General features: G+C 28.2%; 1 protein-coding gene across 1 annotated transcript; it reads left to right on the forward strand.

Annotated features, from left to right (window-relative positions):
* The first annotated feature begins 9,234 nt into the window (after positions 1–9,234).
* Positions 9,235–35,465, forward strand: LOC129971784 (uncharacterized). The gene is made up of 3 exons (XM_056085763.1): positions 9,235–9,371; positions 18,687–19,212; positions 33,057–35,465. The coding sequence occupies exons 2-3, from the start codon at positions 18,698–18,700 to the stop codon at positions 33,979–33,981; spliced, it is 1,440 nt and encodes a 479-aa protein (XP_055941738.1). The 5' UTR covers positions 9,235–9,371; positions 18,687–18,697; the 3' UTR covers positions 33,982–35,465.
* Positions 35,466–72,089: the final 36,624 nt, after the last annotated feature.

Genomic DNA, 72,089 nt, shown 5'->3' on the forward strand with positions numbered 1-72,089 from the left:
AAACTCTACAATTCTTAAATAGTTTAAAGCCATTAAGCCTACCAATACATAAAATAATTTTTCAGAAAACATTCTCGGTTCATCAGAAATTTAGCATTTAATGGGCTTTTATTTTGAACAGTCATGAGCATTTCCATGACTGCAATGACATTATTCTATTAATTGATCCTGGAAAATTATTGTTATCACAACAAGAAACGTTTTTGTTCCTGCTGACCTAATCATGACTTTCTCCAAGTTACGAGATGATAATTCACAATAAAGCAGTTGGATTATGCTGTTTTCAACCATTATGTTAGTTACGTTATGTTTTAAAGCATCAATGTAGATATTTCAATAGTCAACAAATTTGCAATATTTTTGTATTATTTAGCGAAAAAAAATATTCTAGCCAATTACACTTTGATATTGAATATTATACACAACTAGAAACAAGAGAGAGGAATTGAAATGATCACACAGATTTATAAGTTTTGTACCATCTTTTTAACGCTTCTAAATTCACTAAAAAAGTGATGTTGTTTAACTATAGAGAGTAGGGTATCGGTTGAGAACCATTGTCTCAGCATATCTAAAATTTAAACAGAAGTCATTGTGCAGAGAATCTATATATTCTCGTTAAAACATAGAAACTGCATTGCTTTATTGATTCAAATTTCAATGTTCTTGAAAATCTTATTCCATAAAAATACTGATGCGGAGTAACTCTTAATTACTGATATTCAAAGATTGAATAAGAATGCTAAAGCAATTACAATCTTTTGGCCACTTGAGTATTGGCAAATAAAATAAACAAGTAAATGTGGGAGAATGTCTCTTTAATTCCTATTTTTCATATTTATTTTGTGAATTAGGTGTAAACTTTGTGATTATATGTAACTTTCTAATCTGAAAAAATGAATTATATTGGAAAATTAATTCCTGGTCCTTATTTTAAAGTAGCATTTTGATATTAGAACATTATGTTTTTACCTATATATTAAATTTGAAGTAAGCAAAAATAAGTATTTTAAGATATTGATTTTCTCTCTGTGAAAAAAAAGAAAACAAAAATTAAAAAAAGGGAAAACAATAACCCTTACAGATTTTCTTAATTTGAATAGACCGAACAGCTTATTCGGAGACATATAATAAAAATAAAATATGCTATCATTTTTATTTTATAAAATAAAATCTTGACTGAAACTTTATAATTAAGGTACAAAGCAATAATAATTAATATTAGAAATAATTCAAGTGTTACTTTGAATCTTGGATTTTTTTCTAGTTTATTTGTTTGTTTCTATAACTTTTTAAAATTTCAGAATTCAATATTCAACTCAATGCTATATGACAAATTTAGTTTATTCAAAGTATAATCTTTATTTATTTTAACGCGTTCGATGCCATAATTCACACCTGACATTCTGGCTATCTATCTAATTAAATGACGTCTTCTTTGCCGTCTCTTAACTATAGTGGAGTAGGGGGTCATCTAATAAGGTAAATAGTTTAAGACAATTACATATTATCTGTAACACATAGGCGCGTAATCCGGCAGTCAATGTGTTAATTTGAATGAATACAAATATCCATGTTTTATCAAATTTTATCATGATGAATAGTTTGTTGTTAATTATAATTTTTTTTCATTCCATTTTTTTCCATATATGAATGATAAGAAACAATATTCTAGTTATAAAATTCATTAACAGTTTTTGGTGAAGAGAAAGCTTTCATTCTTCTTTAGTTCTAAAAATAAATAAAATTTAAATATAGTTCTTTACTTACATATAGCTGATAAAATGAATACTTCATCGCAACTTTTTACCATCTGAAACAACTTTTAAATCCTTGCACGATTTATCAATGCCAGACTGCTGGACTTTGACAGTAGGATTCGGGAGATTTTTTCATTTTTCGTAATAGACTAAAAATAGGAAATACGAAGGTACACATGACTTTAAAAAGGAAATATATATGCATAGAAGTATAAAGACTTTTAGATAAAAATTTCATTGAAATTCAACAGGAGTGTAGTTTTTAAATTGATTAAATTAAAACTTCTTTTTCCATCGTGAAAGTATATCGCTTCGATAATATGTTCTATTTTTATTTTATACATTAGGTGTACCTAGCATGCACAATGTGTTCACTGTAATCGTGACCCATTAGCCAATTTTTTTAACCGTTAGAGATAAGAATATACTTCTGGAAAGAGACCTTAAATGAAGTAAAGAATTGCATTTCATGTTACCTTTATTGTTTTCATCAATAAAGGTAATTCTGCCACTATTTATAAATCTTTTATTTTATATATAGTTCTCCGATCCAACTAGTCATGTTTAGTTAAACTTTTGTGACAAACTTATATTTTTAACAAAAAAAAAAAAAAATCTATTCTTCGGTGATGAAAAGTGATAGAGTTATAAATTTCATTATTTTAAAGTAATCTATGTGATCCTCGAAGAAATTTAAGTGATTGGGTAATCTTCCTTGAGGCAGCCGTTAAAATGGTATAATTTTTTTTTAATAGTTTGGAAATTTTATAATTTGGTCAATTTTTATCGCAGAAACAACGCATATTTTGTTTAAAATGTTACATTACAGAAATAAAATGTTACATGCAAATAGTTTAATGTTAAAATGTTACATGCAAATAGTTTCTAATAGGTTCCTCAAAATGTATGAAATTTTTGAGATATCGTATTTGCTTCAGCAAACGTTTACTGACTGAAATAATATAAAATATAATTCGTTACTTCATTTAAAGCAACTATATACCTATCACTAGAATAGTTAATAATTTATAAACTAATATAAAGTAGTTATAAAATTATGTATTCTAAAATAGTTTAGAAATTATTTATTGGGCCAAATTTAGAATGGTCATCTAGTACCGTAAAGAAGTACTATTTTGTTGAAAATATTAACGCAATATTATTTGAATACAATACAATATGAATCTAATAATAAGGCGATTTCCATTAATTAACTTTTTTTTTCAAATATCAACACAAATTTCTTTACATTATTGAGTAGATATCAAGAAATTTTTTTACAATAATAAAGACAAAATTATAAATAAAAAATCACATTTCATGACATTAATATTTAACTTTTACAATCTCATTGACAATAAATATTTCTTCTTTACACTATCACTCTTTATGTTTCTTCTTTCAACATTATAACTCTCTTAAACGTTAAAAAAATAAAAGAGCTTCGGGATTTCTTTTTATGTGCAATCGAATTTCTGTAAAAGATCATAGCCAAGCAAAATTACCTCAATGACAGGATTACTTCGATCGAGAGTGGTAAAGGAAAAATTCTGATTTTAAAATTATACAAAACACACATAATTCTATTCTTTTAAGCTTTTTGAAGGTAATAAGTAAACTCTGGAGGAGTTCTTTTTATTTCTTTGTTATATGCTTATTCATTGTTACAGTTCTACAAATTAATAGCTTTCTTGACTTTGGTAGGAATTGAGATAAAAGGTAAGAGGGTTTTCATGTTAAATCGACCATTGAATTGACATTGTTGAATCGATTTTCCTTAGGCTCACTTCTTGCTAATATTGATTTATCTTCTGTTAAGAATTCCAAATATTTAAGCAAACTAAAGAAGATAAAGAGGACTTATATACTGGGAAAGCTATCTAGATGAAACAAAAATTGTTACATTGAATTCACTTTTTCTTTATGCCTAAAAAGGGTAAGAAGTTTTAAAATTTAGTAATTTGAAAATGATTTAATTACAGTAAAATGAATAATTAGATCAACAATTCGTATCTTAAGAATTTTTCTAAATTAGACATTTTAAGAGCATAATGGAAACATAATTTTCTACAAAACTGCCATGTAACTATGCAAAATATTTTCCTCTTTCTGTCTTGCTTTCAAGAGCTGGACACGGAGAAAGAGGAAAAGCATTTCTTTTGAGCACAAATGTCAATCATTTTTTCAAAAACCAAGAAAACATGTTTAAAGCTTCTTTTCTGTCAAGTGCGAGTACATAATTATAATTTCTTTAATTTAGACTGGAACAAAATTTTGTATGAACTGATTTTTTTTCTCTCGATATTGATTAAATCCACTGCTTTATATTCTTTCTTTGTTCACTTAAAAAAATATTTTGACTAAAAAATCTGCTAAAAATTCTTGGCACGTGTGAAAATATATTTACATTATACATTAAATAAAAATTGAAGAAAAATAAAATTTTAAAAAGACAGTTTTATTAATGTAGTAAAAATCAGGGTTTTTTTGGGGGGGGGGGGGAGATTATATCATTGAAACTATTCTAAGCGGCCACCCTTATATTGAGCTCACCTCAATGGCCCTCAGTGGCTACTTTTGTTTGATATGGCATTTTTGTCTTTAACATAAATTAAAACATCTACAAAGAAGGGCCATTTGTATTCTTCCGAGCTGCAGGAGTGGTCGATCGTTAACTTTAATGAAATCCACTTCTTTCGTTTCCTTGACTTTTGGTCACTTATTACGAGAAAAAAAAGGAAATAAAGAGTTCATACACCCAAAACAAGCTCAAAAATCAAATTGATATTAATCGTATTTTTCCTCATGGAGAGTTAAGTCAACTTGACATTGTACCAAATAGAAGATTCAAGAGACCAAGATTAGAAAACAAAGAATAAAAAGTCATTTTCGCTACAGGTATACTTTTTATGATCTTTTCACGATGTTCAAACGTATTTTTCTGAAAATCTATATCAGTGTTAAACCTTGAATTCTTATAATAACTAGAAATTGGTCAAATTTAACTAAAATTTTAAAATGCAATCGAATTCAAAATAGTAAAGTCATTATTCATTAGTTAAAAATCATTATATTAATTTCTATTCAACTATAACTACCAATGAATCGGTCAGGGATTTATTTTTCGAATTAATCCGAATTATTACAATTTCAAATTGAAAAAAAAATCTTCAATAAAATTAAAAGATCCAAATAAATATAAATTGTTTTTTTTTGTCAAATAAATTTAGCTATCGTTTAATAAAATAACTATTTTTAGATAAGTTTCTTAATCAGAAAAGTGAAATGAGAGGTTGTTTCAATACGTAGTTTGTTTTCTAAAATCTAAAATTCTTCAGACCAGCCAATTTTGCTTGGAACGGAGGGTCGTTGATATAAAGAGGTTTCATTTTTCTACTGATTAATCTTTCATTCATATCTCATTATTATAAATATTATGGAATCTGGAAACCAATTTGTTCTCATATTTACTAAAATTAAAATTACGCGCATGAAATCAAAATTTATTAAAATTAGTAGATATTAACTAAGAGACAAGTTTTAAAAATGCCAGAATAGTATTATCATAGAAAATAAACCGTTTTACATAAATTCAAAGTCTAGTATATCAGAAAGTGAATAAAAAAGTCGATTCGAGTTAAGTATACTGTCTGGAAATAAAAACCTGCGATTGGTTAATTCAAGAAAGTGCAAACTCAGAAGTTCAAATTCAAAATATTATTTTTATTCCAATCTAACTCTTTAAAAGAGCTATTTTTAAAACCCGAATAACTTCCAAATTTACCTTCAAGTAAACTTTCTAATGCTATTCTTTGAGAATAAAACTGATCTAATGCTGTTACAACCGTTTCACACGCGTTTCATTAAAATCCCAAGCACTCGTCACAAAACTCATCATTTTATGAGCAATTAATGTGAGAAATTGGTAATATCCACACCTGCAGAAGATTCTATATAGGTCAGCCACTGACCTACCTACGTCCCCTGTGGAGGTGTGAGTGCAGTCTGGCACTCCCTCGGCTAGAAACAGAGCGAGGGGACGAGCCTTATGAGCTGTTTTGACATCGTGAGAACACTGAAACCAGATTGTAAAATACAGCAAAGGTCTTCCATTCCACTATGCCAATCTTTTGAGAAATTGCTTTGTTTGATTAAGCAGAAACGAATCGCTTCCTTAAACGGGTTGAAGAAATAAAATTAAGCAGAATGGCTCAGTTCTGAATGAACTTAACAAATCGTTTTTTGTGTTGTTTATGGAAATGGATGCAGTCAAGTTCATGACGCTTGTTTCTTGTCCCGGATAAAATGTAACTGAAAGAACTAACATAAATTGAATTGTTTTGAACAGAAAACTTAAAATTTAAAGCTAATCGTTAATTCATTTAATTTCTATAACGCTAGATTTGAATTTAATTCAGTTGAATTTAGTTTTATAGAGCAATAGTAGCTAAATAAAAGTGAACTATTAACCAAAAAAAGCAATCATTATGAAATTCAATTAAAGGTAAATATTTCCTGAACCAAAATTTATAAAAGATACATGATATTTAGAGAGCGCTAATGCTACTACATCTAAAACACAAATGAAATTAGCCAAATTAGAAATAAATATTAGATTAAATGCAAAAATGAAACTAAAAAGAAAGAAATTAGGAATAGGGCCTGAAGACTTTTTCAAGGGTCACTCACAAGCAGGGATTCAAACCAGGGATTTTTTTCTTTGAGGGGCCTGACTTTCTCCAAATATATTGACCCCTCGTGATCCGAAAATCCCAAGATATTGAATTTTGGAGATAAGAAATCAAAGACAATAAATTACACAAGAATAAACAAAATATTAATTCAAGAATGTTAAATCTTATCAAAACCACAGCAAAATCAAATCAAAATCATATAATTTATTGTCTTTGATTTTATGATACTAATTCTTATCTCCAAAACCTCAATTTCTTGGCATTTTCGGGACACGAGGAGTCAATATTTTGGACGAAAAAGTCAGACCCTTCGAATAAAAAATGCCTGGTTTGAATCCCTGTCTGAGAGTGACCCTTGAAAAAGTCTTCGGACCGGATTCATAATTTCTTTCTTTTTAGTTTCATTTTTGCATTTAACCTAATATTTATTTCTAATTTGGCTAAATAAAAGTAAATATATTTTTTATTAAATTTTTCATTCGAAATTGGTTTTTATTTAAAAACAATCATTTCAATTTTTTATTAACATATTTTGTTTTAATTATTATTATGAATGAAATTTATATTATTAAGGAAAAGGAAAAGTAAGAATTTTAGAAATAAAATAGCTAAATGTGTAAATTTTGGAATGTTAGCTTGAATTATTGAAAAACACAGAATAAAAAAATTATTAAAAAGGAATTTTATACTGAATAAAAACTAGAGTCATTTCTTCATATGTATATTATTTAAAAATATATATATTCTTATTCATACCTTTGTTTAAAAATTCCTTTAATGAAAAAGAATATTTTAAAATAATATAAATTGGGAATATAAATTTACAGTACAAGAAAGAAAGAAAAAGAAAAAAACCTGATTTCTTGATTCACATCCGAACTTCTTATACCCTTCAGTGAACTGAGATCCATTCCAGTTGGGATTTTAAGGAATGTTTTTATGAATGAAAGACAATGAGATTACCCATGATTACTTATAGGCCATCTTAATTTTAGCTCTCTGTGTATAAAGGATTGCATTTTAAGTCGGAATCAGAGATCATCATCGACGCCATATGGAAAGATTCTGCGTTGATAATTTGAAATGCTTTGAATACAATCGTCTGAGACAAAGATAATTCGTAACTGTTATTTTCGGTGAGAAAATAAGGATGACAAAGCATACTCACTATGCAAATTAAGAAAATATATTTCGATGATAAAATTAAAATTTCCACGAATTTGATTATTGATTTAATCTAAATTTTTGCTTCATTATACAGAGCATCAATTTTTTAATTTGAAAAGAATATAAAGTATAAATTAAAAAAAATATTTCATTTTAATGAAGATAAAGAATTTAAATGTGAAAACAAAAGAAAATATCTTTGATTTTACAACCATGTTATTCTTGTAAGCTTTATTTAATAAAAGTGAAAATACAAGTCGTTTAATTTAAAATCCTTTTCTTGGTATTTGTTTTCATAAATTAAATTTAAAAAGACTTACATTCCTTTAAAAAGAGTATTCAATTGTAAGAAGTTACGTTTAAAACTCAAGAGTTACTATGAAAATATTTGAGAATAATTACTACGATAGAAAATATTGAGTATTAATTAAAAGGATTTAATTATTGGAGATAACTCTGCCTTTAATAGGTAAAATCTTACAGTTCGAAGTAAATTTTAACTTCGAATTATATTTTCTGTTGAATTTATCAAAGAAAAAAAATTAAATAATCACTTTGCATAGTGAGAATTTAAAAATTAGTTTTGATAATTAACATAATTTTAAACACCATGCTTAATGTTGTTTTCTGTAAATTGCATTATATATAAAAAATAATACTACAGCTGAACTAACAGCTGTTCTTCAAAAAAAAAAAAAAAAAAAAACTTGGCGTAAAAATTACTTCTAGAGAAATTTATTTCTTTTGAAACCAAAATTGTAAACTATTCTAGAATCCATAATATGTAAGTCTCACTATTTAAAAAAATAAGGTTTGATATAAAGACATCATTAATTAATCTCAAATAAACTAAATAAGTTTGATTATTAATTTATTTCTAACGCTAAAATCCCATTTTAAAATTACAGAGAAAGGTTTAAATTTTGACACTACAAAAAATATATTACACATAAATTTTGAACTGAATCGATTATACCTATTTCTAATGTGTAAAAAGTACTTTTTCCTTTCATAAACTAATGATATAATAGATCTTGTATCTTCGCTAATTATAAACTTGAAATAAATTTTATTTAAGAAAGTTAAATTTGCAACAATCAAATTTCTACCTTTTTAAATTTTTACCGAGATTATTAAACTATATTCGTCTTTTAAACAATAATAATAATAAAAAATTGTACTTAAAAATAAAATTCTCCGAAATGCTTGAGTTTTATTTAAATAAATCAAAATTTTCTAAATTGAGAGTGATCTGGTATAAAAAAAAAAGATTCAGACGAAGCTCTAACCAGAATACTTTGGTTAAGTCAATGCCTTTGAAGCAATTTGCTTATTATATGTTCTAACTCGGGTTAAACGGCCTTTCATATTCCTCCTGCTGAGCAGAGATGAGAAAAATTTTACATCCACCAAAATAATGTATCAAAAGGAAATATCCTAGATACTTTCCAACGTCTCATCATTTCTAATAGCCGAATTCCCATCGGCAAGCATCCAGGCTACCAGGTTAACATGAGAGCGAAGCAGGGGCACCTTAACGAACACGCTGCTTAGTTCTATACCTGGCCGATAGATGGCGGATTCCGCATTTGATGGTACGCTCATCCGTAATGTAGGTCAATGGCTGACTTCGTATTTAAGGAATACTTCTAGTTTCGAAGTCTATAGAAATGTTCAGTTTGTGTCGGGAAAAGATATCGAGTTTTGTTTTGCTTTAGAAAACGCTATTTGGAACTAATTTCTTTTGACGGTAAGTTCTTGCTTCGACATTTTTTTTAAATTTGAACTTTTATTTCTTATTATTTACTAAGAATAAATCCGTTTTTTCCAGGGCTGACAAAATTGATATATAGGATTATCAAATTTTTAATTTTAGTGAATTTGTTAAATGAAAGTTATAAAAATTTGAGTTACAACAGCTGAAAATTGGAAAAAAAATAGGAGCTTTTATTTAAATACTTGCATTTAGTGCAAGCAACTGCTACCAAAATTTTCAAACTAAATTTAAAATTCATACACAATTATTAACATACGAATAAAGAAGTGAAATATATAAAAATTCCCTTGTTCTAGAGAATGAAATATGAATGTATAAGTAAAAATGAAAAGAAAATCATTTAGAAGAAGTTTATCTTTCAGATGCTTTATCTAGAAGAAGTTTATCTAGTCAGAGTTTCTCTGCTAACTTTTGCCTAAACGAGACTTATAAATATTTTCTTTAAAATGCGTACTTTTACTTTTAAAAATATATACTTTTACTTTTTTTAATTTCAGATATACACTTTTAAATATTAAATTATTCTGAGAAAAAAACACATTTCAAAATTTGAGTTTTGGTTCCTCTTGTTACAATAAAAGGTAAAAGAAAATTTACATTTACATTATTGTAATATAAAGAAAGAAGACCACAGCTAGGTGATTACTTTTGTTTGCAAAATATATTTCCTAGTGAATAAATTAGATCCGTAAATGGAAGCTAAGCAATCAATCAATTCCAATTCTCGCAACAAGAATAAAGAATATAAATAAACCGAAGCGATGAACAGTCAGAGTGTGGGATGTTTCAAATTGAAGCTAATAATCAAAAACATCAATCAAAGTAAGCAGCGTATGAAAAAAAAATTGTTTTATTTTGGAAAGATGATAAAAATTTAGTCATCTAATGAACAACTTTTAAAAAATTAACTTTTTTAAAGGAAATAATGATGTATTTAAAAAAAGAAATATGCTCTCATTATATGTAAACAGCTGAAACAAGGTTAATTGCTGTTTCTGTGGTCTTTTTAAATTTTTAGAGAATAAAAATACTAAATCGATGCATATGAGTTAAAATTTTTTTTAATATAATAGAGAATTTTCTTTTCTTAAAAAGGTATTATGCATGTATCCAAGCTACAAAAGCATCATTAGTAAAAAATATTAATATATATCTTTATCCTTTACTGAACTCATTTATCTATATATATTTCTTATTAAGTGCTTCGTAACCTTCTAAAAATGATATATATTTTTCTAACACAGCCACAGGCATTTAATTCTAAACACGTATTAAAAATGAATTTTCCATTTTAATTTAGTTAATATTATCCTTATCTAAAATTTTACCTTGACATTTAGCTCTGAATGAAAAAAGTTTAAATGCTTGAATCTCTTCTCAATACTGTGTTTAATGATGAATTTTACAAATCAAATTTCTAGTAATCAAATCATTGCTACTTACACCACTTTTTATCATACTCAATTTGCTCATAAAAGCAGGTATGTCCTTCGCTTGCTTACCTTGCGTTACTCTCGGCCCCGATGCAGTCACGGCCAAGGTCGTACTTGTTTACATGTTTATTTCATTATGTTCACAATCTCAGCTGTAGTAATGCCAAGAATTTATTCCAAATTAATACATTCATTTCTAAGAGGTGTACCATGCGTCGTTTTACAAACACGTAAAATTATCTGATGAGATGTTCTTTAATGATATCATCAAATTCTATGCTCTAAATAATTTGTGAGGAAACAAATAGTTCCTATCCATTCCGCAAACACATTCAGAGCATAGAGTTTTTTGATTATGACATGTCCAAAAAATATTTGAAAGTTGAGATTTAAAAAAAAAACACCCTCAAAAAATTCATTTATTGAGGAACTGTTTCCCCGAATTTATAGGAAATCGAAAATTGTTGGATTTAAAAACTTCTGGTCAGAAAAATATTTTGGAAGTGAAAAAGAATACGAATTGAAACAATTATATTTCTAAAAATTGGCATTCTCTCATTAAAAGTTTTGTTTAATTTATTTAAAGTTTAATGGTAGTTTTTATATTTTTTTTCTTTTCTTGATGTATATATGTAACATTAGCACAAGAATTAAGCAGCTAAAAATATACTTTTATATATATCGAATATCATCTATGTTTTTTTCTTCTTTTTTTACAATAGTTTGGGATTAGAAGCGATGAGATGATTTAAATAGAAGCTTATTAATTTTTTAATTCGAAATCTAATCTCATCCGAGTATTTTTTTTTCTTCCTATTTTTGAAAATTGCAACGAGAAATATGAAATAAAAACTTATATAAGGATATTTTGCTTATTTTACTCGTATTAAAATATATTTTCTACGAATTTTTTTAAAAGTCATTTAAAAATATTATTGATCAAGTAATATGAAATTTTCCGCTAATTTAACGTCGTGGCTTTGATTTGAACGAAATGCTTAAATAATTTTTTCTGTTATATGATTTTACTTTATTAATCCATTTTTAAATTCATGGAACAATGAATTCCTTTGATATTTTCATTTCAGTCTGGGAAAAATAACTCCGTCTATGAATATTACAAAAAAGATTTTTTATATAGTAGGAAGCAGATAAAATATTCTTATAAATTTTTATATTCTAAAATCTGTGAAATTATTACACCGGAATTTTAGATATTTCATGCTATTTGATTAATAATATGATTATCAAGTAATAATTGATAATATGTTTATTAATAATATGATAATCAAATATAATTAGATATTTCAAAAGTCACATTTTATAATGAATATATGGCATCATATGTCGTTACGATTTTATTTTAAAAATAACAATTTTAACCAACAAAATTTTGTTAAATAGTGTGTACAACTTAAAAAAATATCAGGATTTCCATCTGCATTTTTATATTTAAATTCTTATTAATATAACCAAGAATATAAAATAATAAAACTATGAAAAGAGAATTTTAATGGATTTTTATAATATTTTTAATAATAAATGACACAATATAACACATATAACAGCCGATTTCTTATTTAATGTAGCTATATTAGATTAATATAAATAAAACAAAACTTCAGCTAATAAATGATTTTATATACTTACCAGCAGGGTTACGAACGTAGTTTCTGCAGTTGTGCTGAGAAGTTATAAGCTGTACACTAGACAATAAACTTACTATTGACTTTTCTATCATTACTTTCCACAATTTTTTTTTATATGGTGCCTTTTAAACTTAGATAATTTTGTGAAACTACACATACAAGTTCACACGTGTTGGAATCTTATCTTTTTCACCCAAACATTTGAAAGGAAATATCTGAATGAATGAAAGCTTACTCTGTCTGATTACAAACAGTTTTTTTTAAAGAAATGCTATATCATAAGATTAGATAACTTTTGAAGTTAATATCAAATAAACATCTTTGATTATAAAAAAAAATTAGAGCAATGACCTCGAATGAAATGTGAACAGAATTTCAGTTGACAAAATCTCAAAATTATATCTTTATTTCCCGTGATAAATGTTTAAAAAATATTATCTATGAACCCTTTCTGTTTATATATATATATATATATATATATATTGGCTAAGTTCTTATATCTAAGTCTTTCAACTTCTTGTAAGCGTAATTCTTAGTTTACACAATGGACTTTTTCAGGATAAATGAAAGAAATGTACGAATTTGGTTGAAATATAATTAATATAATTTTTTAAAATTAAAAAAAAAGAAATAGCAGGTTATTGTTTCCTAAAATTCTCAGTATAAAAGCAATAAAATAATAATTTCACGAACGTAGAATGTTCGTCATAAAGGTATATTATTTGCAACGCAGTTCCAAACATGGGATATTATCTAGTATTACCTCATTACATAAGATTTAGTTCTATAAAGTGAGTTCAAGTACATTGAATTATTTTTTACTTGAACAATAGATTATCAAGATAAGTAATTACTAGTCCTCATCCTGAATGAATACGAAATCATGTCAAAGCCGTTTCCTTTTATTTTAATATTGAATTCCTGTTATCATAATAGAATGAAATCTAAAATTAAAAATGCACTCTACAATTATTTTTGGTTCGAATCATTTGACTTAATCTGGTTTAAGTCCATAGCATTATAAATAAAATTTTCTGCGAGTTGGGGTTTATTGGAGAAATGTTGCAGTAGGGTGAATTCAAAAATAATTAATACAGGAACAAAATAATATAGAAATTAGCTGATAGTACTGATAAATAATATTTAAATTTGAAATTCCGTTAGATGTTTGATAATAGTATGGATAATGAGGTAAATTTAATTGTTTTGTGTAGATCTGCATGTATAAATACTGTCTGTATTTAGAATATAATAAAATTCCTAAGTGATTTTTGGACTAAACGTTTAATATTCTGTTCACTTGATACGAAATTATCTTTGTATTATATTAAACTATAACTTGCATACTCTTTGTTAAAATAAGTCAGAACGAAATACAATACATCGCAACTAGTACACCTGATTCTCTTAACATTATGATTCCCTTTCTAACATTTCAAAACGCAAAATTTATTATTATATTTGATTTTTGAAAGGAAAACAGAACAATATTCATCAAATATTTGCAAGCATTCCTCTAACTATTCGCATCTGCTGTGTTGTGGAAAGTATTGATTGGAGGCTCCATGAATGGCTTTTACAAAGTAGTTCTAAAATGAATAAACTTATTGTAAAAAAGATAATTTATTAAAAAATTACTTAATTTACTAAGAAACTCCAATTCATTTTGTAACATTTATTCATTCTTATAAGTTAAATTTAATCTAGAAAATTATTTTTATGACCTCTGTTTCATTTTATTTATTACTCATTTTTAAATAGATGCTTTTCTAAAAAAAATATTTTCTTAATAGTAATATCACTTTTATTTTAAATAACTATTACTCGCCCCATCAACCTTCTTCCAAACTTTGTAATATTAAAAGGAATTCTTATACTGAAACGATATCTCCATTTCATTAAATTAATTTTTTTAGATCAGACACCTTGCGTGTCTGATCTAAAAAAGTGCGTGATCCAGTGTAAATCAGATAGTAATTCCTCATTTACTTACATATAAAAGCACATCAAAAAATAGGAGCTCATTTGATTTTTAAAATCATTTAAATGAAATTCTGCATAAAAATATAAAACAGTTTTTACACTACATTCAAATTTAGATGAGAAAAATGTTATTAAAATATACTATATAAATGAAAATTACATCTCTGCTTATCAAAAACTATTATATTATAAACCTTACAATTTTCCATCTGTTAATAAAGGAAAATCTTAATCAAATGAATAACTTGAGCTCAGCGTTCAACGTAATTAGTTTTTTTTAATGTAGATACTCAAATCTAATTTTTGGAGATATATAATAAGTTATAAGTGGTTAAAATATATATATTAATAAGTGGTTATATATGTTAATTAGGAAGAAAAGACATTTTGAATAAATATATCATTCCTACAAAAAGAATTTTTAAATTCTTTTTAATTTAAAAATCCACAATGAATACCGAAAGAAAAATTATTGAATAAATATGTTCATTTGCAAACAATAACATTTTATATAAAGAAAAATAATCAACAAATATATTATTTTGCTACATGTTAGTCAGTATAGTTCGTATACCGCATTTAAATCAATAATCTTTTTTGTTGTCAAGAATCCATCTCTTAAAATAATTTTTAAACTTTATTAAATACATTGCTCAACACTTTTCAAAATTCAAATCTTTCCAATAATATCATTTTTATGCAACGATTTATTGTTTCATTCCAAAATGAAATCTTATTTTCAAATGATGACTAATTTAACATGTATGCAAAATAGTAATGAACCATGAGAGATTAGAAATAGAGATAATAGAGAAGTAAATAAAATTCTAAAAAGTATAAACCTTTATTCAAAATTTAAAATTGTCTTTCTTACATAAAACATTTTAAAATAGATTTAATGGTCCTTTTATAGACTTTCTGCACAGAATATTATAAAGAAATGTTCCAAAATAATTGAATGTTGGTTTCTTTAACAATAAGAACTAAGTTAGTTCCTTCTTGCTTGAACGAAAAAACTACAACATGCCTTTCTTTTCATTAAATTTCATAAAAAAGAAAGAAAAGGTTACTATCGCTTCATAAAAATCAATATAAGAATGCGGTATAAAAATAAACACACTTCTTGAAAGACAACTGTCAAAATTTTGATTGAAGCACTCAATCGATCATAGACAGATACCGGAATTTTCTTTTGATTCGGGACAGTACGTTTCTACAATTTTTGCTTTCCTGGCATTACATTCAATGTTAATTTTGCCCCCTTTTCTGAAATGGTATATACATAACCTACAAATATCATAGAGGCAACCTACCGTAAAGATTGTTACTTAAAGTAGATAGTAAAGAAAACTACTCTTTATTCTGTTATCGAAATTCGCTCATGTGGACTCATTTTTATTTCTTGTTGGCAACTTAACAATGACCAATTTCCTGCAGTAGATATAAGTATAAAAACATTAATTTTCAAGTTCTGTTTTTTTTTTTTTTTTTTTTTTTTTTTACAAATAGAATTTCGGGTCCCTGTAGAGTTAGGTCTGTTTCCCTTTCAGAATGAATTCGGTTTCTGAAAAGTAGAAAAAAAAATATTTTTTTCGCGAATGAGGTTAAACAAGGTTAGCGTTTATTTCATATTTTGCATATCAGAGTTCACATACATATAAAGAGAGAAAGAAACTCGTAAACTTTATATATACATAATAAAGAATGAGATAATTAATCAATTTAATTGATAAATATGTTGTATCTATATTATAAAAATAAACAATTATCAATTAGTTTTTCAATAAATTTTATCTTTTCTTAGAAAATTTGTTAGAAATGATGAAAAAATCTAATAAAATTTTTTTTTCAACTAGAAATCTAATAGAAAATTTCAAATATAGATTCTTCCTCAATTTTGGAAAATGTTATGGAACAGACAAAAGTGATTATTATATAAATTTAAACAACTTCTACACATATTTATTTAAATTAATGTAACCTATAGTTGATTAAATATTATCACAAATGGGAATTAAACATTTAATCAGTGAATTTTTTAAAAATTAGTGTGACTTCATTTTCTGAGTTAATGTTTCATGAAATGAGTCAGGTAATTTCTAATTATTAAGTTCTGTAAAGCATAAAAAATGGAATATTTAATAATATTTAATAAATTAAAAAATTTTCTGTATAGTATTTCTATTTTAAAAAGAATTTTGAAATAAGTAGAACTAAGTAAGTTATGCAGAAAAATCAAAAACAGCTTTGCTTTAAACATGCAACAATAGTATATTTGTGAAATTAATAATTTAATATGTAATTTTATGTAATGTTTTTTTTAGTACATTTTCATCAAAACTCCAAATTGATTATTTTAACTCCTTAGTAGCAATTCGGCTTTCCTCACACTTAAAGGACAATTATCTTCCTGAAACTGGTCAAATCGACATTATAGAGTCAATAGAACAGATATAGGATAATAAGCACGAGAGAATATTTTCAATTGAAATACTGCTACAAAATTACACAGGGAGCAATTGAAATACATTGTATGTTTTACATTAACATACATTCACGTTTTCCGATAATTCTTCAAAGTAAATGAATAGTTGAAAATAAAGGCCGTAAGAGTGCTCCGTTATATAAGAATCTGTTAAAAATAAAGTAGATCTAAACATTGAGTAAAAAAATAGTATGCTAAAATCTTATTATTATCTCCAGGCATATATTAAATTTGAAAGAAGATATAAGAACAATATTTGCACAAATTTAAAGTGTCTAAGATAGTAAATTTCAAACCAATTCCGTTCTTCTTATTATTGATTCAATACAAGTAGAATGCAAACAATCATTTACATTCCACAAAATTTGCGATAGACAAATATTTGTTAATAAATGCTATAGAAAGTAAAGATCTCATATGTGCGTAAAGGTAAAAGCGGATTAGTTTTCAAAACGCATCATTGTATATTCAGCATTAGTTAAGATCATTATAATACGGACTGCGGCTATTTTTTCCTTTTTAAAAAATATAGCTCTAAGGCTGATATTTTCGAAGGAATTTTAGTTTTCAGGTAATACGATTGATGAGCTTATTTTTTATGGATTATACAGAATATTTCTTAACGTTTTTGCTGTTTGTTGTCTTAGATATCGGATTGAATTGGAGAAATCGCATTAAAATACTCTTTATATATTTGCTAGTATCAGAATTGCAAGCCGCTTACTACTTCTAAAACAAGCGACGTATCTTTTTTTCGCTTTTATCTGTAATCATTTCAGTTGGATACTTGTATTATAGAATCTTTCTTTAAAGTAAATTTAGTTCTCAAAAAAGTAACATGGAATCTGAATTGGAAATGTTGGTCGATTAAAATGCATAACACACTCTTTTAAAATGACTGAAATAAAAATTAACTATAAATAATTATTTTTGACTTTTAAGGCTTCAATAAAATCTTTTTAATCATATCATGAAATATATAGTTTCTTTTTCGTATTCTGTTAAATTACTAGAAGATAACATTTTGACTCATGTTCTATTAAGAAAACCTGTATTCATTGTAGAAAATACCTATAAGAGTTTTTTCAATGATTATTTTTTTTTCATTAAAAACTTTATGAAAAAACAATTGACAGCCGATTAAAAAAAAATAAGAATTAAAAATGGGTTAGATAAAATAAGCACAAAAATATGTTTCTATCAATTCGATGAAAATTCTTTGTCAAAAAATATTTGATATAACTTAATTTATAATAATTTGAAAAACACTAACTTATAATAAAAAAGTAACAATATGTTATTTATAATCTTCTTTAGAGTACCTAAATTATCATCATTCTAAATTAGAAAATCGAACAAAAATTTTACTGGACATCAATAATTCATAGCAAAAAATTTATGCAAATATCAATAATTATTAAAAAAGATATTTCATAAAATGAATTCATAACAAATACTTCTTTCATTTGAATGGCATCGTTATAAGGATTCAGACAAAAAAAAACTATATAAATTTAAGATAACTTTTTACTTTAGAATAAATTAATTTTCTGCCACAAAAATTGGTTCCCTTTTCTTGAAAATGATAAAGGTCTTAGAGCGTTAAGAATCACCTTATGAATTATAGAATCACCTTATTAATTATAGAATCATCTTATTAATAAATAGTAACGAAGTATTTTTATTTAAAATTTCAAACATATTTACCTATATGAAATTCTTTATTATTTTTTTCTAGAAAATTCAGCCATGAAGTTAGTGATAACCGTTTTAGTGGGTGTGCTATTCTTCGTTGGGATTGAAGCCAACAACTATCCACCAAACATCAAAGTGGTACATAAAGAAGTACCAGTATATCACAAGGTAGCCGTACCAAAGCCTGTGCCAGTACCGAAATACATCCCAGTCCCAAAAATCATACATGTACCACACCACGTACCTGTCCCCTTCAGAGTACCAGTTGTAAAGACCATTCCGAAGATAGTGAATGTCCCGAAGGCCATTCCCGTACCAAAGATCGTTGCAGTGCCAAAGCCAGTGCCTATTGGTGTTCCATTTCCTGTACTGAAAACTGAAGCTGTTCCAATCTACAAACCCGTTCCTGTTCCAAAAGCGGTACCTGTTCCGTATCCAGTGAAGGTCCCCAAATACATCCCCGTTCCTGTGCATAAAGTAGTGAAAGTACCCAAGCCATTCCACTATCCAGTTAAAGTTCCCGTCTACAAACAAATCATTGTAAAGAAGAAGGTCGAAGTACCTGTTCCGTAAGTATTTATAGACTGTCAATCTTTTCAAACAGAAATTATTTCTTATCATTTCTTTTGCCGGTTTACAATCGGCGAGCTATAAGACGGCCAGTAAACACATCACATACGTAGAAAGGGACTGATTTATGTTTGCCACAATTTCAAAAGATAGATTCAGGAATTCCATTCTTTACTATAAATTGCCGTTTTGGCGTTCCTGAATTTTTCTTTTACAATGCATAGCGTATTAAAATTATAGATATTTACACAAAGAAACATGGTAAAATAAAAAAAAAAAGGTCAGCATACCTAAATTTGAAAAAACTATAGGAAAAAAAAATGGCAAATAAACACACACACACACACACACACACACACACACACACACACACACACACACACAACCTCGTATCAGAAAGAACAAAGAGCAAAAAATGTCGGAATTTATCTATTATAAGTGATAAATTTTTTCACGCCGAAAAAATACGCACGAAATTCTACACACGCATGCGCAGAAAGAAAGAAAAAATACAATACAGTGACATGTTATTGTTCCGTCGGGACAATTACTTGCCATGGATCGAATAGCATTTTTCAGCCTTTCTACGCATGCGCTGTTTATTGGCCGTCTTATAACTGGCTGAGTGTAAACCTGACATTAGAGAATTTAGAGGAATTTATGTCGAACTCTACGACAAATCGAAACCTTAATTCATCCTGAATGTTTATCCTGCTATTAAATTTCACATTCGAAGTCACCAATGTTAACAGAATGGCAATGCATAATCAATTGCTTCACTTAAATGAAAACTTTATCAAAGCATTATATACATTTTCAAAATTATTAAATAATTAGACTGTATAAAATTTCGCAATGTTTAAAAAATGACTTCATAAATGGGAAAAAACTAATATTTTTAAAATAGAAAAATTAATATTTAAACCAATTCTGTGAAAATGTTGCAGTAATATATATATTTATATATATATATTTCAAATAAAGATTACCGCATAACTGATCTATTACCTCCAGCACTACTTTGCTTTAAAAAATGAACCTTCGTATTGAAAATACTGTAATTCTCTCACAGTTACGACAAAATCTCGTTAACACGTACCGAAAATAAAATGTTTTCAGTAACACAGGGCAGTAATAAGGGATTAGCATTCAAATGACGGTAGATAACGTTGGACATGGAATCGAAGTTAGCGTTATCTCTCCATCGATATAACCGTACGGTATCATTATCGTTCCACCTTGTTGTGCTGCTCCCGGATTTTGAGTTGTTAACAGCCCACTTCTCCCACTCATCTGGAGCATTCACTCGGAACGGCATATGAGAAGAACGGATTCGTCGGTCAATTAAGAAGGGAATTTAAAAAATTAACGACGTGAGAAAAAAAAAAGGAACGAAAAAAAAAAGAACCTTGGCAATAAAAAAAAAAAGTCGACGCGATTCCATTAAGATGTGGGGACGATTGGCTACATGGGAAGAAGTTGATATCTGATGCGACCTCAGCTCAATTTAGTTAAAGCTAATGAATCGACCGGAATGTGTTGATAAGTATTCTCAGTCAACTGATTTCCGTGGTGAGATGGCTGCAATTAATTAATACGTATACACTAGACTGGAATATATTTGTCTGAGAAAAACATATTCTTAAGTAAAGATTATATCTTGGCACATTTCAGGTAATTTGGCGCATTTGGAATTCACTTTTAAGATTTAATGTGAGTGACTCGGTAATTATCTTAAATTAAGCACTGCACGCATATGCTTCTATTGATAAACATTCGTATCACCTTAATAAATGAATGCGCTCTATAATAAGTTGTGATATTAAATTTAAAACCATGTTTTAAAGAAGGGGTTTAAAAAGTTTTTTCATTAATTTTACAAAATGAAAAATGTTGTGAAAATGCAACGAAAATCGTATAATTTTCTTGGAAAAATCTTTGGTTTGTTACTTTTCTTCATAAAAAGGGATCTTGATCAAATGCATTTAAGATAAGCACCTTGAGATCTAATGTATTTTAAAGTTATTTAATAATAAATCATGAAGACGAAAAATATTTTATAAATTAGTCATAATTAACTGACAGTTATCAAACAGCTCAATTTGCACAGTTGAAATAAATAAAACAAATTCTTTTATTAAAAATAAATAATTTATTTTGAAATAAATTATCAATCAATTTTTCAGTACTTAAAAATAAAATTATATTTATTATTAACAGAAAACGTAGTGACTGAATGTTTATAGGCTAACATGATACCTATTAATTGCGCTATGGGGCATGCATGAGGAAAAACAATAGTTCAAAGTTCTTTATAGAAGGCCATAGAAATTAGTTATTGAATTTGATACATAATTATATTTTGGATCGTAAGAAAGAAATTAATTTTTTTTATAAATAAAGCAAAATGCTTTTCTAGCAAATAAAGATAGTTTTCAGTATTTTTTTTTTTTTTTGTTACTTAAAAGGAATTTTTTTTTAAAGAAAAAGTAAGCATTTGCAATGTTTCTAGGAACACACTATCTGTCAAGTGCGTTATGCGTCATACATGATAAAAAAATACTATTGTTAAAAATACTCTGTAGAGCAGATTGTTGAAATTAGAACAATGAAATTCGGGATGTAGCTACTTCTTGGGTAGTAGGTGCTCGCTCAAAGAAGTTGCTCACTATTTTAATTATGATTTTAGCTACAAATTAGTCTTAGTGCTTTACCTACATAACTACAAAGTATATCATCACACAAAGCCTTCTTTTATGTTGTATTATATTTTAAGGGGGGGGGGGAAACGTTTTCCTGAATATCATTTTTGTTTTTGCGCAATTATTTTTTAAGTTCAATAAATGCATCGAGAAATACTTTTAAGTATATTTTAAATAATACTTTTTATTCTTTTTGTTACTGCATTTATACTCGTGCGTATTTCGACAATAATACATACATTTTTTGCTTACACGTTATATTACTAAGAGAAAATTTTAAATATAAAGTGAAGAAAGATGAATCGAGCCTAAAACCTTATTGTATTACGAACTTCGGGATTTTCGAATATTTTTTTTTTATTTTTACGCATTAACCAATAGATCTCGAGAGCATAAACTAATGACAAAAATTGCGCTAAAATTATTTTGTAACATTAGTAAAATTAGAATGTTTGTAACAAAAGGGTTATTATTTTTGAAAATTAAATTTTTAAAATTGGTTGAGAATATGTAACAAAAAAAAAATGTTAAATTACTGGAAAAATAAGAAAAGATTTTCTATATAATGACATGCAAATTGAAAGGCACACTTTAACTATTCGGAATTTCTACATTTCACTGTGATACGAAGTAAATGAGGATTGATGTTTAACAAATATAGAAGTCTATTAAATTTCTAATCTATTATAAGTTAGATATTTTTAATGTACTTCAACACCGACTGATATACTGGATAAAACTTTAATATGAAAGAATGAAATATAAACAACTTTCTTAAAAATCGACAAAAAAATTCCTCTATGGGATCTTGTTCAAGACCAGTAATCGGAAGAAATAGTACGAAGAAGCAAAGGAAGTCGAGATCAGTCGTGCGTTTTGTAATTAGTCACAAACAATGTTATTAATATCTACAAAGTCACAACCTTTGAGTATATAGGTCAAGAAAGATAGGAGTCCTAGTCCGTATCATGTTGTTAAAATGATTCTACTTAAGTGCATGGTTACTTATATTGGCAAAATTCTAATTTTAAGTACCTTGTTGTCTGCGCGTTATGTAATGTAGATGCTGCGTTTTCTAAGTATGTTAAAATATGCAATTTTTCTTGCTCTGGAAGAGAGTCTAGGATAATTTCAAAATTTCTGCATCTTTGAGCTCAATATAGCAAAATGTTATGCTGTAATGATTAGTTTTTTTTTATTGCTTATGCAGATTCTATAGATAAAATATATAGTTTGAAAGAATATAAAAAAGTCTACACATTACAATACATAATAAAATTCGTGGGATTAAATACATTTGTACAATATTTTTAAATTTTTAACAAAAAGATTACTTTTCATAACTGATGACGGAATCGCTTCGAAATTCCTTGAAGTATAATTAATATGGGGATGGATAAAAAAAAAATTTAGCGCAATTCAAATACATAGAACGGGAACAAAGAGATAACAAAATTTGTTAGACGATGTATTTACAGCCGTTGTGTGATCTTGAATCTAATATGTCACGATTTATACGAAACAGCGAAGAAAAGAACGCAAGAATATGTATTTAAGTGACTCTTAATAAAAAGCACATGAATTCAGCGTTCGAAATTTCGTTTTGAAAATCGTGAAGTGAAAATACACCGGTCTCTCGTATAACGATTTCCCGTATAATATGAAGAGATTGCTTTTTTCCTCATACGCTACGATAAGTAATCTTTTATTACACATTAAAAGTTAATATTTTTATAGCTTTTTTTATTTGCTTATTAATATTTTTTAGGAAAGTAAATGTATAAATTATCTGTTATCATAAATGGATAACTAAAAAAATAACATATCATTAAATATATGCGCATTTTCAATTTAATATTTAAATTTGCATAAATTCATCTGATAATGTATCTTCAGTGCATGACTATTTACAGTTGCGCCAAACTTATTCCCTGCGTAGTGCGTTCTGTCCACTATAATTATATTTCAGATACAGTTTTTTTTTTTCTTTTTTTTCTGCTATGATATTTTATGACATCATCTATAGATATAGACTTAGACATTATATAGACTTAGAAATGGTGTTTAAATATGGGAATAAATTGCTGTATGATGCATTTTAATATAGATCGTATTCATCACCTTCTTCTAATATATAATTTTTAATGAAATAAATCGGAAAATATGGCAGAAAGAAAAAAAAAATGTTAGATAAAATATTAGCAACTGCGAATTTTTTTCATTAAAAACAATTCTTTGAAAACTCTACTTCTCTATTTAAAAACTTTTTACTTCAGTTAATTTCTCTGTATTATATTTCAAGTTTCTTCATTTTACAGATTAATGATACCTAATTGTTTCTTCCACAATTAAATATAAGAAGCTATTTTTAAAAAGCTGAAATTTTTAAATTTAATTTGCGTATAATGTCTACATTTTTATTGCAATGAATAAATAAAACTGACTACATAAAATGAGAGCTAGAGCAACTTTTATAATGTTAAGAACCAAATTTATAACTAGAATCACTAGATTATTACTAGAATAATTCATATGCATTTAATATGCTCCATTTCCTCAAAAGGGCCCATTTTCTATTCATAAAGCAACTATAAAAAATAAGCTAAAATAACTTTGAAGTTGTAAAAGAGTTTAGTTTAGTTAGATTAACATAGCGTTTTGCGTATTATAGCTCCATTATTTAAAACACGAATATGACAATTGAACAGATATTCCATTCTTTTAAAGTTTTCTAGTTATATTGACATGAATTTAAAAGTATGATTTGAAAATTATTTCCATGAAGATTTTTTTTTTATATCAAAGTAATTTCCGAAAGAAATTTATATTTTTAAACAACAAAATTTTGTATTAAAAATTTTTTTATTTATGTAGAGATAAAAAAAAAATCTCTTTTACTAAAGGCAAAAATCTTTGTTTTCAAAATAAAACCCGTAAAATTATCCAAGATAGGCATAACTTCACAAGCATAGTTCTTCAACGTTCGTTCTAGCGTAAAATAACTTTTCAAAAATTTTAAAAAATGAGATAATGACGTTAAGCTAAATCCGAAATGAAATAACGGAACTTAGAAAGACCAGAGAATTGTAAATCAACCTCAAAATGTATTTCCGTCCTTTAGAAGTTACGCTAAGACTGATTTGGAACGACCCGGAATTCTAAACCCCTTTCAGACGATACACGTGCTGCACTCCTTTCAAACTTCCACCCCACACAGGTGGAGACCATTTGGTCCACAAATTCATAATTAACATACACCAGGCTGACATACAAGGTGAGTTTTTAGTAAAAATGGGCCTCGCATCTGAAATGCTTCGTTCTCGAAGCTTAAAACTTGTCACTAGTACACAACGGTCTGCCTAAAAATTGAATAATTCTCCGATGGGAAAAATTATTTTATTTCACAAACTGAAGTGAACAGCATGACACATAGTTGTAGAAATATGAATGAAGTCCTAAAGTTTTGCAATACATTTTGCTAAAAGAGCAAAACTAACTCAAATAAAAATTCTAAAAAAAAGTTATAAAAGATTTATGATTAGTACAAACAATTATTCCAAAATTAATTCATCTTCTTTTTACTTTTGATGGCAAACTTTATATTCGATACTAATATTTTTTTTAAAATTTTAGTACAAACAGTTCCCTATTTATTAATATTTTTAATTACTGTAAATAAAACTGTTAAACTTAAAATATTTGCCTAGGTTTGTCAAAATCAAAATAGTCATATAAAATTAACTGTATGTGATTTTTCAAGAATAAGATCCTTTATAACGCTTGAGTATTTCACTTCTTAAATATACAATTGTGTATAAAGGGAGGTTTTAGATAATTCCAATTAAAAAAGTAATCCATATTTTTAACCATATATATTTTATAATGTGTGCTTATACTTTGGAAATTTGAAAAAACATCTTAAACAGCAATAGAAATTTTAAATATATATGATGCTGAAATTTATCCCTATATTTTACTATTGAGAACATCATATATTATAATACAATACAAATATTTCTGGATTCAAAAAAGTAGACATAACAATCCAGATTCTTTGTGCGGAATTAACAATTTATGAAATAAAACCTTAGTTCAGAGACTATCACTCTGAGACACATTATCAGAGACACATTATAAAAATTAAATTTAATTTTTATAATGTGTCTAATTTGCATTGACGTAACAAAAGAATTTTTTTATTAAGGCTAGACTATGATAAGTTCAAAATTCCTTCTTACTGTGGTCATCATTGTAATTTTATCATTATCCAAACTTAATAACTAATTCATGCGGAACAATTCTTATTTATTTATTAAAAGGTATTGAATATTCATGGGACAGAATGCAAATGACCAAGATAAATATTGAACAAAACATGTATCATCTTTGGTTGCTATATAATTTGCTTATGAATTCATCATCCTCTTTGAAAATCAAACACATATCAAGGATAATTTTCTGTCCCATTTATCTCGTTTCGGTAGTTCATGCTTTAACGTTCAATGTCACTCTTTTATAAACATTTTAACGGCAGATTTTAACCTCATTTGGGAGTCTTGCAGTGAGGATCTTTTATGAATGAAAAAGCAAGTGATAATTAATTGTTTTCTCCAAAGAAGCATCAAAGTCCGCTTAGAAGTTTCTGGAAATGTATAACAGGAAAAACCTTTGCATCAATCAACCGGAATTCTGGCTTGATGGAGGAGCATTTTAATGATGAAATGCGTTTGAATGATAGGCTGATCGATTCATAATTGAGTAAATGTGTCTGGGAAAAGTTATTGACACCGATTTTGGCGAGGCTAAAGAAAAGTTTCTGGATGTGGGTCAGCAGGAGAAATGAGTGCTGTTTTTCAGGTTTTAGTTATAAATGTGGACACTTTGCTTTCGTGTTAGCAAAAACTAGATTCATAAATTCAAAATTTGTTTTGCCTTGTTAAAGGAAAAAATTATGGATTTCTTTTGTAACAAATAATTTAAAATGCAAATTTAAATTATGCAAAATGAATTAAAAATATATGAATGAAATAGATTTATAACTTGGCACCAATTATACTGTACAAGAGAGTGTCTTCTATTATGCAAAGATAAAGTGCAAATAGTAATATCTGTACTACTAATTATTAATAATGGTAATTGTAATTCTGAAACAAAGCAACGTTCGAATTTTTCCCTTTAGTATTTTGCAAAAAACCTGTGTCTAAAAATGGGCGCAAAGGATTGATTTCTTAATAACATGTCTGGATACAAATAGATTAATTTAAAATCGGAACAAGTTTAAAAATTTTGTGAAATATTTGCTGAATTATTTATTTTGGGGCCACTAAGAAACTCATAAATGTTTTTTTTAATAAAATGGAACAAATTTAACTTTCTACATACCATAGAATAAAGTAAAAGAATCACTCATATTTTGATATCAATCATTTAAAAAATAGCATAACTTCTGCTATTAAAAATTTCAGATTTCTTTCTAAAATATCTACAAAATACCAACTTACTTCCAAAGCTGTTTTTCCCATTAAAGTCTAATGAAATTTAATCTTGCATAAAATGATCAGAAAGCATTTTGCTTCTAATCTGTTATAATTTTATACTTTCTTCTCAAGACATGTACGGGAATAAACGAATGAGTTGACAGTATGTATAAATATGTGTTCATACGTTCTTTTTTTTTTTTTTTTTTTTTTTTTTTAGTAGCTTCTTATTCTATATTTGCATTTCAGTTAAGCAGATTAAACTGAATTCTTTAGACTTTCTTAGGAGGTTGAACCTCAGTTTCTTTATTTGAAAGCGATGCTCCCTAATCTCATTTAATGCACTTTCATAAAAAAAAAAAAAAAAAAAAAAAAAAAACTATCATTTTTTGAAGAATTAGGTTTAACCGCTATTAGCTTTCGCTGGATTTTCCTGATCTTCTTTGGTAAACGCGAATGGAGAGCGTTAACCAATTAATCCTACAATTGCAATCGGTTAGAGAAGTGGGTCACTGTCAAATATCCTAAAGCGAACTGCAATATAACTTGGGGCTCTTGAAAGTTCACCGGGTTTTTTTTTCATCTCAAAATACACGTTTAGATTAAAAACATATGACACTGAATTAAAAAAATCCACGATTCGTTGCAGTTCATGGATTTTATAAATGAATAATGTTTCAAAGTTTCAACCTTAGACACTTATAAACTTTAAATATTTATTGGCTAAATATGTTATATTTGATTTAGTGAAAGTCTCATTTTTATAAGATCTATCTGCTTTAATGTGATAGGTATTAATAAAATCCACGAATTCCCCGATTAAATGAATAATGTTACAAAGAATCAACTTTAGAACTTATAAACTGCAAATATTTATTAGATAAATATTTTAAATTTGGTTTAGTGAAATTCGCTTTTTAATAAACTCTATCGGCTTTGATTGTGATAGGTAGTTTTTGATATATATTATAACTTATTTATCTTATTTAAAATATAGTACAAATGGTATTTTTTAATCAGTTGTAAAATTTGTTTGCTTTCTTACATTAAATAAAACAACCATTTTAAATATAATTTTATTCATCTGGATCGCTTTGATATGAAAAAACAAACTCAGATTTAGACTCGATATAGGTTCATACTTATTCATTAACGGTCTTATCATTATCAGAAATCTCAATCATTTCAATAGAAATGCTGTAAGTCCTAATTAACAGCATGATTTTTCTATTAAACAATTCAATTCATCACATCATCATAAACAGTTTCGGAAAGCTATTAAAAATCGTTCCTTTCCGCAACAATGTCTCCTATATTTAAGCCAAATACGGGCCGGGCTATTTGTCATCTCGTTAAAAACGAATGAAATGTATTTAAATTCAGTCATTAACCCTGATGACCTCTTTCAAGAAATTGTTCCATTGTTCGATGCAGTCGCTGAGTTCTTAACCGAGGTTTCGTAAATAGATTTTTTTTTAAATGTGAAGTAGTTGAAATAACAATAAATAAAAATAAACATACAATTTAATTTAATAATAGAATTTATATATATATTTCTTGATTATCTTAGCAATCATTTATAAAGTTAATACATTTTTGTTCTGCAGCGATTGATAAATCTTAAAGAGAATATCACGGGTAATATCAATTCATTAATAAGAAGCCAATTAAGAAATTCAGGATATTTATCGTTTCTTAAAAAGGATATGAAATCATTGAAGTTATAATGATAAATTCGCATTAGATAAAAAGAATTTTTTTACACTTTTTGGAAACCACTTGAAAAAAACAACATTAACCTTTTAAAAGGGCCATTTTTTTCTAATCATATTATGTTAAAATATTTTTAGGCTTGAAATTAGAATAAGAAAAGGGATTCATTTAGCTTATTAGATAAATTTAATTTGATTAATTAATTAATTTGGTTAATTAATAATTAAGTGCCAAACCAAGGCACATCATTTTGTGTGAGATAAAGAACTGAAGCATCTAAGTTTTTGTCTTTCTAAAAAAAATTTGTCAGAACTTATGCCAACCTACATAATTTCATACAAAGATTGATAAATTTGGTGGGAAGCATACTTCCCAAGGCCTCAGAAAGGGTTAAATTGGTTTTTGCATTTTGGTCAGGATTATAAAAATAATTCGAGCAATAATTCAAATATAACTTATTAAATTGGAACTGTATCATAAGAACTGCGAAATAAATTTGTTACATTTTTAAACATATTTTTACACTTTTAAATGCAGTAAATGAGTATAGCAGCAGATTGATTATGACAGATTGCTTGATCTAATAGCAAATTCTTCACGTGAAAATCTAGAAGGAGAATATAGTGTGGACATTTATTATGTTATTAAAATTGCGAATGTAAGAATGATTAAATATATTTTTTGCAAGAAACTGAAGTTGCAAATATCCATAAAACAAATAGATGTATTACATAAGGTATTAAAAAGGTAGATTGTATGATGCAATAGTATCTGAAGGTTCAGATGGTAAAATGCCGATATACAAATTAAATTTTATGAATATTCTTCCAGAACCATAAATGTACGCTTCGCCATATTTGATTTGTTGTTTTAAGGAAAACTGCCGTAATATTCATTCATTAATCAAAAGAAAAACCCTAGATCTGATTTCATCCTTTTGTATCGGACAATAAAAGAAATCATGTCTGAAATATTCTATTCAATTTGGAGGGGACATTGCACACAACACAAAATTTCCAACCCTGCAACTGCAACTTTCTCATATTGAATGCATTTGATACTTAAGTCCATTGCAAATATATATGGGATTATTTTATAGATTGGTGAATGAATAATCTTAAATTATCCCGTAATTTTATGCAGAAATTGTAAAAACATATTTACTGATGTAAAGTAAAATTACTTTTAATTTTCAAATCCCGCTACAAAATTTAGGGAAAAAAAATTGCAATTTTTCTTAATTTAAAAATTTTCTTTCTTATATTTTTAAAAGAACCATTTTTCTAGGAATATATTAGTTTTTGACCCGATTTAAAAATAAAAAAGAAGCTGACAGAATATAAATCTGTTATTCCGAACGCAAGTTTGCTTAGAGCTTTAGTAAACAGAACCTTCATTAAATCCTTGAGACCCTTTTGACATACTTTGTTTAAAAAGTTATTTATATTCTAAATTAATTCCACAGAAACTCAAATTAAAACACAAGTGTACACAATTATCGTTTTTCACTCCTCTTCAACTTCTCCGAAACCGAAAAAGAATCCGAAGATGCAGAGTTACTGCTGAGAATCAGTGCCACCGAGTTCCCTAATCGCACCTGACCTCTACCTTGCAGCGCAGTGCCAAAACTGTGTCGATAACCACAGCGAACTGGCGAACTTCCGTGTCTTCTTTCCATGACTCTGGCCATGAATGAATGCTCGGCATGCCTGCCGGTCATCACAAGACTGGCTGCGTGTGCCGCGGATTCTCGACTTCGCTGGTATTTTATCGCTTTTTTTCTTCCAATTCGTGAATGAGGCTCCTTATTTCAGTCCATTTTCTTTCAAAAGCGCGTGGAATATGCTTACCTAATCGCTCTATTAACGCGTGAGATAGAAAAAAGGGAGATAACGAAGGGGAAATGGTGTTTTTAACCAGAGTCGGATGCTTTTTTCTGAACTTCATTTCTGCCTTGCGTGATGATCGTTATTATTTATTGAATAATGAATCCGTTTGCGATTGCTTTTGCACGGGGTAATAAATATTGGGTTCATAAAGTCGGCGTTTTTCGTGCACGATTTGTTAAATTGTTACATGAGAAAATAAAGGTGTGAACAAGAAATCATCGCGTAATTCCTTTAGTTTTAATTATTTTCAAGTTTGCATTTTTTAAACAGTTAAAATTTTTCTTTAAAAAAATCAATTATTGCAGCACTCGAATGAATGGTACCAATGGGGATTCCCAACACATTTACTTTCGTGTGAATTTCCATCCCTGTTCTTGAGCCATATCTTTGATAAAAAAAAAAAAAGGCGATTTTTATATCCATACACAAGAAAATGATGCAAGATTTTAAAATATTGAGCTTTTAGTTGATACTTTGCTCTTTTCCTTTCTTTCTCTAACAAATTCTTATAGACCCACTTTAAGATTATAAACTAAATTTTGAAAAATAATTGATAAGTAAATTGATCTACATCAAATTACATAATTTACTCTTTAGCAATCCAGTACATTATATTTTAAATACAGCTCTCCTTCGTTATTTATCTTACAGAGTAAGTTTGCATAAACATACTTCAATTCATGTGGAAATATTAAAACTGATTCTCTTCTCAGGCTTCTTTACCATAATTTTTGATCATTCAAAATGCAAAGTATTTCCTATTTCTATTTAACTATTCATCATCTTCAATATATTATGTAACGATAATGAATAAGTCGGAAATTTAATAAATAACTATAAAAATCAATAGAATCAAATGCTTAATTTATATTGTAATTAAACTTAATTAAATGGTCCAGTAAAAGACGATAATATAGAACTTAAACAATATTTCAAGAACTTTCTATATTTTCTATCGAGAATAACTGAAATTCGAAATCAAAGTCTTGGAAATCAAAAGTGTAAGATAAATAAGATTCGAAATTATAATATGATATCATTTGAAAGTATGATGAATTTATTTAATAATTCCACGACTTCTGTATAGATTTTATTATGATATTTTTTTACATTAGACAATAATGTAAAATAAATGTCACTATGGTGCATTATCTAACCACAATATAAAGATAGGCTTTAAATATTACTTACCTCCACATTTTATGATTTTGCATCCTATTGCAAGCAAACACTGATCCTGTTAATGCAAAAGAAATGAATTAATTTGGACCTTGATAAATCTATTTGTCTCTTAGTCTATTTATTTGCCTATTTCAGTATATTATTGTTAAAATTATTGAAAATATTTTAAAGAATCCTTTCACTTCCTCTCAGCATAGATTCTTTAGAAAACCATAAATATTAATTTTAGCTTCAAAAATATATATGCCAAATAAGAAAATTTTACAGCTAAGCAAGAAAGATTTGAAATAGTGTATTTTATAGTCTTGCAAAGAAAAGGGAAGTTTTTAAAGTTTGTATAGGTGTTTAGTTAACATTAACAATCTCACAATATATTTTAATAAGTCGATGAGTTATTACAGAGCCTTGAATTGTGATCAATTTGTTACACAATGGAATCTGTTTACTAAACGATGACTTATGTTCTAAAGCAAGCAAGCTATTACCTTTCTGGCTTATATCTAGATAATTATGCACTTTAAATAATTCTTAAAAGTGTGTCATAGTTTATAACTTAAATTCAAGGAGGTAATGCTATTATTAAGATCATTTTTTTTTATTTCTCATGATGTGGTATAAACACGGAATATTAAAATTAGGCTTTTGACTAATCCTTCGAAATATTCTTTGAGATAAATAATTCGATAATAAATAGTAAGTTGTTTTTATTTAAGCATTTCAAAATCTAAGCTGCTGCCGTTCTTTTTTTTTTCTTCTTTTTTAAAAAATAAATCTTGAATGTTTACTTTGTTTACGATTGAAAAAGTTTATAATATATATATATATATATATATTGTAATTTTTGAATGTTTACAATATTTCTTTTATTTTATATTTTCAGATATTACATCAAAAAGCCAGCCTATGGTGGTCAGACGGGAGAAGGATATGGTGGAGGCAATGATAAAGGAACTCCTTATGGAGGTGGTGCTGGAGGAGGATGGGATGGAGGCAATGACAAAGGAACACCCTATGGAGGAGGAGGAGATGGAGGACAAGGAGGTGGATGGGATGCTGGCAATGACAAAGGAACCCCCTATGGAGGAGGCGGACAAGGAGGTGGATGGGATGCTGGCAATGACAAAGGAACCCCCTATGGAGGAGGCGGACAAGGAGGTGGATGGGATGGAGGCTATGGAGGAGGAGATCAGCAAGGATGGGCGTCAACCTATGGAAGAGTACAACAGCAGAATGCAGGTGTATGGCAACAAGGAGTAGGTGGAGGCGCCTATCAGGATGGTGGATATGGAGGAAGTGAAAAAGGAGAAACAGGAGAAGGAGGTGACTGGAATCAGGGATATGAAGATGGAGGTTCTGAAGGAGGTTATGGTGCTGAATCTCAACCTGTCGGTGGATGGGATGCTAACTATGGTGCCAGTAATAACGGAGGTAGTGTAGCATGGCCTAGCAACTATGGCGGTGCTGCTGCTGCAGCTGGCAATTACGGTAATGTTGGAGCTAGCAATTATGGCAATACTGGAGCTAACAATTATGGCAATACTGGAGCTAACAATTATGGCAATACTGGAGCTAACAATTATGGCAATACTGGAGCTAACAATTATGGCAATACTGGAGCTGTCAACTATGGAGGCGCAACAGGAGGTAATTCTGGTGTCGCTAATTATGGCACCTCTGGAGCTAATAATTATGGAAATTCTGGAGCCAATAACTATGGTGGATCATCTAATGCTGGTGTCAGTTGGCCAGACACTGCTTCCAGTGACAACAAGAATACTGGAAATAGAGGCATTGGTTGGGTGTGAGCTTTAGGATGGATTGTTCTGTTGAAATAAGAACAAATATGACACCGAGGACAGAAAAAGTGGTGTCATTGTCAACACCACAATAGTCTCAAATTTAAGAACGGTAGAGGAAAATTAAAACATCATATGATAAACCATGATGCTTGCACTATATTTACTCAAATTCTTTGCTGCCTAAATTAGATGATTTGAGACTAATTTCTCAAAGAGCTAAAGCTTCTTGACTTTCGATCATGGATATTGAATGAAGATCAATTTTCATTATAGAAATTTAAGTAGTGCTAAATAGGATTCAAGATTATTAACAAAAATATTTAACTTTTTGAATGAAATATTTAATTGGAGAATAACATTGCAATCAATTCAAAAATGCTTCTGAAGCAATTTCAGAAAAAGTTTTGGGCATTTTATGAAAATTGTCGGAATGAAATCTTTAATATAATTAGAATGCAGTAGCAAAGCTTTAGGAAAAAACGTTTTAATCATTTGATGTAAATTTACCTCTAGCGTTTTTAAATATTTTGTACATAGAATATATGTTATTTGTGTATGTTGTTTATTTGTCTGTATATTTATCATCATAGTGCTCTTTTTTAACTAACACTTTATTTCATAATTTTTCTAAGTCGGACGAAATACCACTCACAATATTCTTTTCTTTTCCGAAATCTGTCTTCACTATTCTTCAACATAAAATAATAAATGAAGAATCAACAATATTTAATGAATAAAATTTGAATATTTAATTGATAAAAATATAGCAATGAATAACTATTAGATTTAAAACTTTAGAATGAATAGCGCTACTCGTTTTGCATCCATTATGCTTCTTGGAGCAATAAGAAATTTTTCTTCAGTGGAACCTAAAAAATTTTTGTTTTAGAATTTAATTGAGTCAGGAATTTCTAAGAAACGTCGTCATTTTGCAAATAACTCACTTTATTGTGCTTTTCTGTATTTTACTGCAATCATGTTGCCAGGTGCAATATTCATGGCGTGTACGTAGAGCATCTTTTTTCGAACCATTAATTAACTGCAACTCAGTCATTTTGCATTTACATCCGCATGAAAGGATACCTCAGAATAATAATAAAAAAAATCTTTAAAAGATATTTTGAATCATATGAAAAAAATGTATAAAATTAGTAAGTGAATTTTTTTAGCTTTTTTTAAAAACTCAATTTTTGTCCAATAAATGTCTTCCCAAAGCTCCAAGCTTTATGAGTTTCACCACGATGTTTTATTATTTCTCTTTCTGCTGAGCAGTTTGTTCAAATTTCTATTCTTTCGTTATGTCTTAGTAGTATTTAATGTTATTTTATTATTTCTCACTAATGAGTTTTGGTTCGTACTTTTATTTTTTATTACAAGCATGTGATAGTACTATCCATGTGCATTGCCAATTTGTAGATTTATTTTTGAATCTAAGCGTTGTAACGTTTATGTCAATGATTTCGTGAACAAATAAAAAAATAATTTTTCAATTATTGCTTTCATTTCCTTGTGTTGTGTCATGATTTTATTTACTATCTTTCTAGGAACGAGTACATGGTCAGAAAAAAGCTTTAAGCTTTAATATTTCTGACATTTTACTTGTTTATTTCATTTCGAAGAGTGGTGTCGAATTAAAAGCATATAAGAACGAATTTTTTCAAAATATAGTAGGGATATGTTTAAGGACTAATTGTTGAATTAAAATGCGATTTCATGTTGTTTGAAAAAGTATTCATTTGGTTAGCTTATTGTTGTCATTTATTTGAAATAAAAATGTGTCTTAATTTAAAATATTTCTTAAATTTTGAAATAAATTCAAAATCTATTATTAAATCTACAAGTATTTGCTTAGGGTATTATTTAAAATGGTCAATAAGTAATAAGAAAATTGGTTGTTGAAATCCAAATAATGAATTAAACTCATTTCAGACACCATTTTGTAATTGTATTGATAATTTACTAAATAACCAATATTTCATGATTAAACGTTCAAGTAAAATTTAAATCCTATGGTGGTCTATAAAATCTTTAGGAAAAAATTAGTTAATTTAAAACCATATCCTTAAATATTGAAAATTTTATTTATTGGAATTATAAATTAAAGTAGTGAATTCATGTTCATGTTACGCATGTTAGAAACTCATCCTTAATTTTGGAATCGGCGATATAGAAGGAAAAAAATGTTAAATCATTTCATAATTTAAGATAACATTCAGTTAGTTAATGATCCATTGCCTATTTTTCTAATGTAAATGCACTGTTATAAGATATCTATTAAATTAAATGCTAAAAGTAAAGATAATTACTATTGATCTGCTGCTTGAAAGGCAACTTGAATATGTATTTAAAACATAAAATATGAAAGTAATTAATTTTAATTATGCATTTTAATTTCCATCGGCTATAAGAGACAAATAATGAATATTGAATGAGTTCTTAAGAATTAGAAAACTTGAAAACAATTTTCAGGTTCAAAGACATTTTTCAGAATTAGTTAGGTAAAAAGTTGCGAAATAAAATGGATATAAAATTGCGCGTCGCAATAGAATCATATCTTTCAATTACTAAAAAAAAACTAACTGTTTGATTAACTGTCAAGAAATCTTCACAAAACTTTTCTTATATTTTTAGCAGCAAAATTTAAAGAAAATTTATTTAGCAGTTTGCATTTTTCTAGAATATAAAAAAAAGACTTTTCAGTTTTTTTTTATATTTAAATAAAATTTAAAATAATTAAGAATTTAAATGAAACAGCGTGTTTTGAAACTCCAATTGATACAGAAACGAGAATGTGTATAAAAAAGATTTTATTTGAAAAACGATAAGTCGTTCATTCCAAGCATTAAATAGTACGCACTATTTAATATGTTTTCAAAATAATTAACAATAAAAATTTTATAGCACTTTTGAAGATACACTGGAATGAAAAAAAATATGCTAATTATTTTATATCCGGGTTTTTTTTTTCAATTCTTTAAGTAGACGATATTTTATTACTACATTAATCCATAAAATTTTATATTATTTATATTTCACAATCACGAATTCAAAAGCTATGATAAAAAAGATAAATGATAAAAAAGACCAAGAAAATAATTCAAAAAAATTTTAGTACTATATTTATGTAAATAAAAAAATTGACTAAAATATAATAAATATAAGTAATATTTACTCTATTTTAAAGTAGATTTCTGAGGGAAAAACAAGTTTAAGTACTCTTTCTATGCAAAGCAATTAAATGCTTTTAATAATTAATGCTGTATTTAACTTAATGTTCGTGTTGTTTATTTATCTTTAAGCTAAAGGTTGTTAACTTCAGCTAGAGTTAATAATCCAAGGAATCTGAAACATATTTTTATTTTTTAAGAAGTTACGATTTAAAAACACTAGTTTCGTTTGGATTATTATTCAGAAATTTTGTTAAAAAATTCCTTTTTTTAATCAATATTTTGATATCATTTCTCAATGCACTTACGAGATCCTATAAATGCAAAGAAAAGAACTGCCATCGAAGTAGTTAGTTAATCAGCTTCTTATAGCATAGTTGCTGCCTTTGGCGACGAGCTCGGTCGCCAAAATAGGTTATTAATCTATTGATATGGAATGGATCATTAAAAATTTTAGTTTATTTAATAAATGAAAACAGAACGTTAAATGAATCATTTTGCACCAAATTATTGTGGGCACAAATTAAAAGTGCGTATATATTCTGAAATATAAGCGGAAGTGAAAATTCTATTTCGGAATTCATAATAAAAAAGAAATAAATTTTTTTATCCGAATTTTAAAATTGGCAAAAGCACGGGATTGAATATTTTGGTTGATGTATTTGAATTTCATAAAAGCAACTGAAGTGACCACTATTTTTAAAAAGGTTTTTTTTCCTTCAAACCAATCTAAACCAAACCTAACATTTAAGGCATCATAACATTATAAATTAAACTTGAAGTATTTATTAAAAGTTAGGAAAAAAACTGTATAGAAATGAAATCGATATCATTAAAGAGATAAATTTTGGAGTTTTAAGATTATGCAAAAACCGTTTTGGGAAATTTATAGTTTTGGAGATCATTTATTTCCAGTAGGTAAATCATAGAGAGTAAATATCCTTAGTGATGGTTTAGAGCGATTATTAACTTTCCGATTAAAGTTTATTTCTTAAATTTCTTTTACATCTTCTGACTGAATTAAGTGTTTGACTTGGAGAATAGAATTTAAAATATAATAATTTAATTAGCGAAGTTCTGAATTAAATACAGCTATAAAAACGCTGAATAAAGCAGTCTGCTGAAACTTTCGTGCATTGATATGTTTACGTTCAATGCTGCCATTCCGCAATAAGTAATAACAATTTCTGTGCTACGTATGTTAGCGATATATATATATATATATATATATATATATATATATATATATATATATATAAGCATAATTATTTACAAGAATGTGCGGACATGGCACGTCCACCACAGCAGAAAATGGGGAAGAAGAACGAACTAAATTATCCATCATCTTATATAACATGATATTTTGATAGCGAAAATATTTCTTCACAGTGCTAATATATTATTAAGATTCTGATAGGGATTTCTGACGCATGTCAATCACATGAAAGGGAAACACATGGATATTTTTTAAAAAGAATGTGCTTACTGGACATTTTCCTATCCCTTCAAGCGGACCGTGAGAATGTGTCTGCATTTAGCCTATTCAACAATTTCATAAAGCTTCTCTTGAATTAATTAAGTGGAGAAAGTGGAATTGGATCAAGAAATAAGAAAATGAACTTACTATGGGCTAAATTAAGATAAAATCTTGGAAATTAATTAAATTGAAATCAAGAGTTTAAAATATCATTAAATATTATATATATATATATATATATATATATATATATATATATATATATATATATATATATATATATATATATATACACACACTATAAAACACTAATTTGAAGAAAAGAGTGAATAAATTTTAGGATATACTATGCGATGAAATAATCTGTTTAAGATCAAGAGGAACTATGATAATGATAGTTTTTCTGATTAAATAGTAATCTGATAAATATGAAAGAAGGAATCTACAACTAACAGAAAAATTTTAATTTTCATATATAAAAATATCCATATCGTGGAGAAAGACATTTTAATGAATAGGTTTCGTGGTGAATTTTCTTTTTTTCAAACTAAAGATAAAAAGAAAGAAATTACAAAAGGAAGAGCAGCACATGATAATCTATGTGTAATGCATTCATTTAAATTAAACTTTCAGATTTTTATTGTGTGCACGTGTCTTTTAGAAGCATTTGTTATATTAGGGCATAAGATCCAAATCTGATCATGCTGTGTCAAACATATGGTGAATATATGGGCATAACATAAAATAAAACTATAGCAAAATATTTATTCTGCAAGATAGAAAGCTTTAACCAATATAGTTTTTTTTATTTGATTTATCTTTACTTTTTTTATATATATTCACAACAGTTGGATAATCATCTTCCTTTGACTCAATTCTCGTTAATATTAAGTTAGAGTCGGTATAAAGAGAGATTTCCTTTAAAAAGTCCTCCACTAAAAAAATCAAAACCCTTAATCAAAATTTATAATTCTTAACTATTTTTTAAAAAATAGTTTGAATGCTACGTGGTGGTAAATTTTAGATTAAAGAGATTTGGCAGTTGCCTAGGGTCGATTTGGACTGGACGAATATCACAAGGGATTCGATTAAAATTGTTTTAGTTTTTTACCAAAAGAATTCTAGGACCACTACACTGAAGATATTTAACAAGCAAGGCGTTTAAAAAATGTTATTAGCCTAGTTTCCAAATAAATAATTTATGAAAATTATAGATTTTATGATATGTAAAATAATAAAAGAATATGTAAGTTCCGTAAAGCATTATAGATCAAAGCTCCATGCCCCTTTGTATTATTTACTAATTAATATAGTATGTGTAAACAACAAAAGTTTGTTTATATAAGAATTTCGCTGTAACACAATCATGAATCTTAATAATACAAGTGAATAAAAAAAAAACTCTTATTTTCACAAATTTAAATTAAACTAAACTGAATAATTAATATTTTAAATTAAAAACGTGCTGCAATGCGAATCTGAATTGACTTCTTTACTATAGTCTCATAATGTACTTTGCTGAGGGTCACAAAATTTCTAAATCCATCACTAGTGCTATGCCTCTACCTGTTTGTATACTTCCACATTGTGGAATGAAAAATGTGCCATATTGGGAAATCTATAATATGTACATTTTTCATTTTTTTTAACTTCGTGGTGGGAAAAAAAAGAACTGAGTATACATTTCGGAATATTTTTTCTATTGGCTGATTAGCCAAATTCGATACAAATCTACCCCTCTTGATGGAAAGACCACATAACCAATTTTAATATCTAATACAAATCTACCCCTCTTGATGGAAAGACCACATAACCAATTTTAATATCTATCTATCTTATTTTGTTTGTGTTATGGCGTTGACACATACGAGAATAAACAGCCAATCAATCCTTTAGCGGATCTGGTTCGAAATTTTATACTGATAATCAATTATGGCTATAAAACTATCCAAATTTAATTTATCTATCTCATTTTATTTTAAGAGTTATGCGCCCAAATATTCAGTAGATAGACGAAATGGCGTTTTGATGGTTTTTCAAGATGAGATATAAATCTGCTAATTTATATACAAAACTAAAATTCTACTTGTCTCATTGGTTCTGCATCGTATTCATAGGCTGCCGAGCAGAATTTAAAATCTAAAATGTGAAAAAGTATCAAAATCTCAAAGTGTAATAATGCGAAATTGACAATATCTTCTTATACTTTGCATACAAAAAAAGATAAAATATTATAATTAGATTCAAGTTCAAAATCAGAATAGGGTATCAATAGTTATGATATGGCTTTTAAAAGTTCATTATGATCCCTGTGGCTATTTGGTATTTACGACTCTTATATTTCTATAGTGCTTGTGGATATATGTGCAACATCTTTTCAACTATGGCAGTGATTATAAGAATTTAGTTTGTGATAAGGATAGCACAAATGTTTTTTTTTCAAAAATGATCCATCAAATAAAGAATTTAAAGCAGTTTTAAGCATTTAGTCTGAAGCATAGTAATATGATAATTTTTAGACACCATGTGTATATTTTGTTTTTGTAATTTACTCATTTATATAAGAGTGATAATAGACATAAAAAAATGCATTTATTATCTTCATAACGCGATTGAGTGCAAATCCAGTGACTAAAACAATAATAAGCGTTGTTGTAAAAAATGCAATTAAAATTTTATTAAAATTAGGAAAAGCGTATATACAATAAAATTGTATTAATAAAAAGTATTTGTATTCAATTTTGAAGTGATTTGAAATTTTTTTTGAAATAATATGCTGTGAAATTATCAGAATTTTTTTTAAAAATCCGATTCGTTTTATAAAGAAGATGTAATTAAACGCTTAAAATATTCTTCATGGGGATTCTCTTTTATCCAAGAAGTAAGAATATAAATAAAATATCGCTGTTACCGGAAATTTTAGTCTTAATATAAAAACAGGAAACGATAAAAGTTCTATTAAGCAAATAATGTGCTGAATGGATTAAAAATTGGTCGTAAAATATAGGAACCAAAAGAAGCAGTCTCCCCAAAATTTTCTCGAATATTCTCTAATAAAATTGTCATGCAAGAGAATGACTTGCATAGCATTGGCATGCAATAGTTATAAAATGCTTTTTGGCTTGAATTTAGCATTTTTACTGAATCTATTGAGTCAACCTTTGCTATTAATCCCTGGCATGCGTTAATAGTATCCAAAAATCAAATTTGCATTTTAGACACATTTTTTTTTCAATCGATTGAAAAAAAATTCGACACACAACTGTAATTGTAGTCACAAAATTCCATATCAGATTTGATATATTTAAGTTATTGTATTTTTGAATTATCACGTTTACATGTTTTTAAAAGTGCAGACGGACAGACAGTCAATCCGTAGTTGAATTTAGCTCGAGTTTTGATAGGTGTCTATATTACAAATATTAGATCTGTTCATATTATCTATCAAGCACTCTTTGTTTTCTATCTATCATATTAATATATATTCGAATAGCCGGACAGATTGACTTCTTTGGAACTGATTTTACTCAGAATTTGTCAGGAATCTTCAAATTAGGCGTAAAGACCGTCTATCAAATTTCATCCGTCTAGCGCAAAGCGTTTTTGAGTTATCTTTATCATAGACAGACAGACATTTTCCAAAAAATATATATATATATTAACTAGGGGGTGTCTAAAACGTGGATATTCATTAAAGAAAGAATAATGTATGGTAAACGAGAAAGTAAAAACGTACTGTGTCATTCGATATGTATGCAAAAGATATCGAAATTTTTTTATATCCTAAAAGGTATTTATTCATCAATTCATTTCTCTAATAATAAGGAGGAATCATCCAGTAGCATAAGAAAAATGACTAAAATAATAAGTTTTAATTTTAATCACGAATAAATACTCAATAATTTATTTTGCAAGACTATCATAGCTCAATTTATTCAATGCTAAACATTTTAATGCTTAGATTCTGAATCCATTTTCAATGCTAAACGCTATTTATGCCTTGTTCAACAAAGCGTAAGGAAAAAATGATTACCTACAAAACAAATGACCGATCAAAGCTACCGAAGCTGATTTCGTACTATTTATTTAAATCTCTTATTTCAGAGAGGCAGAAGCTTTCTTCTCCACGAAATTACAATTCATATTAAAAGACATATTTTTCATCTCTGAATGGGATAATCACTCAAATAGAATGGTATTACTAAATAAGAACTGAGAGCTATCAGCCCTTGGGCGGGGTCTGACTCAGCGGACCGTATTATGCTGAAGATATTTAAGCGTTTTGTTCAGAATCTCGAGGTTTGTTATGAAAACACTTTACGTCTGAGTAACCGGAGTTAAGTTAAAGCTTCGAGACACACGGTAAAAAGAAAATGGTTGTCGTTTTCGAATCGAGATATAGTGGCATATTTTCTCTTGTTCTTGCTGTTTGTTCTGAGACACAGAAAACTGATCTAGTTGATGCATTTCCTTTCAGAAAATCATCCTCAGTGACACATTTCAGCTTGTTTTTCAAAGACGAAAGAGAAAAGGATACGACAAGATACATTGACTATTGAGTAACTTTGATGATATTTGAGTCAATTCCGATTAAATAAAGATGAAGAATATGCCATGTTTCCTTAATAAATATTGTTTGAGTATAAAACTAATAATTATAGTAGAACTTTTATGTACCGAGCTTCCATAAGTCGAAAATATTTATAATTTCTGTGTGTCGATTTATTTCTTGAATTTTGTTTTTCAATAGTAAAATTATTTCTGTATATCAAATGGTAATTATTTATTGATAAAAAAAAGAATTATGCAATAAAAAACCCCATAGAAAATAAAATTAAATTAAATATCTGCTTCGCCGATTTTTAAATGCTATAGAAATTCTCGGAAACCAAGTACAAAAAAACACTTGCCGGTAAGCTAAATGTTATTCTTGGCTTTTCTTTTTTCCTAACTCCAAGTGAGATGTATACTTTAAAATATGGTTTGGTTCAAAAATTTTTAAGTTATATTAACATCCCATTTGGAAGTAGGAGAGCTATTTGGAACCTACTCAGATGCTGAAGATGACTTCTGAGCTAGCACGTCCTCATTTAACCCTTTGTATTTGATTGGCTCCCCTAAGTTGTTATTAAAGACAGTGCATCATTTTGACGCTATACATATATTTATAATTTTGATTGCTAAAAATACCTACAGAGTGGTAAGAAGAGATAGATAATTTTTGGGGGGAAATTCAATTTAAAACTCATATTATATATATGTGTGTGTGTGTGTGTGTGTGTGTGTGTGTGTGTGTGTGTGTGTGTGTGTGTGTGTGTGTGTGTGTGTGTGTGTGTGTGTGTGTGTGTGTGTGTGTGTGTGTGTGTGTGTGTGTGTGTGTGTGTGTGTGTGTGTGTGTGTGTGTGTGTGTGTGTGTGTGTGTGTGTGTGTGTGTGTGTGTGTGTGTGTGTGTGTGTGTGTGTGTGTGTGTGTGTGTGTGTGTGTGTGTGTGTGTGTGTGTGTGTGTGTGTGTGTGTGTGTGTGTGTGTGTGTGTGTGTGTGTGTGTGTGTGTGTGTGTGTGTGTGTGTGTGTGTGTGTGTGTGTGTGTGTGTGTGTGTGTGTGTGTGTGTGTGTGTGTGTGTGTGTGTGTGTGTGTGTGTGTGTGTGTGTGTGTGTGTGTGTGTGTGTGTGTGTGTGTGTGTGTGTGTGTGTGTGTGTGTGTGTGTGTGTGTGTGTGTGTGTGTGTGTGTGTGTGTGTGTGTGTGTGTGTGTGTGTGTGTGTGTGTGTGTGTGTGTGTGTGTGTGTGTGTGTGTGTGTGTGTTTTGAAGAGCAATAAACAACTTCTTGTATAAGGTGAAAAAATATACATCGAATTACTTTTTCGAGTGAAAAGGGTTAATTTCTGCTCCTGACCAACTAGAGGACCTTTAAAATCACGACGTCCCATTAACATACACCAGATCCGCATCCATGAGGATCCTTAGTGGAATCGAATCTAAACCCCAGCGGCCTCGAAGTCGAGACATTACCCTAGGTCATTGGGGACCTGCAAAAGTCAGTGTGTGAGGGATGAGAACACTGTGTTTTGTAAATAAAATTCATACAATACTAAACTTATAGTTATCAAATATAAAGAGAAAATTTAGAAAAAGACAGCATGGATTTTTGGATTATATATACACTTTAACGGTTAATTTTAGATTTCAAATGTCGATCAAGTTAAAAACATTGAAATAAACGCCAGGATAATATTTTTCCATATTTTGAAAATTTGTTAATTCTTAATTATTTTCCATCCTTTTATAATCTCCCCAAATCCATAGCTTTCAAAAACGTGATTCCTCTCGAATATTCACTCCACTCGGAGCCTGAAAAGGAAACGGAATACATTTATCTAAATATATCATAGAAAAAAAATCCAGCGTCATTCGTTTCCCCACAGTATGCTGTGAACTGGTGTTCGATTCAGTCGAATGATTCCGTTAGATCTCCGTGTTCGCACTGAGTGCGACCACGCGTCGAATGTTCCGTGAAACTGTTCCATAATGGCGCTGTAGTCTTTTCCATCGTGTGCAGACTCTCACGAAGGAAGTCATCATCCGATCTAACAAGAAAGACGTAAGTCACGGCAGTAGAAGAGCAGTTAAGTTTGGAAGATTAGCTTTCCTCCTTTGATATTTTGTTTTATCTGAAAGGCAGAATCTTCAGGAGTTCCGATATGTGCGTGTGGGAGACTTTCCGGGATGTGAATTTCCGTTCTTGGAACTTTTTTCATAAGCACTGAGATTTTATTCTTTTAAAATGAAAGATGACTGATTTGAAATGATTAAATATCTCTAGTTGAAATAACGGGACAATTTTATGTGCAAAAAATGATTGCGAAATATATTTCAGACTTTTTTTTAAAAATAAATAATGCTTGAAAGTGGATTATGAAAGCATTATTTTGAAAATATGCATAATGATTTTCAAAATATACTGCATACAGTTTCTTCCTTATCTGATGGAAAGTTTATCCCACAATGCTTAATATCACTTGGAAATCGCCTCAAACTTAGAATGCGTAGCTTCATGATTTTCCATACTATTCTTTGGTTCATTATAAGTTTGGTTCCTTTTTTCTTTTTCTTTTTCATACAGTTGAAAAATTCTGGGATTTGGAGGTTTCAGAAATAACTTAAAGTGGAGTGACATCAAAATACAAATTAATGAAAGAATGAATTTATCTTCAAAAGTGAATTTCCTTAGAGAATCATGCGTCTGTATAGGGATTATGTCGATGTTAAGTTCATTCTCTTTTAAGATAATTTTTTTTATTGACTGACACATCTGTAAACTGCGACATGAATGAAAAAAAAAATCGTTCAAAACCGTTGCTCTAGGTTCACACCGTGTGACCTAGAGCATTCAAATATGACATGTAGCCACTTCTTGGATTGTAGGAACCCATTAAAAATGGTTTCCAAAAATTTTAAATGGATTTTTATTTAAAAATTAATCAAAATTTTAACGTTCATTTATCAATTACTTTGTAGCATATTATTAAACTATTTTATACCACTTTAAAATTCAAAAAATAAGCATGCTAATGATGTCAATTTTGTTTCTATACATTGTCCTTTAATTTTAATAATCTTTAAAGAAATATTTAAATATGCTTTATACCAGTTATTTTTATTGCTTTAGTAGCTATGCTAGTAACTGGATGATTGGGGACAATATTGGGACGTGACATGTTATATCATTTACCGGTGACTGACCTTCAACTTTCCGTTCAGACCGCGTCGGTCACCGGTCACTGACAGAATACTTTCATTTCGTTTTTCGTCTGTAACCGGTACTTGCCTTGGTACTTTTCGATCAAGACATAATAGTCACTGTTGACTGATAATCTAATTTTCGTTTAGGCTTCGTTAGTTCCTTGTTGATAGACCATGTACATTTAAAAATTATATTCTATAAATAAATTATAATCTGAAGATCAGAAAATAATGCTAATGATTTATCCAAGCGGTCTTATTCCACCTTTACATAGATTTCTCACTTTTAGCCTATGAGAGAAATTGGATATCGCTGGCTAGACGGGAGTGCTATTTAACGCTGGTGATTATTACATTAAAGATTTTTAAAGATTCCTAGCTAATATCAACTAGTCATCATCGATTGTATAGTTATGTGATTATTATTCAGTTTAAACTATTAAAATTCCAATTCTCATTAACAGTAACCGTAGCTTGAAATAGATATGTCTTAAATCTAAAAAAAACAGCAAAAAACAAGTAAAATCTGAAACTTATATTAAATATTTATTTTCTTTGTTATTCCAAATATCGCAACCTGTTAAAATAACTTTAACGAAGATCAACATTGGTAAAGCCATCAGTCAGCGAAATTAATTTAAATCGGTGACAAAAACAGCGGATAATTTAATGAGAAACAATCATTGCAGGAATCTGGAAATAAAAATGTGCAAAATATTGTTTTACTTTTTGATCCAAATAAAGTGCCTTTAAGCTATTCGTACCTAGACGATAAGTCGCAAATCCCCAATCTCGCAGAGTAAGACTTAGTCACGAATGCCTAAATATGTTTAGAATGCCTTGTATGCGAGTAAAGAGATTAGCGCGGTTATCAAAATGTTGTTTTTTTCTTTTAATTCTTCAGATGTAACAATAAAGTTCGGCTTGAAAGACAACTTGACGTTTCTGAAGATAATAAGCATATCATAAAATTAAGTGATCAAATGCATTTCGATTGTTTCAGAATGAAAACAATACAATTTATGTATTCAATACTCCAAATAACTGACAGAGATTATACTTTATGTTTTGGATTAACGTTCGTCATTACAAGCACTTTCTTTATTTACTCTACGCTTATATTTAGGATTAGAATGGATTTTATTTACCTTGATCAGTATAAATTCTTTCTACTTTCATTCTTGGCATAATAACCAGCAGTTGAAGAGGTACAGCCCTTTTTCTGTGGCAAAAGAGATGATCGATCTGTATCTCAAACAATGTGAAGCCATGCTCTTTGAAACCCTCTTTTTGATTTTAGATTTGATTCCAATAAAACACTTCCATCTTGAAATTAGGGCAAAAGTGATTTAAAAGTCAAAAATCTCTGAATCTATCTAACAAAATTTTTTAAAGACCATTCAATATATTCTTCCATCTGCTCTTAAGATGTGTATATCGAAAGGAGCAAGGGTGGTAAAGGTATTTGTGATAGTGGTGTGCACATGGGAACCTCCACCAGCACTATCATAATATCGGAATATGTGAAAACGAGAGAGCATATGAATATACAAAAAAGACAGCACACAAAGACCAAATAGATTCTGTAGTCCCAAAATTATTCCAAATGTCATAGTTGGAAATTAAAAGACAGATGATTATGCAGTGGCAGGATAAATGGATAAAGTCATGCAAAGGACACATAACCAAAAATTATAAAAAGAATATTTCACCAGTGCAATTATATCACTGTATTGTACCTGCTAATGCAAATTGTATGACATGGAAGATTTCCTGAAGGCTTCAACATATTCAGAAGAACATAAGCAACAGATATATATGTGGAAAAGTAGGTTCGGTTCTGCACTACTACATAACAGAATATGCCGAACTTAATGAACTTAGAGGAAGAGTCATTACGGGTAGTGATAAGTTTAATACAATATTACAATACCCTGGGAATTGGAAAACATTAAAAAAATTATGGATAAGATTTCTAATCTTTTACCAACAGTTTGAAGTTTCTTAGAACTTTTGATGGTCGTTGTCCGCTTACGCAAATGTTGGATAGTTAATGAGGTAATAGCCAGTCACATTAAACCCTGTTCATATGGCTTAATTCTGTGATAACTGAGTGATTGACTGTAATTTTAAAAAAAAAGCGCAATCATGATTATCACCAAAGGCTTTTACCAATGCCGACATTCATAATTGAGAATATTATCATTTATAAGAGCCTGGACCATGTTGACACGGGTGCTGGACTGTATTTTAAGGATTTTAAATAATGGTTGTGCTTCTAAACAGCATTTTTCTAATTGGACAAATGACGGAGACAGGGCAGTGCAAGACAATCTTGAATATTTATCTTATATTTCAGCTTTCTTTTCGTAAGCCATCTATTTTTAACGCATTTCCTTTCACATGGGACTGAAGCAATGAACAATTTGATACCTTGGCCAGGACTGCTTATACTTAATCAGTGTTTTGAGACAAAGCACTGTTTGCAATCCAATCTCCTTATTAAAAAAATGTAAATAGTTCGAAAAAGTTCCTCTCGACCATAATAGTATTTTAATAGACACCTTGCAGGATCTTTTTCATTGAAGAGAAAATTTAAATTAACGACACTCTCACATTTTTTTTAATTTTCAGAATGTCTTGCACCAATGCGCTTACTCTCCAGAAAGAGCAAAAGCTCTTTCCAGAATGTCATTGGAGTAAATCAGGCTTCCACGTTCCATATTCTGGAATGTTTAGGTTTTAACGAAAATGAAATTTCAAGAGGACTTGATTTTATTCATCAAGTTTTAAATTTATGGAGATGGACTAGCAAAATTAAACCATCTGGAAGCATCTTTTCTGCAAAATTTGCGGCTTCACACTAACATATATTTTTTATCTTATTTCAAAACTCATTTCGTTTATAACACTAACTGAAAAAAAAAGAAACCTAGTGGTATCAAAAGAAAAAGAAATAATTTTCCTTTTTTAGAAAATATACTATCTCCAATATTTTAAGAAATAAAAATGTTATGGTGAATACCGCATATAATCGTGTAAGTTTAGTCATTTCTTCCGTATTCATTTAGTATATTGATACAAATCCTATTTTTCTTAGGATTTATTTTATTGTATCTTGAACTCAAATATGAACTTGAATATCTATGCTTATTATATATTTTATTGTATTTGAATTCTTGTATTTAGGCCGAATGATTCTCCTTTTTGCTCTTTGAATTTTTGCTCTCAAAAAATAAAAACTCTGGTTTGAATCTTAGCTGGAAGATGACAATTTCTAAAACCCCACGCAAGTTTTATTTTTTATATTTTTCATGATAAATTTTTCTTTAATTCACATTAATTTGGTGAAACAATTATTATTTCTTTTATAGAGATGTGACCATTTCATTGTGGTGGACCCATTCATTAGAAAAGGAAATTATTGTGGAAAAAGATATTTCAATTAATTTTTAATTATAAATCTAATTAAAATTTTGAGGAAGCAATTTTTAGCGAACATCTTCTACCTACGAATTAAATATCAGCCACATTTAGTTACTATAGGTGAAACAATCTGTTCTGCAGCCCTTTTTTTCACTTTGAGACTGGGAAAATGTTTTGTATTATATATATATATATATCGCATCACACAATATATCGATATTATCAGTCTGTAAACATTAATAAGAAGCAGAAAATCCTTCCTATCCATTTAGAAATTTCGGTACAAAGCGCTTGTTGTCAACAAGACCACACGATTAGTCCTCCTAGCTTTGCATCCTTCAAGCTTCCTGCGTTAATTCAATTGCCTTATTCTTCCTATTCAGAAATTCATACACATCTAAAATTTTAAAGCAATTACTCTGTACCAAATCTTACCTATTTAGATCGCAGCACTTTGTAAATAACCTTGGACAGATAGATGGATAGATCTTCCGAAAATAGTTTTTTTCCAGACAGAGGTAGGTTAAACAAAATAGAGAAACACTAAAATTTCGCGATTGAGTTTTTCTGACTGCTATAGTGTTTTCTTTTATATTTCTTTCAGTATCAAAATAAATAAAAAACATACTCTCCTATTCAGGTCGGTAAATTGTTTCATAATTGTTGCTAAAGAAAGGTTTCGTGGCAAAGTTAACGAATTTTCAACAACACTAGTGATTTATTATTAACTACAATTATGCTAGTGCAAAGAAACAATATGGGCTTGTCAAAGAAATCAAAATTGTTATGAAGGCGCAGCTGGTATCAGTGTCAAATTTTTAGAAAGAATGCGCTACTTGTCAAATTATTCAAATAGTTTCAATTTTGAGGCCAAAAGTCGAATGTATTAGGTGCCCTGTCTGGTTGGTGCGTTTGAGTCAACGAACTGTGGAGAAGCAGGAAAGCCGGCGGGGGAAGGGGAAGTGCAGGTGTTTGGGGAAAATTAATAAAGTTAAATATTGCAATGAGGAAAAGGCTTTGAATCGGTTCGCGGTTGTCGTGGGAGACTGCTATGCATAAAGGAAAGCATTTTTTTTTATTTTTTTGTTAAGAATCCAAAATAAAAAATGCTTTCATGGTAAACAATATCTGTGAATGAAATTTCTTGTTGATTTTTTCTTTATTTTTTTCTTTATTTTCTCATGATAATAACTCTTTTAGTACCTTTTCTTTTAGTTCCATAAAAATATTCATAAACTAATGAATTCTTCATAAGCATATGCACGTAAAATCATTTTTTATAGCATCAAACTTGTTCTATTTTATTCTGCATAATTTTTCTTAAAAGCAAGCTGCATTTAAGAAAATGAATATTTAGAAGAAAAGATTAAAGATGAAAAATAAAATGCATACTGTAAGTGGGTTAAAAAAAAAAAAAAAAAACATTAGCTTTCTGTACCGCCTTTAAACGTTTTTGTGTTAAACGGTGTTTAATTTTTTTTATTGAAATAATGAAGCTTAATTATATTATTCATGGAATTCATTAATTATAATTATGCAGTTAAAAATTCAAATTCCTGAGAAATTCATAATAGTTTAATCTGTTTAGAAAGTCTAAAAGAATTTTGTTTTAATAAACGTATTAGTCAAAATCTTTCTAATAGTGGTAAAACGACCAAAGATATAAAGCGCATATCATTCCCCCTGATGCCACTTATAGAATATATGTAGGTGCATAGCGAGAACAAAACACAATATATTCTACACTATCCAGCTCAAGATTTAAGATTCGTATAAGTTACCCTAAAATAATTCATGTAAAGAACCGATTTCTCCTCTTTTATTTGGTCATCGCTTCTTCTCATTTGATTTGGGCGCTATTTTTCTATTTATTTTTGTAAATTCGTGTGCATCGCTGTCGACTGTTATCAGGACTAAAAATTACAAAACGAATGCTAAATAAACTAGCTTGAGTATTCTTCAAGAAACTTTCTCCTGTATTCTGTAAGAAAAGTGTTATCTTTTTTCCCGCATAAAACTGTGATCCTGGGACAAGCCCGTGAACGCTACGAGTGCTCAAAATTTTAATTAAGTCTTGCACGTGTGTGCTTCATAGTTTAGAAAGAAAAATAGGTATTTGCATATTAATTGCATACCATTGAAAGATCATAACTATGAAAAAGTCAATTAGAGTGCGATCATTGGCGATTTTTTTCAACCGTATCACTGGTATCCGGTTATTACACAAGTACTAGAAAACCATATATGTATTTCTGACTCATTTTTTTGACCGATTAAAGTCAAAATTTGATACAAAACTACAACTGTAGTTTCACGATCACATATTAAGTTTTATTTATTTAAGACATTGCGTTTTTGAATTGCAATGTTTACAAAATCGGTAGGTCTTATTTTTTGTATGCAGAAATAAAGACCGACAAATGGTCCAGATTTGGTTTAAAATTTGATACCGGTTCACGTTTTAGATTTCAAAATTCTGTACTGAATTTCATATGACGCGTTTTATGTTTTGTAGTTATCTTATTGTTATCTTATGGTTAGTATGATTGGTTATATTAGTGGTTATTGTAGTTATCTTATGGTTCAAAATTTGATACCGATTCACGTCTTAGATTTCAAAATTGTGTACTGAATTTCATATGACGAGTTTTATGTTTTGCATTATCTTATTCACTTGTATTCGGGGAATTAAACAGATTTCCTCCGAAAAGATTTCTTTGAATTTTTGACAAAAATCTATAAATTTGTATCAAAATTTGAACAAATTGATAGAAATTTAGCTCAAATTTAGATAATCACATAGTTTAAAGCATTTTTCAATACCTCGTATTCGAAACAGTCAGAGTGACAGCCAGACATAAAAATGGGCTTCGACGTTTGACATGGAGATTCATTAAAATCGAGAGTTCAAATGGTTTGGCGATTACAATATTTTCTGTTTGTATACATCATATAGGGAAAGTAAAAAAAAAAGTTCGAATAATATGGATGAGAAGCTATGCATTATAAGAAGAATGGACTCTAGAATAACGACGGATGGCTTATTTAACAATTCATTTCCACGTCCGATAACATCAATCCTGCGCCACTGTATCTTTGGTATGTCACCAGAAGATATCATATATCCTTCCCTTTGAGGGACTGTTTCTCTATGTATCATTAAAAAGAAAAATATTAAGTGAACCCAGAATTTCGTTAAAATAGAGTTATTTTATTTTTAAGGGAAATTTAACAGCCTACTGTTCCGAGTTAAAAAGGTAAACCGTTTTAGAAGAGAATAGTGAAGTCATTTAGGTAAAGCGGCTAGTAAAAAAGGCAAGTTTGAAAAAAATGCACAGATATTTATTTTTAGAATAATTGCTTATTTTGGCTGCGAGTGTCATTAAATAGCTGTTTTTTTCTCAAAGGATTGCAATGGACAAATGAATTTAAGATTATAGCAATAATCAAACAGCAAAAAAGGATTTAACTTTCAAAAGGAGAAGTAATTGAACACTTCTATGTGATGGAGTTCAAAATCTTCTGGAAACAACGTTTTGCAATATTTGAACATACAAAGCAGTATATTATTTTTTATGCATTTCAAGCAATATTCGTTCAGTGACATTTAATCTTCACATTCTTCCTCACTTTTCATCTATCCCAAAAACATCAGTTTTAATAAATATATAAATAAATTAAAAATACTTGAAGTAAAGTATAAAATATATTATATAACAAATCAAATACTCTAGCGCACAACACAATCTCAAAATTAGACCGATCTTATTAGTTCAAAATCATCGAATATCCAGTTACTAACTGATACACATATGGAAAAGATAAAGGATGAAAACCCAGCATAAACCTTATATGGATGGTATTTTTCAATATTTTTCTTGAAAACCAAAAGAAGCATGCAAAGAAAGATGGAATGTTTAATTCTTTTGGTTTATTTCGTTTGTCAAAAAGAGAATCATCAGGCCCTAGATTATGATCATGAAACAAGCCTGTTTGAGTGAAAAACTTTGAATTCTCTAAGCCTAAAGGGGAAAAAATTTTAATTTGATAAACCTAAACCTAAAATGAACTGCAATGAGCTTAAATGTATCATACGTATTTTCAATCAGCCTAGAAACATGAAAAATCTCCGAGTCATAAATAAACCATAATTTTCAATTAAATTACGACATATACATAATATATCAAAATTTAAATTGGTTAAAATAATTCTCCACGCATTGTTTACCATACCGTATTGTATATGTATACCATCCTATATATTTTTTCTAATTTCGGTAAGTCGAATTTGTATCAATATACATCAGTCATAAAACGAAGCTAATTACAATGAACAAATTCAAGAAATTTCTGCAAATGTGACTTACGGAGCCGATTTGATTTTTAAAAAACATTGCATATGTTTGAGCGATTGGCTTGGACTTGATGTTAGACATTGTTAAATCACTATTTTGAAACAAATGAAAGCTTAGTAAAACGATACATATTATGATAAAATAAAACAGAAATAAAAAAATAGCAGTTTGAATGGTTAAAATTACCATTAATTAAATTTAAAATTTCGTTTAAATTTATATCAACTAAAAGAAATAGTGTGTAGTTTAGTTTAGTTATATTAACGACCCGTTTTTTAAAACAACACTGTTATTTTGGGATGGATATCATAATTTTGAACCGCGTTCAGATGATGAAGGGGGCACCTGAGCTGGCACCTCCTCTCTCAACTTCTACACTACACCAGAAATGAGTAATGAACGGAAACAATGAGTAGAAATCACAGAAATGGCAAAACTTTGAATTTTAAAGTGATGTAAAAAATATTTCTTTTGGAATAATTTAACCTGAAGTTACTGCGGTAAAAAATATGAAATCGCGGTTAATTTCTGATTAAATGAATATTTAATTACATTTTGAGCAATGAAAAGGTGACAGCATTTTTGTTCTTGACTTAAATAATAAGGTGAGAAAATTTAATTGAATTCGACCTAGTTGCTAAGGTGGAGATGAGGAACATACCAATATATACAGTAGTTACAATGGTTTTTAATTGTATTCAGATAATAAAAAATGGTGCAACTTTTAATGAAGTTGTGAACACTTGGGCAATGGGAATAACGCAGTAAAATGTAGAAATAATCACTCGCATACAGCCATTGAATATTTAAATACTTGAAATCGAGAGCACACGTGTCTATCCTTAATGAGTTTAATTTTTCTGCGTCTGGGCTTTTCATAGTTTCATTGACTTATACTTTGTTTACGCGCCTTCTTTACCTCTAGGCAGGCTCTGAACCCATTTTCAATATCGATCCGATCCTATTAATCCACATTTAAATGTCTACGCTTTTTCATCTAACCGCAATGCCTTTCCAATTCAGATGTATCAAGACCTTCTTTATCAGAAAAATAAAGTGTACTATTAAATCAATCCAAGATTTAATAAAAAATAATAATAATTAACATATTATATTCAAATTAATGTGTGAATAACGTTGAAAAATCGATTTTTTTAATTTAATATTCTTAATATCTGAATAGGACATTTTTATAAAACTATTAGAATTTTGATTCTACGTCTATTTTTTGGGAAGTTAATTTTTTTTTATCTGCGTTTACATACGTTTTAATCCTATTTTACATTTTTAAATGCTATTTTCTGTAATTAATGATATTAATCTCTAATCTTTGATAGAATTTATTTAAGAAAAACTTCAAATGCATATTTTTTGTTTATATTTGGTATAATTATCAATATGTTTTGCAGCTCCAGAACAAGAGAATAAATAATCTATTTATTTAGAGATATTTTATAACATTTCTAGTGCTTCACAATGAAAAAAATTGAAAATTTCATGTTATTAATCATTTGAACCCGAATGTTTAAAGATTGGATAAAAATGCAGCTTTTCTTTTGATTCAGGAACTAGAAAACAAATATCTTAAGCTGACTGCAAGATTTTAAGTAAATCATTTGAAAAATCTTTAAAATAGAAAATTTCAGCTAAAATAAGGCCCTTTTTCCTCATTAAAAAAAAATTGCCATTCAACTGGCATTTATCGTTTTGAAATTGTTTTTACAACTTTTTTTATGCAAAAATTCAAAATATAACTATTTTCAAATGTTTTTCAAAATATTCATCTCGAACGTATCTTACATACCCTAAATAGGCAGATACATGTAAGCAAAAAAAATAAAAATAATTTGCATGTGTTTCAAATTGTTACCTGCTGATATTTAAAAAACTATTTCAGAATAAAAAATATGCTTTTTACACTAGTGCCCATAATCATATAAACATATTGAAAAAAGTTTACTTTTGGCATCAAAGGGCTTATAAAACGATCTCATTTTGAAGAATTGCAATAATATTATAAAACAGCGGTAGGATAATTTACTAAAAAATATTATATAATAAATTATGTAATATTTTGTATTATGTAATATTTTTACGGTAGAATCCCAATTTTAACAAGAGTTTTTAAGTAGAAAATTAGAGCATGTTGTAAAAAACGATATTATCAAACGACGCTGTAAAAAGAAGTTTTCATTCAGTCATTTAATGCTTATTAGAGCCATTGCCCTTAAATTGAATAATTTCGTCCTTTTTTTAATTACCTGTTATGTTGCTGAAGAAAAATGTTATTTTATTTTAGTTAATAAGGTACCATAGCTAAATTACTTCTGACTAACAATCTTTAATTTCATAATACTATGATCAGACTTTGGTTAGAGCGTAAGTCTGAGCTATTTTCCAAAATATTCTAGCACTACTATACTTTTTAAATTAATGAATTTTTGTATTTTAAAAAGTTCAATAAATTAAAGCAACAAATTCAATGACAATTACATAAGATTTTCTTATTTTAATGCTAGATTCACTTTTCGCAATTTGTTATCTAGGTTTGATAATTAGTGACAGGCTAGTGTCAACGATATGGCTTTTTAAAAGATTTCATTTTTAATTAACCAAATTTAATTTCGATCAATCCTCATATACTGTTTTGTTTTAAATTAACCCTATCGTACAGAATGATCTAACTAATACATCAAATTAAAAATTCTTTTTATATTTAAAGCATTAATGAACTCAAAGTATCAATAAACTCAAACGAAAAAAATGCTTGGAATTTTTTATGTCTTTTATGTTCTTTCTTATATATGAAATAACAAAGATAGGACATGTTGATTAATTATAAGGTCAAATAAATTCAAAGATCAAGTATTTATTAAAATAAAATTTTCATACAAGGACTCCAATTCTTAAGCCAGTATAATGCTTTAAAAAGAGTTATCAAATATATTTAACAGAGGCCGAAGGATAATTAAACAAAAACAAATTTTTACCAAGTAAAAATAAATATCCGAACAGAAAAGTTTTAAATCTGAAAAGAAAAACTTCAAGCCAAGTACATTAAATATTCACCAAATCAACAATTTGAATACTAACACAATTTCGATTTAATTTCCAATTCAATATTCAAATACAAAGCGCAAAAGAAAATTGAATTTTTCGAATTTTCGGAGAATTTATTCGAAAATAAACTTTTCAATTCATTTTAATCGAAGATTCCAAAGAGATATTTAATTACTTAAGAAATGAATGACAGAAAAAAAGTCAAATTTAATAATTTCTGAATATCAGCACTGTTAAGAAATAGGTTAGGGATTAAGAGATATAATAAATGAGAGCTATAATAATATAATAAATGATGATTTCTCAGAGAAATTTCAACTTAAACCAATTAAAAAATGTACTATTGGAGATCTTCAATTTCACAGATATCATCAGTATATAGATAAAAATGATAACGTAAAAAGAAAAAAAAATGAGTTGATGTATTTTTATTGCTTTAAAATAAGATCTTTGTCACCAAAATTTATTGTATATTAATATATACGTATATATATGCTATTATATCAATACATACGTATCAATATATCATCAATCCGTATCAATACATACGTATACGTATATATATATCAATACATACGTATATATACCATACCAGCTTATGCCATTTAATAATATTTTTTCCTGTTACAAAAATAATTTTTTAAACCAACAAGAAAGCATGAATTCATATTACTTTTTCCTTTGACGATCACTTTTAAAAGTATACCAAAGATGCATTGCAAAATTTCTCTTATCGTCTTAAAGGGTATAGATCGCAATTCTTCTTATGCAGGAATTCGACAGTTATTTTGACTTAAATGCAAGGCCATAATTCAAGGCATCAACTTTACGTTTGCCAACGGCCATCGTATTTTCATCAGCCCTATCTGCATTGCAAAGGCGGTCGTTAAACGAAAGTTTCACTCGAACGTCCCGAGACCCACATATCAAAAAATCCGTTACTGAATTCCTATCCCACCATAAACCTCCTCCACCTCACCTACCCTGTGGTTTGTTGAAAGGAAAACATATTGCAACCGCATGCAGGTGGTTTCGTCAGGTAAATAGAAAACCGGGATTCAAGGTCAACCAGGACCCACGGGTTGACCCCGGCCACTCACCCTCTTGTGCCACTGACCTCGATCCAGCCGAGACGGATAAGCATCGCCCCTGGTCGGGCCGGACAAGAGAGGACCGGACGAGAAAGAAAAGGAATCCCTCAGCCACTTTCTTAGGAATCCATTTCGATGGAAGACGCCGATATGAAATTAAAAAGCAGCAGGAAATGTGGAGCGGTCGTGAACAGGAAAAGACAATTCTATTGTGGAATTGCTTTGATGATGTATTCGATGGGGTGGGATTATCTGGTTTTATTGGGATTTGATTCATAGATTATTCTGATTTCCGTATTGAAAAACTTGATTATCTTCGGAGCGTTTTTATTACTATTTTTTTTAAGATGGTTTAATGTTTGGTATAGTTGGATTTTTTTTTTCTGCTAGGAATATTGTTTTAGATGTTGGGTTATATGATGCGAAATATAGATATCAAGAAATGGAAGACATTTTTCACAAACTCAAGTCACTATTAAATGCAAATTAGACACATACTTAACAGATTATAAAGATATATATATATATATATATATATATATATATATGTGTTGTGTGTGTGTGTGTGTGTGTGTGTGTGTGTGTGTGTGTATGCATATACATATATGTATATATGCCTTCATTATCATGGATTCATTACATGATGTTCGAAGTTTAATGAATTCTTAGTTTTGAAAATTAAATATTTGTTAGTTTTATTTTTAACTCCAAGTTATTGTGAAAATCTAAAATTTAACCTGAATAAAAACCAATATATTTCAGAAAAGTATAAAAGATTTTTAAAAAATGTAAAAAATACCAAATAGCTGAAAAATATCTTTATTACTTTCTCGTATTATAATTTTCAAAAAATTTGAGGTCGAAATTTGAGTGAATCTTTACGTGTCAGATAACATTGAATTTGAAAAATATATTTGTGGAATTATGTCTGTCTATCTGTGAACCCGACAGCTCCAAAACGTTTTGAGATAGTTAAAATTTGGTATACGAACTTCAGACAAAATTTTTATATTTCTATAAATTTTGAACGAAATTCATTTAGAAGAAATTTGTCTATCTGCTTGTCTGTGTACAAGTGATCTCAATAGCTTCAAAACACGAAAAGCTAAATGATTAAATTTGTTTACACAAAGTAAGTCTGTAAAATGTAGATGGAATCCAAATTTGAAACAAATCTGTCAAAAGAATTTACCTCTGTTTGTCTGTATTCTCTGTAAATGCAATAACTCATTAACTAATGACTTAATTCAATGAAATTTGATATATTTTCTTGTGACTTTTGATATAGTTTCATGTCAAATTTTAACTTCAATGGGTAAGGAAAATAGGTATCCAAAGTTCACATTCGATGATGGATTCAGAAAAAATGCTAAATTTACGCCAAATCTCTATATTTCATAATTATTGGTCTCCAGGGCTATTAAAAGAATTCGACATCTTATTCAAGGTCCGCAGTTTTATGTGGTGGAGGGAGATAAGACTTTTACTGAAGAATACGCGAGAAAATTTTGGGGATACTTTTACTCTTGTGATAATACGTATTATATTAACAAAGACAGATTCACGAAGTTCTGTGCCACATTATTAAAAGTGTATTTTTAAGATGCAGTTATAGATTAGAATGTTTACAAATCTTATAGAAATAGATATTTTAATTATTTTTCTATATATCATGATCATTATTCACTGTTAAGGAATTTTATTATACACGGAGGTGCCAAAGTCAGTATGATGTACAAAGTATATGGCATACAAAATGTGTAAATGGGTGTTGCATTGACAGGGCTTTCATTTGCATTCAAATGATTCATGTAAAAAGGTTTATAACATGATTATAGCTTCACGAATTAATAGACTTTGAAGCGGAATGGTAGTTGAATTAGAAGCACGAGACATTCTTTCTCAGAAATAGTTAAGTAATTTAATATTCCGAGATTCACAGTGTCAAGAGTACCGAGAATAGTTGATTTCAGGCACAACATCCCACCTTGGATAAAGCAGTGACCGACCATCTACACTTATTTACGAGACCAATGACGTGTACGTAGAATGTTCATTGTTAACAGACAACCAACAATGCTTTAAATAACAGCAGGAATCAATGTGGGACAACAAGGTACTTTTCAAGATGATGAAGTCTCCATAATGGTGTGGTCTGTTTCTACATATGATTTGACCGCGTCCTCTGGTCCAATTGAACCGCTCATTGACTAGAAATGATTATGTTCAGCTTTCTGGAGAGCACTTGCAGTCATTCATGGACTTTATGTAACCAAACAATAATGGCATTTTTATGAATGACCATGTGCCATGTCAATAAATGCGCATGTTGTGTCATGGGATGTACCATGTTGTGTCATGGACCACAACTGTTCACATTTGATTTGAACAACGTTCTGCTAATAATTTGACCATCTAGATCGCCCGACACGAATCCCATCGAGCATTTATGGGAACATTATTGAGAAGTCAATCCGTGCACAAAATCCTGCAGCACTAAAACTTTTGCAATCACGGGCGTCTATGGAGGAAGCATGGCTCAATATTTCTGCAGGAATTTCCAACGATTTATTGAGTTTATGCATGGTTAGTTGCTATACACTGGAAAAAAGGGGGCCCGGGATGTTATTAGAAGAAATTCCCTACCTTTTTTTCGCCGTAGTATATATCACTGCTAATGAAACAATTTACGGCACATTAATTTTTGAGATGAAATATTTCTAAATGCGAAAGATTTTAGCATTAGAAAGTGAATATGAATGTGTAAATTCTAAATGCATTGTTTAATCATAAATTCATATCAATAGGGAAAAGGTAAAATAATAGTAACATTAATGGGGTTTTTAATGGAATGTATATAATAAACAAACGATATATAAAAACCTGCCTTCACCATATAGCATCGTTTGAGTCACACACAAATATGAGATTGATTGTAGTTCAATAAATTCATTCATAAATCATGTTAGCACATTCTGTTGCAATTAATTTTTCTTTGTGACCATTTAAGAACTTTATCTTCCAACATCCAATTAAAATCTGACACGAAAAAAAATTGGTTTAACAAATACTGATCATTATTACAGTAGCGACTCGTCCGTTTGGGCTTCAAACTCCTGAAGTTATTTTAAAGCATTATATTTTTGTTTCCAAACCTATTTGATTACTTTTCTATGTTAAGAGTACAATGGTTTATGAAAATAGAAAAATCATTAATGCAAGGGGGAGAAAAAAGACAGAAAATTAATCAATAAATAGGAAAAACGCAAGTTGGTGCTGTACAGATACCAGTCCTAGAAGTTATCAAAAATTTGCACATCAAGCAATAGTTGAATGCAAAATGAAGAATATTTCCTGTTGACTTTAAGTGTAGGAATCTTTCGATGGGCTGTTCCAGGTACAGTTCACAGTCAGTTTCATAATGCTTTTCGTTTTCTTTCTCTCATAATTCCCTAGTCTCTCTTATTTGTTTATCTTCTCTTTTTCTCGTCAGATATTAGTTGGTTTCGCTTTCATTCTATTCCCACAGAAGTCATCTGTTAGAATATACTATATTCGTTTTCTTTTACCAGACGTTACACATCGGGAAAAAAAGACATGGCGAAAATTTTCTAAAATACATTTTTAAATTCTGTACTATTTAGAGATATTTTTTTAAGAATTGCATTCTCTTGTGAAATGTTTTTTTAGATCAAGCAATAGTTGAATGCAAAATGAAGAATCTTTCCTGTTGACTTTAAGTGTAGGAATCTTTCGATGGGCTGTTCCAGGTACAGTTCACAATCAGTTTCGTAATGCTTTTCGTTTTCTTTCTTTCATACTGCCCTTGTCTCTCTTATTTGTTTATCTTCGCTTTGCACTCAATTCCCACAGAAATTTCTGTTAGAATATATATTCGTTTTCTTTCAGTAGACGTCACTCATCGGGGAAAAAAAACATGGCTAAAATTTTCTAAAATACATTTTAAAATTCTGTGCTATATAGAGTTTTTTTTTTTTTTTTTTTTTTTTTTAAGAATTGCTTTCTCTTGTGAAATGTTTTTTAAGTTCATTTCTGAAATGATTAGTCGCCATTGGATTATCGTCAATAGTAATAAAAGATGATGCTGTGAAAAAAAAAATATGGCCAGTTTGGAAAACGTTCAAATTAGAGAATTATTCCTACAAGAAGGATATCTGGCAGAGTCATTCCTAGTTTGGAAGCTTACGAATGAACATTCATTTCCATTAACAGTCCTTTCTTATTTAGCATCATAGTATTCTTAACTGAATCGTGTGATCTTTCTTCATTCACTTTTCATTTAATTTGTCAAGTTTTGTAATTATATATGTAGAAATTTATGAAAAATCTACTTTACTTATTCTGGTTAAATATTTAAAAAAATTATCCTTTGAAAACAGAATCATTTCCTAAAATTAAATTTAAATTTAATCGATACTGAATAATTCTGCAAAGTATGTCCATTTAAAAAAATCGCATGAAAAAATTATCATCTTTAATGGATAACTAAAATTAATAATCCATTAAACAGTTTATTGTAAATTTTTTGTGTATTTAAGTTCTTCATAGATGACAAATTATTTTATTTTAATATAAATAATGAACAATAAATAATATAATTTAAAAGTTTTTCATGATTACTTTTGAAATTCTGTTTATGATATTATTGATCATTTAATATTAAATCGCAGTTTTTAAAATTTACTTTTAATATCGTTTTTGAATTTTTCTATTTCTGTAAAAACCTTTATGCAGGTTCAAATACAAACAATGTTACGAAACAACTTGTTTAATTGGCTATCACTGATGGATCACTTTTGAGGAGATTTAGATCTGATTGTTTTAAGAGATTTAACTTTTAATCTTGTTTTTTAATAACATAATTTGAAATTATCCACCGGTTTTTATCATTTCGATTTATTTGCATTTATTAATCTATTTATTTATTTGTTTCGTCAAAAATAGATCATAAGCATATTTTTGTAATTTCTTTGTTCTTAGAAGAAATGTTTCGTTGTTTGTTAAATGATAAAATATTTAATTTCAAAAATAAGCTAAAGTTATTTGAGCAGAACTCGGAAGATGTTTATTTATCAAATTATTTTAATGCAATATATAATCTAACATTTGTCTAAGAGAAGATACAGACTTTATATTTTTCAATTAAAGCGGGCATGAATACTCAGTGTTTAGGTTCATTGAAAGTTTTCATTCAGCGATATTTTGAAAAATAAAAAATTAATGACATAATTAGTGCAATGATATCTTAATAAATAATTTTCGTTTATAATAATCCTACAAGAATAATGATTGTAAAAAAGGGATATTATTTTTTTAAAATTTAGATATTATATAGAAATGGTACGGAATATTAAAGTTCAGTGCCGCAAGAATTAGAACACGAATAATATGCAAAATTTGTCCTATATAGATTCTTATAAAAAATGTAGTTTTTAATGAAAGCGTCGAAAATGAAAGAAATTATGTTAGTGTCTTTTTTTTAACAGAAAATATGAATCCTAAAACTTCAAATATAAGAATAAAATACATTCATTTATTAGAGAAGGAAACTTGTTTTCCTCTTATATACGACGTTCAAAGGCATTACATTATAATGAATAAAAAAAAAAAATACTCTCAAAATTTGCTGAATACCCACATTTTAGATCTCTTCGACTCCGAAAACTCATTTTTGGAATTGTTTGTCTATCTGTGAACTGTATTAAATTAGACAGATGGTATGTGGTATTCTTTCTATGAAAATGTGAATTTTTAATCCACATTTGGACTAATTTCAAAATATTTATGCGCATTTTAAACATGCGCATTTTAACTGTAAAACGCCAAAATGTATATGAATTAAATTAAAGGTAGGATTTTATCATAAGAATCGTATATATTTAGCATATTTTAAAAGAAATTCGAATACGGATTGACCCTCTGTTGCAGGGTGATTGTTTAAGTCCTTTTAAAGCCTTTAAATTCAAAACGGCGTCTTGTATAGCAGGAAAATAACGTGTAACTGCATGATAATACCTCGTGGATAATTATATGATAACCGATATTATCGTATAATTTTTCCGTGTTAAGTAATGGCGAAGCGAGATTTAAGCAACGAAGAAAGTAAACAAAAATAATCTTTAAAAATCCTGAAAAATGCACATGAGGAGAGGAAGGGAATATTGGAGGCCACCATTTTCAATTTTTGGATAAACCTTTTTTTTTTCAAGCCATGGAAATTTCATAATTTTAATCTTAAATATCTCTGCCAATTTTGCAAATAATTCCATGAATCTTTTCCTGTGTATTTATTATCTTATACATACATAATTCCTTAAAACTTTTTTCTTGTTTTTATTATAATTTAGCGTACACTCGCATCACTGGAGTTTTTGATCGATCTTCTTTGTTTCTTTCGTTATTTTTGCAACTTCCTTATTTTGCCGTTAGGGGCGCTGTAACCGGTCTCAGAAAATTCCGCATAGCCACTTTACAATAGGTACACGTTACTTCCCCGGTTTTACGCGCTGTTTTGAATTTAAAAGATTTCAAGAAAAGGAATTGAAAAGACTTCAATCTTTTCATTTAATTTATCGATCACTTTGTATGTGATCCTTTGTTTGTACCATTATACGTGAATTCGGTTATTGAAAAACACAATGAATTCAGAGAAAAAGCAAATTTGAAATGTATATTTTGCTGTCAAATGTAAACATTATCGAATTTCGAACTCAATGTATTGAGGAGGGAAAAAGCAAATATCATACTCAGTTTTTTCACTTTACTGCAAAGCTTTTTGTCTTTATTGAGCTTCAAAATTGAGCCTGTTGCTTGCGTCATTCCGACACGTGACTCATTAATGTATTTTGACAAACTCTTCTATGATTCATTACAGCGATATAGACACTTATAAGGAGTAAAGAATATGCCATATTGCGTGAGATGTTTGAAAATCGGGAAGAACATTTCCTTACTTAAAAAAACAATTTACTTAAAGAAGACCATGTGATTTTAGCCGACGATTAATAAGATCGAACGAAATCTATACGAGAATTCTAGTTATAAAATTTTCACAGAAATTTCCACTGAGAACGATAAAGTCAGCACCCAGAAATATAACAGGTACTTATTTCAGTCCGGTTTCCTATCCGTGGTCCTATGCATCCGAATAAAGAATCTGTCACCAGCCCAATGTTGGAATGTCATAGACAAAAATTGTGGGGGTTGATTTCTGCTCCTGATTATTTAGTTCCAAATTCTAAATTTTATAGAATACTGGACATAATTATTGATTTTTTAAAAAATTAAATATGTGATCGTTTTCATAAATCTAAAAAAAATTTAGCCAGACTATTGGAATTAATGAAATGATGCATCATACTCTTAGAGGCTCAAAGGCTGCATGACAAAAATATTTAAATTTAAAACGAATGCAAAACATTGAGACCCAATTCAATTCAGATCAAGAAAATCCAAAATTGGGTTATTCACCTCCTTTAACTTTGAAAGCAGTTTTCTCACGGACCCCCATATGGATATTAATTTTGCTAAAAGATTAGTATCTTCTTAGCACAGTTTATATGAAACAGGATTTGTTTCGATAATTTAATTAATTTTGTAATTTTTTTTTATGACGATACGATATTACTCATTTTTTGTGTGACTAATATTTTACATTTCAATTTATTTAGTTGTCTTCATTTTGAAAATTCAAAATTAATTTATTAATTTCGCTTGCTTGAAAAAGTTAAAGTTAAAAAAATATGCAAAGCAGAAAATCCATTAAGCAAGTTTCATCGATTCAGTTTTTCGTTTGCTAGATATCTTCAAATAATAAAAGAAAGAAAGAAAAAATAAAGAATTGAAATCATTAATATTTTTTGGCCGAATACTTTAAAATCCATTTGGGCTGGAGCTTAAATGTCTGAAACACAAAAAATAAATACTTCCAAAGTTATTTCTAAAATTATACAGTTCTCAATTCAAGCTGGGTTTGATTTGTCTTCGTGACATATTTTTATGGAAAAAACAAAGGTCGATAAAGGCGAATCCAACACTAATATGCAAAACTATATCTGAAAAACTGTGCTTGAATTCAGGGTGGACCACGTATTATCTATTTCACTATGTGGAAAAGAAGGTCAGATAAAGGAATTGTAAATAAACTCTAGGTGTGAATTGGGTATCTTGTTTTTGTTTTTTTTCAAAGAAATATTACATTATCAGTAGTTTTGAAAAATTTTATTTCACTATTTTCGAATCACTTTGCTGATATTCAAATATATTTTAAAATATTTTTTTAGATTAAGATTTAAGTAAATAGAAACACTTTCCATGGAATAAGCATGATATAAATTTGTGTACAAAATTTATAATACATAATTTTTATTTTTATTGTCTTTTAAAAAGAAATAAAACTTTTGCATTTCAAAGTTTTCCTTTTTTTTTTTCTTTTAACAAAGATATTAACTTTCTGATATATGTATAATAGCAATTTAAGATCTGGCACATTTTTAAATCTTCTACTTAAAATGGGTGATTTAATGTTAAAGTATGTAAAGTTAACTTATGACATTCCATAAAATTCGTTTTACAAAATCAATGAAATAATTCCTTAATCCAGCCTTAATAAAGTTTTTTAAACAGTATCGTTGAAAAAAGCTTTTTGTTAAAGTTAATTTCTAAGACGAAATTAAAAAAAAAAAGAAAAATTATACGCTCTGTGTTTTGAAACAAAATATTAATTAAAAGGAAAATCTATTGACTTTTTGAAATATGACCTATTTCGTTGTGTATTTTAACAACATTAAAAAAGGAAGTCAAATTACTTTGCGTTGTTTGCGATTAAATAAGTTATTATATCGACTATTAAAAAGAACTAAAATAAATCAAAATATAGCTTAATATTTGGATTATTTGATAATTGCGAAAATATACCAGTTTGAGTCTTAAAAAATTAAGTCATTGTTCTTCAGAATAAATATGAGACTTGAAATGAAGTCCTGTAGTACATTTATTAAAAGCCTTATGAGCAGAAAGAGAGAAGAGTAATTGACGAAAATGAGATTTTATCTATGGTAGAATCGATATTTATAAATTTTAAAAATAAATTATTCTTTGAGAGGTAATATTATATCCAAAAATATAAATAAATTATTCTACGAGAAGCAGTCTGATTTAATCACCAAAAGAAAGAGTCTTGCCTAAAAGCTAATTATAAACTTGGTAGTTTATTGAGAAAAAAAAAATGTTTTCAGTACAAAAATGTATTGAATAAGAAGCAACAGATAAATTCCTTATTTTCCAATTCACTGCGTTTTTTCTATAATATCTTAAAGCGCATAGTATTTTTTTAAAATACTTTTGTGATTTGTTTTGATAAACGGGAACAAGTTCTATCTATCACAGGAAATACTTTCTTTTTTTCTCAAATACAGATATTCAAATACTTTTGTATTTGAATATCTGTACTTGAGAAAAAAAAATTATCTACTACTCTGCATCTCGATGATATCTTAAGTGCCATTTATATCATTTCTTTCAGCACTAATTAATATTAACTGCCTGTTCAAAGATAATTTTGGAATGAAAGATTTCGATTTTATAATCTAATTATCGAAAAAGTAATAAACACTCATTATTTAAAATTTTAAAAATATTGTACTGAATAAAATAATAAATGGTTTAATAAAAAATATTTTTCAAATTATTAAGTCAGTTAAACTTATCGTCTTGAAACAAAATATACTTTTATAAATTCTTTTTTATTATTATTTTTATAGTAATAATAATAGGGCTAATGATATTATATTATCTAAATTAAATACTTTCTTTAAAAAAAGGATAAAACTTCATCGTACAATTCGTTTCATCATTATAATTCAATTTCAACATCATTATAATTCAATTTCAACATCATTATAATTTTTACTTTTCGTTGCCTGTGCAATCGGATTATTTACTTAAGTAATCACATTATGCTGCAAAATAATCTCCATCATATTTAGCTCATTATTTTAGCGATACGTTCCTCAGTATCCCCAAAAGAAACTAATGAAACATTTTAAAATTTGTTTCCGTGTTTGCTTGAGATAAATCCCCGATTATGTACTTTAGAATGAGATTCTTGAATTTCATTTATCAATGTTATTTGAATTATTATTCTGCATAGTTAGTGATTCTGCAAACGAAATTCTTAGCTAAACTATATCAATTGGGAGGATGACTCATGACTAGAATTTAAAAGCAATTATTCGAATTGTTAAGAATTAATATTTGAAATACGTCAAATGTTTTGATGCAATTAACACTCGTATATTAACCAACATTTACATTATGGTAGTAAATATCTGTTTTATATTAAACACTTTAAGAAAGGAGATTTTATTTGTCTTCTGTCGAAAATATAAAAAGGTATACAAAATCAAGAAATCAAATATTTTAAAATATATTAAAATATCTCCTTTTCTAACTTTCATGAAGAAGAATTTTTTATTGGTCTTTGCGAGTGGACAGCATAAAATGACAGATAATTTTTCCCATAAAACATATTAATAGTAATATATGACTAACAACAACGAGTACAGTGTGAATCTATTTATAATATAAAGCTGATATTTCTAAATTTCTAAAAATATTTCTCAAATTCCTGACTTTCTATGGGTGTACAGAATCTTTTTTGCCTCTTTATAATCTTAAAAATTCTAGATTAAGTTTTTTATTTTGCTTGAAAGATGCCGAATAATTGATATATCAAACGAAATTCGTTGAAGCACAGTTTTATTTGTATGACATTAGATCAACAAAGTGTTCTGAAAGAAGGTAACCTATCAGATTCATTTTCTATAAAAAAGAAATATCCCTATTGTGTTTTTTCACTTCACCTCATAAATTTATTGAAGAATCTTATTGATTACAAATAAATTAAAACTAAATGAATTCATAAATAGTTACTAAATAATTCCTTTCGTTATCCGATCAAAACATAAATATGATATGCATTAATTAGCCCGAAGGATTCAAACTAAGTTTCTGTTATCGATTTCAAAAACAAATATAGTTTTTTCTTTCTCTGTTAGAATATATAAATAATTAAATATCGTTGGTATTCATCAATTAAAATTAGGGAAATAAATTTCAGTTTATAATCTTTCTCTAGGGCAAAATCCCAATCAGATCGGTAGTGGCGTCACCTATGTATAATAAAAGGAATTAAATTCCTCAACTAAAGGCTACCTTTAGTTGAGGAAACTGAACTAAAGGCTACCTTTAAACAATGCTCAAGTAAAAATATGGATTTACAGAAAAATGTTAAATGCTTGCATAATTTCATTTTATTTATTAAATAACTTGTATTTATATTTTAGTGATTATTAGGTAATTCAGAAAGAAGCAACACGACAAAAGGAAATTACAAAGAATTCCCTTTTGTGGATTAAAATTATTATTTGCTTCTTCATTCGAAGTTTTCTAGGAAATGGCTATTTTGGAAGAGGGGCATAGTTTTTAATAAGATTCATAAGAATTCCAATTAGCAAAAACTATGCAGATCGGTACTTATATGAAGTTAGTTGGTTCCACAAACTTAAAAGAACTTTTATTTTATTGATCCATAACCAGAAAAAAATAATCAAAAACATTTAATATCTTTAAAAGCAGTCTTTAACAGAATTTTAAAAGGTAGAAGAATATATAATTAATTAATAATATTTTTAATTTATTCTCATTTTTTTCATTTAATTGAAATTTATTTTAAACCTTAATAATATAAATGTTGAATTTTCAACAATTAACTTTGTCTTTGAAAATACTATTTCATTTCTTTTAAATAAATTTTAGTCATATATTTTTACTTTAACATGAATTCTTTGATAACTTCAAAAACATCCAATATAATTGTTAATATGTTTACTAATAATTTTATTTAGCAAGAGCATGAATTTAATCTTTAAATTAGAAACTGTAGTAATAAGATTTGTTAAGACAAAGAAATTTGTTATCTTTATTACTATATCTTCAATTTATAATGTTTTTAACATGATCTTTAGATATTCTTCAGCATTTAAAGAGGTTGATTACTATAATGGCATTATAAACATGGCGGTTATTAAATTTTTTCCTCAATTTCTATGCAAATGCTTAACGGAATTCAGAGAAACTTTACTTCTCTTTAAATAGGTACTTAGATTTTATTTTGAGAGATAAAGGTTGGCCTCCGACTGAAATCAGTTTTAGATAGTATTAAATCCAGTCAAAGGAGTGGTATAAGGAAGTTTTAGATAACCTTATTGCTAGAAAGAGAGGATATGCACAATGGTCTTATAGAGAAAAGATGTGGACCGAACCTTTAATTTATGTAAATGTGTATATTTCTAAAAGTTCCCACAGCTGAAAACGGAATCTTAATTTATCCTAACATTGTACGAAATTTTTCTCCGCATGATTCTTTTATGACTACCTAAATCTTTATTATTTCAAGAGTTTCCTTATTTTAACTATCAAAATATTTCAATGACTTATTTTATACTTGTAATTATGTAAAAAAAATTTATTGTTAGTGTTGTTTATTTTTAACTTCTAAATTTGTTAATTTCGTGAAGTTGTACTATTTAATAGAGACTATACATAACCATCTTTCTGGAGAATTACAAGATCGAATATACACCTTAATATCATAATTTTAATGAAATTCAATATCATCGAAAAAATGCTAAATTTGCTTCTCATAAATATCTCAAGACTTTATCCACAACTATCAAATTTTACGTTGCGTATAAGGAATTTGATAAGTTCATTTAAAACAGTGTAGAAGAGAAAAATATGAATAAAAAAAGCTATTACAAATTATCTTTTGATGATAAATATGGCATTAGTATTATTGTCATATTATCGATCATGCTGCTTGAGAAAAATTATTTTTAATCATTTAATTATCAAGTTATTGCAGAATTTATAATAAAGCTTCAACCGAGATATAGCCAATGACGAAACGATAAAAAATTCTTCATAATATTGATTTAGGAATAAGCTTTTTTAAAAATTATAATATAGGACAGTAGTACACCAGAACAATTATAGATAATTCTGGAGGAAAAAAAATTGCACGATATCGAATAAATTATTAAAAAAAATCTTTTATTATTGTCTATCATCTTTGTAAAACTCTTATCTCTTATACAAGAAATTTTATATAGTAATATTATGAAAAATGACGCAAAATTAAGCATAGAACTCCTAGTAACTATGAATGGGCGAATTCTATCAAGAGCTGCATATTATAAGTACGCATCCTTATTAGCTTTAATCATAAATATTGATGAGATTAAATAACCCTAAAGCCAACAAGGCATGATAATCTCAGTAAATTGGTATCAATGTCCTTCAAGTGATCAAATCATTGGTCAAATTTAAGAAAGCTGCTTATGATAAAACGTGATTTATTTTTAGGTAGATTCCTATAGGAAGACTAACTATTGCAATGGTTCTCTTAACAAGACTTCGGAAAAACTTCTTCAGTTCTTCACCTATCATGGTCCCTATAAACCAAAACCACCCTTTGTTAAAAAGTTTATTATATATAATGCTTTGTCCATGTTATCTTGTGAAAAGGATAATTAGAGTAATTTTGCTTGGATTTTAAATGATTTGGAATATGTTGCTAGAAATGTAAAAATCTCGGACGTGTTCTTAGGTAAGCCATCTAGCTCGAAGGGGTGGAAATAGTGAGGGGTTGAGATTTTCATTTCTTTATAACCTTCTTACTATTGAAAACAGAAAAATTAATTCGATTAGCCAAAT

The sequence above is a fragment of the Argiope bruennichi genome, chromosome 1, assembly GCF_947563725.1.
Source record: "Argiope bruennichi chromosome 1, qqArgBrue1.1, whole genome shotgun sequence".
NCBI classification, from domain to species: domain Eukaryota; kingdom Metazoa; phylum Arthropoda; class Arachnida; order Araneae; family Araneidae; genus Argiope; species Argiope bruennichi.

Bases quoted from the DNA above. Each gene is read 5' to 3' on its own strand.
- LOC129971784 (XM_056085763.1), top strand. From the start codon at position 18,698: ATGAAGTTAGTGATAACCGTTTTAGTGGGTGTGCTATTCTTCGTTGGG. The intron at 19,213-33,056 runs GTAAGTATTTAT...TTATATTTTCAG, and splicing joins AAGGTCGAAGTACCTGTTCC to ATATTACATCAAAAAGCCAG.